The 72,089-nt window shown below is 35.9% G+C and overlaps 1 long non-coding RNA gene across 3 annotated transcripts; it reads right to left on the minus strand.

Moving 5' to 3' along the window:
* Positions 1 to 48,259: 48,259 nt before the first annotated feature.
* LOC132311086 (uncharacterized) lies at positions 48,260 to 59,384 on the minus strand. Of its 3 annotated transcripts, none has more exons than XR_009482830.1 (6): positions 59,124 to 59,384; positions 58,667 to 58,896; positions 56,190 to 56,314; positions 55,270 to 55,371; positions 54,189 to 54,389; positions 48,260 to 48,481 (listed from the first exon to the last, which is right to left on the minus strand). It is a non-coding gene; the product is annotated as an uncharacterized LOC132311086 (long non-coding RNA). The 3 variants fall into 3 exon arrangements; XR_009482831.1 differs by having other exon boundaries at positions 54,189 to 54,343; positions 59,124 to 59,383; XR_009482829.1 differs by having other exon boundaries at positions 54,189 to 54,368; positions 59,124 to 59,381.
* Positions 59,385 to 72,089: the final 12,705 nt, after the last annotated feature.

Below are 72,089 nucleotides of genomic sequence, written 5' to 3' on the forward strand. Positions count from 1 at the left end.
GTTCGATCGATCTGAGGTCTCAGTTCGATCAATCGAACTGGTTCGGGAAAGTTTTTTAAAATGAAACCGAGGGTTTCAAGATCGATTTCAAAGATCAATCTAACCCTCTTCCAAACCCTATCCCTCGTCGCCACTGCACCCATCTTCCCCATCTCCGGCAAACATCTCCGGCGAGCTTCATCTCATCCCGGATCTCTCTCTCTCCTCTTAGATTTCTCATCTCACCCCTTCGAGTTTCCACATCTCTCTCTCAATTCTTAGGTGAGATCCGAATCCATCCTTTAGATTCAAGCATCCATTTGCTTCATACTTGCTTTAAATGTTAGATCTATGCTCTTTTAATGTTGAAAACCTCCATTGATGAAGTTTGAAGCTTGTTGTTTATATATATTTTTACTTGTATATATGATTGTATATATGGTTGATTTTTATTTATTTTTCGGAGTATGGGCCTCGTATAGGTGAATAGGATTGATGATTTGTGTGTTGATGGGCCCACGACTATGTTCGTGAAGGCCCCGTGCCATCCACGTCACAGATCTGTGACTGTCCACATTCTTCGCAGAGTTCGATCAATCGAACATATTTCTCAGATCGATCTAGTGAGATCAATCGAACTTAGTTACTTAATTTCTCAGATCGATCATGAGAGATCGATCTCACAATTTTTGTGATCAATCAAACTTCACAGATTTCATACACACATTCCATGCATCTTATCTTGTATCCATGCTATCTTATTCATGCCCAATGCCTGTGATTTTCCACATTGGATGCATTTTACACTTATACTGCTTAGCATATTCACATCCTATCACTTTCATAGATTCATGTCATTTATCTGTTTTGTCTATCTTACTTGACATACATGATTTTATTTTGTGCTTTAAATTCTTTATTCTGGCACTAACTTCCCTTGTAAGTATTCAATTATTTTCAAGCCATGGCTTGGGTCAAGACCGTAGCCTGCGGACACTATCACCGCCGAGGTAGGCCAATTTTTTATGATGAGGCTCATCCTTCTCATGCCTAGGACCCTATACAGGAGGAGCCGGCTGAGCCCACACAGTTTCCTCATTCTGATAGCAGATTATATTCTGATGCTGGCGCATGTCCTTCACACAGTGATGATAAGGCTGAGCATATACCATCTCCACCACAGCCAGCTCAGCCAGTCCGGGAGTTAGACCAGCCACTATGCAGATACTCACGCCTTCTAGTGGCACATGAGTCAGTCTTCGATACAGATTTCTTTTCCAGGTCGGTACTTACCCGATCAGCTTATGAGGATATACTCTGGAGGGGCCTTGCAGCCATTCTTGCCCCTGTCACATACCTGATGTACTCGAGGCTAGTACGGATGTTCTTCTAGAACCTCTGACCTGCCCCGCGTAACACGGTGGAGCTGAGGACCTCTATTGATGGCCACCTGATTTCTATTACTGTGGACACCTTATCCAGATCGTGCTATTGTCCATATGACTGCCCTCCCGAGCTACAGGAGACATATCCCAGGCTATACAGACCTTCATATGTAGATATGGCCATTCTTCTCACAGGTCATTATACCGATGGCAAGACCTTCACCACCCGTACCTATTTGCCAGATGACTTGTGGTTCTTTGACTCAGTCTTATTCCGCAACGTCTTCATAGCTGGCCATAAGATTCAATGGAGATGCGACTACCTGACAGCTCTGTACGCTTTCTATACAGGGCATTGGCTATCTATCCCTGCGCTCATCTGGAGTGTGATGAGGAAGCTCTACTATGAGCACATCAGCAAGGAGAGGCCCAAAAGGGCTAAGTCTCTCCCATTTGGCCACATCATCACCCAAATCCTGCTAGACCAACGCTATCCTTTCCATTCTCGGGAGCACCCTGAGCGAGGATCCTATCACTTCCTGAAGAAGGACTGGGATAAGAGCTATAATGCTATTATCAAGAGATTACAGGAGGACGCAACAGAGGTAGTAGAGGAGTTAGAGGCTGAGGAGGCAGCAGCAGCAGCAGACCCAGCAGCAGATGACGCAGCAGTCGATCTGGCTGCCATACATATGGATATTGACTTGGAGCAGCCTACGGAGGACGCAGAGCAGCACTCTCCAGCTGGGTCACCCATTCACAATGCGGAGCAGGCTCAGGATCATCATTCTTCCGATCCAACCACACCTAAGGCTCCAGCTCAGACACCCGGTTTTGGAGAGCGTCTTCAGGCTTTGAAGGATGCTATCGTATCTATCCGCACCGACACGGTCTCTCTCCGAGAGGATGCTGTTTCCATTAGAGCTGATATTGCTACCCTCCATATGGATGTCATGACCGCATTCCGAGATCTATCCTGAGACATCCGCGGAGCGCGACCTGCCCGTCCTACCTCTTCTTCCTGATCTCTCTATCCCTTTCCTCCTATTATTTTATATATCCATGATACTTGCTACATTTTTTATACTGTTATACTATTTTTGCAGCCGTGTCTGTCGGCTCTGATACTGGATGAACTATACTTTATTTTTATTTATATATGTTTTCTATATGGATGTTATATTTTCATATTCTTATATCTGTCTATTTGACTCCATCAGGTGCATCTCAGTGACTTCAATGAGAGAGAGTACTGCCCAAAATTTTCAGGACCACCCTTATACCTCTCTCTATTTTTCAGTTGCTATCCCATTTACACTTTCATGTCCACTATACACTGTATTATCCTTTTTGTTATCTGATGAGTTTATCCAAGTGCCAAATTTCAAGACCACAGTTAATCCTAAGTTTGGGGGGGCTATGCCACCCACTTTGGATACTTCTGTCCCGGCCATTCTTTGGCTTCATTGCACTGGTATACTCTTTCCTTTTGTTCTTTTTGCACATTGAGGACACTGTACCATTTAAGTTTGGGGGTAATGGTGCTTTGCAGTGTTTGTTTTTAAATTCAAAATTTTGAGCATGACTTGTGTATTTGAGAGATTTTCTATGATTGGTCCATATTAGCTATGATTTTGATCTTTTGAGGACTATATTGTTTAAAATTTAAAAATTGCTTAACTTGAGAGTTCAATACTCCTTGTATGCCTTGTGGATGCCATTTAGGAGTAAATTTTTCAAAAAATTGATATCTTTCTTACACTTGTGGTCCACATCATCTTGATTTTGTGATTATTTTTAGATTCATTCTAGGATTCTACACTAGCATAGGCACACACTAGCATTCATATGTGGGGTACATGCTTTATTAATTATTGAATTGGTTATATCCCAATTGAGCTAGTAGTGCATTGAAAGCTTTTATTCTTGATAAAGGTGGATAACAAACCCTTTTCATTGAGTAGCTGGGATTCTAGCCTCATCAAGCACTGAACTTCTCACGCCGAAAGGTGGAGGGCCCAAACTCTAGGTTATTAATTGAACTTCAAAAAAAAAAAAAAAGGTTGCAAAAGCAATAAAAAAAAAGTGAGGACTTCTCCCAAAAGGTAAGAAGTGAGAAATGATTAGATGGAGGTTGTTTTGATTTGTAGCCTAGTTAATTTAAGCTTGTAAGTCCGTAGGGGTGTTTGAACACCTAGTGCCCTAAAGCCGACTGGTTTGGGAGTCATTGACCTAACGCTCGACCTCATGAATCGCTAGAAAGCTTAATAGATAAACACATTGCACCGTGCTTCCATCTTTGATCCTATTAAAAAAAAAAAAAATCGAGTGAAAAGAATAAGCGCGTCTAGAACAATAAAGCTTTAATAAAAGGTCCACTTTTTGTCTTGATGATCGGTATTAGATTTGTGTGCTAGTTTGAGGGTAAGGATGTGATCATTTCTTTAGTTAGCTAAGATAGCAACATATTTAATGCCAGTCCACTCAAAAAGGATTCTAGAGTTGGTTTGATTTACATGATCATTTTCTTGATATGTGGAGGACCATACTTGCTTGCTTGATGTTGAGATTTTGGGAGATTGCTTGGAAATGGTTGAAAAATTGCATACTTGAGGTAGTTTCCTCCCAATGCTTGTTTGCAATATTGGTGCCTCTTTTGTGATAATGAGCTTAATGTTTGTGGGTATCATTTCTGGAAACCCTCACGAGACTTCACTCGTCCACTAGGGGTAACCTAGGGGTTTAAAAGGCTTGTTGCATGTGCTAAGTGCAATCGTGTTCCCTACTAAAGTGGCGTTATCCATTTATTGCTTTATAGTTCATAGTTGTATAGTTGTTCATTTCATTCCTTTACTTTCTAGTTCATTGCTAGGGACTAGCAATATTTAAGTTTGGGGGTGTGATAAGCGCTGAAAAGTGCGTATTTAAACCCCTTAAGCTTAGGTATTCTAGAACCTTTATCTATCTTATTTTACCATTTTGTATTGATTTCGTGTTATTTCTATTTTCAAGTACTTAACCCCAAAATAAGCTAACTCAGCCAAATAAGAGTATAATTGAAGCAATTCTAGGATGATTCAAAGAAAGGAGCAAAGTAGAGTAAAAGGAAGCAAATGGTGGAATTTCAGCAACTTCAATCGATCTCAAGAAAAGTTCGATCGATCAAACTTTCATCGATCTCAGCACTTCAAGATAGATCTGAGCCATGTTTATCCCTGTTCAAAGATCTCAAAAGTTCAATCGATCCAACTTCCTTCTCCGATCAATCGAACATTCTAGTCCTTATCCAAATGATTGATCTTATCCAGTTGTACCACCCTACCAACCACTTTTGTCCTTTTCCCAAAAATATCTTCAAAATATCTCAGACTTGTTCTTATCCAAAAAGGCGCCGCCATTAAGGATCGATCCAACTTCAGTTCGATAGATCTCAGCGATGTTTGATCGATCTAAGTCCAAGGTTCGATCGATCGAACTTCCTCCAGTGTGAAAAAGTTAAATTTCCAGCTCACAAAAGTTGTCCTTTATCCAATCATTGGAGAATATTTGTTATACGACCCCAGCTCATTTTGGGTGTCATTTGACCTACCTATATAAGGATAAGGATTACTTTTTTGTGGGGAGAAGATCATATTGTATTATCTCATATCATATCATACCTAGTAGAACTCTTAGGGAAGAAGCAAAGAAGATGAGAAGACTAAAGACACCATTGGAGACTCTTCATCAACCAAGAAGCAGATTTCTTCCATGGAGCTTGCCCTTGAGGGTTTAAGGACATCATCCATGAGTGGCTAGACATCCTCTTAGGGCTAGAGTTAGCCCTAAGCATGATTTCTACTTCTTGATTTATGTATTTTTGAGGGGATTTCTTTTGTGATTCATGTCTTGACACTTTTATATATATAGATCTTGTTTATTCAACGACTTATATGGTTTAATGCTTCCAATTGATCATTTCATTCTATCCATATGTCTATGTATGCTAGAATAGATGTTCATGTGTTTGTCTCTATTTCTTGTGCTATTAATGCATGTCTATATGTATTGATGCTATAGATCTAGAGATTGTCAGGACATAATGCTTAATATCATGTTCTTGTGGGTTATTTGATGGTTCATACTCATTGCTTGATGGATTGTGCCTCTCCCTTAGTTTAATTAGTTTAATTTCATGTCTTTAGCTTAGTTGTAATGTTGTTGTTAAATGGGAGGACAATCCATGCTTGTTGTTGATGTTCCATACTTATGAAAAGCAAGTAACATGTATCTCTAACCTTGTGATGTGTTTAGATTGTGAGCTTAAAGAAAGGATTAACGGCTTGATTTGATATGTTGTGCTATCCACCATGTTGTTTAGACAATATATGCTCAATTTGTCATCCATGCTTATTGAAACAACCACACACACACTTCATTGCAATACATGTTCTTCCCCTCATTAATCATTTATTAAAGGTGTAGAAAAGCTATGCTTAGTGGTAATCTCTAAACTCCAAGATCTCTCTCTCTTTCATTCTCTCTATTGCATTATTGCTTACTTTAATTTAATTTGCATCTAGTTTAATTCAACCAACCAACCACTATTTTGATCACTCGACCTACTAACCCTAATTTTGATTCATCAACCTAGTACGACACTCAATCCCTTGGGACGATCCCTACTCACTCTAGCTATATTTTTAGTGAAAGATAGTAGTGGCAATTTATAAATGTAAAACTTGGCCACATAAGCATAAACTTTGGGTTCGGAGTGCGACAACCACCAGTGTACTCTTAGAATTTCCTTCTGGTGGTTTTTCTCCAGTTTTAAGGTTTCTGGCCTCGGTTGCCTCTAAACTTGTTTGGGGCATATCTCTCTGCTCGAACTTGATTTTTGACACCGGTTCTTCCGTTGTTCCTTTTTTCTCATTTCGGTTCTTTTTCGTTTACGGTGTTATGCCGTTTGAGCGCGTTTACTCAAATTCCACTTTTTCGGACCCGGTGGGGCCCGCTCGGGACACTTTTAGGGTTTTTCTATAAATAGGAGGTCTTAAGATGAAAAATCATATTTTTCTCTCTTTCCTCTCTCTTGGGCGGCAGCCATAGCAGCCATAGGGCTGCCACCCTTCTTCTTCATTTTTTGGCCACTTCCCTTTAGTAAAAAGGTTTAGTGCCTTGGCGTTTTTTGTTCGCCTTGCTGTGCTCTACCTTTCCCCCTTATTAGAACTCATTTTTGGCCAAATTTTGAGTTCAGGTTTGAGGTCAAGTTGTGTTTTTGATGGGGCTTCCTTGGGATTCTTGTTCACCGTGTTGTCCCCGATAAAACCTAGAAGTTTCGTCGGATTTGGAGCCATTTCATTTTGGTGGGGATTTGAGATATCATCTCAAATGGAGGTAGGGCATGTTTTAGGATTTTGTATGTGTTGTATTGAGTGTTTTCCATGATTATACAACTTATATGCATGCTTTGGTTTAAGTCCTAGAATTTAATTTAATTAATTTCTATGGTCATGATTTAATTCTCATGATGATGTATAACTTAGAATTAAATTGTGGCATGCTAGAAAGTTTGGATTTGATATGTTTGTTAACATATATTAAATTGGAATTATTTGGATAAGAATTGCACTTTTTAATAATTATCTTTGGTAAAAGTTTAATTCTCATGGACGTACCTTGCATGAAATTAACTTGTAACATGTTTTTAAATTAAGTCTTGGCATGTTGTTTAACATAGTTTAATTTGAGAGCATTTGGATGAGGATGAATATCTAGAGATTTTAATTAAAAGGGTTAATTAAAATCTATTTTAAAGGTTCCATTGGCTTAATCAAGTTTTTGATTTGATAATTGTGATGATTAAGACTTGTACACTAGCATATGTTAAATTGGGACCATTTGATGTTGTTTTAGAATTTAGGAATTTAATTATCATGATTTAATTAAATTCCATCATATTGTTTTAACGACCTAATTAAGTTTTTCATGTGATATATGTAATGACCATGCTATGTTGTATAACATGCGTTAATTAGGGATCATTAAATTTAGACTTAAAACTTAGAGAAATCAATTAGGTTATGTAATTAATTTCCGTTTCTATTGCGTTGAAGATTTAATCTTGTATATAACATTGGTAGTATGTTTGAAGCATGATTTTAGACTTGTAATGAATTTATAAGTTATGCTTTCAATATTGAATTATATTATTATAGCGTGTAACGAATCGCACACTGAAGATTCGACATGTGATGTTATTAAAGGGCGTAACGAATTGCGCTCTGAAGATTCGACATTTGTCATCCTATAGTAGTTGTGGATTTAGAGCATGTATTGTGTGGTTTCAACCTACTTGTGCATGAAGATAGTTTTGTGTACTATTTAATACGTATATAAGTTGTTAACTTATCTATTTTGGAGTCACTTGGGACATTGTTACTATGATATGGCTAGAGTTTGGCTCTAGTGCGGGAGGTACGAGTTCTTCCCGTTTAGATAGTGTGCACTAGGGTGGTCTTCCCAGCGAGTTAATGCCGGAATAACCGTTGAGGTCTCGGCAGAATTCCGAGCGTGATGTCCAAGTCTCCCACTTTTTGATTTCACACTTTTAGATTTCAAATTGATAACTTTGAGAATCTATGTCTTGATGTGTGGTCTTAGGATTTCTAATTGTACTAAATTGCTATATTTAGTTGACTTCGCATTTTTAGATTTCTAGTTGATAACCTAGAGAATCTATGTCTTGATGTGTGGTATTAGAAATTCTAATTATACTAAATTGCTATATTTAGTTGGTCTCATAGTTTAGATTTTAAGCTGATAACTTTGAGTATCTATGTTTTGTTGTTTGGTATAACATGCATCTATGTTGGTTAAATTGCATAGATATTGTGATTCATGTTTTGTTATTCAAATGTGGCTTAGGAATGATCTTATAAATTCATTGGAACATAGACAATAGGTGGCATGACCCACTTTGGTTGTTTTCATATTTTAGATTTCTAGTTGATAACCTATAGAATCTATGTCTTGATGTGTGGTATTAGAAATTCTAATTATACTAAATTGTTATATTTAGTTGGTCTTGTATTTTAGATTTCAAGTTGATAACTTTGAGAATCTATGTTTTGTTGCTTGGTATAACATGCATCTATGTTGGTTAAATTGTATAGATATTGTGATTCATGTTTTGTTGTTCAAATGTGGCTTAGGAATGATCCTATAAATTCATTGGAACATAGACGATAGGTGGCATGACCCACTTTGGTTGTTTTTATATTTTAGATTTCAAGTTGATAACTTTGAGAATCTATATCTTGTTGCCTTGTATATAACATGCTTCTATGTTGTTTGATTTGCATGAATGATGTGATATATGCTAGAAATGATCTAGGGTTGCTTAGGATGCTCCCTGAGTCTCACCCTTGACATAGACGTTACGTGGCATGAGCCCCCCTTTAACATGTTTCACCTTAAGGTGATAAAATTATAAAATGCTAGGTCGATGCATGCTCATTTCCTATGACTAGCTTTATGTTACTCACCCACGTAGTAGGGACATTTTTTAGGTACAAGATTCAAGATTGGGAGATTTGCACTTGCCTTGGGTGGTTTTGAGATTTGAAGTTCCTTTTAATGCATTCTTGTTCACATGCAAGTGTTAGCATGTTTGAGTTTTACCTTTAAATGTTGTAACACTTGGTTAAGTTCAATTATGCCACTTTTGCCTTATAACATGTAAGGTGTACTTGGATACATTAGTTGGGACCTATTTGATATGTATGACATGAGGCCAAGGGCCATAAACCTTTAAGTTCAAGTGTATGTATTTAAACTTCAAGTTTTGCCTTTGAAATGTAACTTTTCTAACTTTGGATGGTTAGCATGCCAAATTTTGTAAATGAATTGTGATGAGGCCGTAGGCCATTGTAACATGTTCAAAATGTCATTTTACACTTGCGTGTATGTTCACATCATCACACACTTGCATTTAATGCAATTTGATCATGCCTTGGGGGATTCAAATGAGACTTAAAGTCTCTCTTTTTTTCAGTTTTAGTGCATAGCAGGTTCATTTTCACATTTTTGACCTGTTTCGGTTGACTGATGGTTTGTTTCGGTCGACCGAGGCACTTTTGGGTTTTAATTGCACAGTAAAAACTCAATTCCAGTAGCCATTTTCTGTCTCGAGCCACAAACTAGTCTACCGGTTTGTCATTTCGATCGACCGAAATGAAGGGTCATTTCCCTTCTTCTCTTGGCTCACTTCAGTCGACCGAAATTCCATTTCGGTTGACCGAAATGGGGCTGTCTTGTGGGTTTTTGTTTGGTTTGTTGCTTAGGCTTGTTAACTCCACTTGTTTGTTCCCACAAGACCTTGTTCATTTCATTTAAGCTATTTAATGGTGTACGTAGTCTAGTTTGAACTAGATCTTGTCCCTTTGGCCGTCATTAGTGCCATAGGGTACCTTTGACCCTTTTTGTTTTAAATCTCGCTTTCGGTTATTTCTTTGAGTTCCGTGACTTCAAAGAAGTTCACTCTTATGTCTTAGGGATGATTTATATCCCTAGAAACTTTGGTTTTATCTTTTGCTTCCTCATTTCGGATCCGTTATCGAGTCACTTTTTGGTTCATCACTGATGCACCGGGTTGAAAAACTTGGGCCGTCACAAGTGGTATCAGAACTCCTAGGTTTGAATACCTTGGACGATGGGTTTGGGTGCATTTCATACTTTTGTTGATTTGCTTTGATATGATCACATGCTTTTTGATAACATGTTTATGTGCCTTTGATAACATGCTCGGTGTGATGACATGTTTTCTATACTTATATACTTATGTGTTTAAAAGCATCCTAGCTGATACGTGCTTATGTGTTTAAGTACCTAAAAGTTTTCATTAACTGTTTAGCATGTTGTATATGTTTATCTGTTTTAGCATGACCGTATGTTGCATACATTAACATGCTATTTGTTTGGTGCATTCATAGTGTGAGTTGCATTCGATCATAATAACTCATGTTATTATTGATCTTGTTTCCTTTTCACGCATATAGCGTCACAGTCTTAACTCAAGGAGAGTCTTCTCGTTAAGGCTTAGGTGAGCGTAGGGTTGTAGTCTCCGTCTGGCGAGATGAGACGTAGGCCACGAAGGCACCATTTCGTCTCATTTTCTTTTGTCCTTTCGTGATGTAGACATGGTAGTGTCTGAGGTGTCGGTGTCATTTCTTAGGATTTCGTGGTGATCTTGATGTCATGATGTCATTAAGGTCTTTGTTTTTAGCATCATGGGACGATGAGTCAGGATTGGCTCGAATCCTTCCTTTGGGAGTTGGGAGTTGCTTTGTGAGCCTCAAGGCGAGGTTCTCGTGTCTTGTTTTCTTAGGATGATAGTTTTAGGATTTGGATAGGTGTGTTGACCTAGAATCCTTCTTGTACTGCCTTGAACAGCTCTTACGAGCTACAGTTGGGATGTGAGTAGTCTCGTGTAATTAATTACACTGGTGCAATTGATTATTTTCCCTTGTCATTGGAGATTCCTGTAAAGTTCCTATCGGACTCATTGGCATCTTGGATTGGGGGTTTTCTGGCTGATGTCACGTAACGGTTGGCATTGGGGCTATCCATTTTATTGTTGTCTTGTTTCGTGTCGTGTTGGGGTTCCATCGGGGTACAAGCTGGTCTTGGGAAAGACTTGCTAACACCATGTCGCGAGGACCTTAGTGGTCGTTAGGGGATGATTCTTTTCCTCGTAATGAAATATTGGACTTATCCAAGTTTTGTGTTACATTTTTTGCATGGTGTCCTTTTGAGAGGCATTCCATGCATTTCTTTTGGTTTTACGAACTTGCCAATTGTGTGACCATTTTTACATGTTTATGAGCCCATTATTTTAGGGCATGTCTTAGAAACATGTTTAAAATATGTGACTATGTGGTAGTTGTATGTGGATGTAGACGATATGTTTTCATATTCTGTATCTGTTTAACATGCTAGTGCCATTAGCGGTGTATGGCATGTCATCGTTTGTTATATTTAGTTGGTCTCGTATTTTAGATTTCAAGTTGATAACTTTGAGAATCTATGTTTTGTTGCTTGGTATAACATGCAATTATGTTGGTTAAATTGCATAGATATTGTGATTCATGTGTTGTTGTTCAAATGTGGCTTAGGAATGATCCTATAAATTCATTGGAACATAGACGATAGGCGGCATGACCCACTTTGGTTGTTTTCATATTTTAGATTTCAAGTTGATAACTTTGAGAATCTATATCTTGTTGCCTTGTATATGACATGCTTCTATGTCATTTGAATTGCATGAATGATGTGATATATGCTAGAAATGATCTAGGGTTGCTTAGGATGCTCCTTGAGTCTCACACTTGACATAGACATTAGGTGGCTTGAACCCCCCTTTAACATGTTTCACCTTAAGGTAATAAAATTGTAAAATGTTAGGTCGATGCATGCTCATTTCCTATGAGTAACTTTATGTTACTCACCCACGTAGTGGGGACATTTTTCAAGTACAAGATTCAAGATTGGGAGATTTGCACTTGCCTTGGGTGGTTTGGAGATTTAAAGTTAATTTTAATGCATTCTTGTTTACATGCAAGTGTTAGCATGTTTGAGTTTTACCTTTAAATGTTGTAACACTTGGTTAGGTTCAATTATGCCATTTTTGCCTTATGACATGTAAGGTGTACTTGGATACATTATTTAGGACCTATTTGATATGTATGACATGAGGCCAAGGGCCACAAACCTTTAAGTTCAAGTGTATGCATTTAAACTTCAAGTTTTGCCTTTAAAATGTAACTTTTCTAACTTTGGATGGTTAGCATGCCAAATTTTGTAAATGAAATATAATGAGGCCATAGGCCATTGTAACATGTTCAAAATGTCATTTTACACTTGTGTGTATGTTCACATCATCACACACTTGCATTTAATGCAATTTGATCATGCCTTGGGGGATTCAAATGAGACTTAAAAGTCTCTCTTTTTTTCAGTTTTAGTGCATAGCAGGTTCATTTTCACATTTTTAACCTGTTTCGGTCGACCGATGGTTTGTTTCGGTCGACCGATGTTCTTTTGGGTTTTAATTGCACAGTAAAAACTCAATTCCAGTAGCCATTTTCAGTCTCGAGCCACGAACCAGTCGACCAGTTTGTTATTTCGGTCGACCGAAATGAAGGGTCATTTCCCTTCTTCTCTTAGCTCACTTCGGTCAACCGAAGTTCCATTTCGGCCGACCTAAATGGGGCTGTCTTGTGGGTTTTTGTTTGGTTTGTTGCTTAGGCTTGTTAACTCCGCTTGTTTGTTCCCACAGGACCTTTTTCATTTCATTTAAGCTATTTAATGGTGTACATAGTCTAGTTTGAACTGGATCTCATTCCTTTGGCCGTCATTAGTGCCATAGGGTACCTTTGACCCTTTTTGTTTTAACTCTTGCTTTCGGTTATTTCTTTAAGTTCCGTGATTTCATGGAAAGTCACTCTTGTGTCTTAGGGATGATTTATATCCCTAGAGACTTTGGTTTTATCTTTTACTTTCGCATTTCGGATTCGTTATCGGGTCACTTTTTGGTTCATCACTGACGCACCAGGTTGAAAAACTTGGGCCGTCACATTTATGGGAAACATTTGTAATGATATTTAGTAACATTTAATTTGCATAAATATAATTAAATTAATATATTGGTGATGAAAGGAAGTATATATATATACATATTTATTTACATATGTGTATATCTGCAAGGACCCGGTCATTTTCCTTTCTTTCCTTTTTCCTCAAATTTTGCAAATAAATTTTTTCCGTTGTCTTTTCTTTTCTGAGTTTAGTTTTTTGTTTCTTGGTGTCATCTTGAATGCTCGGAAATGGTTTCTGATACTCTTTCATTCAGATTCACAACTTCCTTTGAAGACTGAGTCATTTCCGCATTTTTACTATTTCGACACTATTCACTTTTCGTCTTTTTCTCGATTGTCACATTGTTGGCACAACCTCACTTTTCGTGTTCGGATTTGATTCCGGTTTTGCATGCATATCCATGATATTTAAATTCCATGCTATGCGTGTTTTTACTTTTTTAGAAAAGCATGCTAGTTGTGTATTTTCTTCTTTAGGGGTGTGAATGCACACTTCTTTGGAATTTCTCTTTCTTTTGGGTCATTTGTGTAATTACTTAAAGTAATTATTTTTCGTCTTAGGGACCATTTTGCAATTTAATTTGGAAGATACTTTCAAAAAAGACCTTTTTGTAATTTCTGAAAAGTGTGACGTGTCTCACACTTTTTTTGGTCCACTTGTTGCATTTGTGTGGAAACACTTTGATGCCTTGGATGATGACATGTGGAGGGTGGAGATTCATCCACATGTTGGCCTAGAATTGGTGCACTTATCGGCTTGGATGTTTGACAAGTGTAGGCTTGAGATTAAGCCTAAGGAATGAGCCTTGGATTTGTGACAAGTGAAGGCTCACAATTTAGTCTTGCAATTGTTGTTGGGCCACCTTGGAATTATGTTGTTAAAGAGGGTTTTTAAGCAATTAACGAAGACTTGTGTGTGTTGACCTTGGTGTAAGACTACATAGTGAGTGGAGGATTTCTATTTCCTCTACTCACATTCTTTCACACTTAATTTCTATCTCTTCCCTCTTTTGTAAAGAAAACCCTAGCCTCCGTGGATGGAGCTTGAAACCTTAGGCCTTGACCTTGATTTTTGATGGCCTTCCACTCACCTTAGACCATAAAGCTTGGAACACTTTTTGTTCCCCTTATCCTCCTCTACATAACCCTTGAAGGGTTTGCTATTTTGTGTTGATTTGCCTTGGATTCTAAAGAGACTCTTCTCCAGTGAGGTAGGGGGTGTTATAATTTTTTTTCTATGCAGTTTTACTTGCTTTTGTATGAGATATAAGTTGTATGCATGTCTTATGTTAATTTGAGAAATTAATGATGTGTCATAGCTTGCTTATAACTCATTTTAGACTTGGTATATGGCATCGCCATGACTTGATCTTTGTTATATATTAAATTAGGATGATTTAAATGAGTTTTCAAATCTAGAGATTAAATGAATTTATTTTGATTTAATTTCTAGAAAATTATGTTTTGCTTGTATTACATTTTAGACTTGATATATGGTATGACCATGACTTAGTGCTTGGTATATATTAATTTGGGATCATTTGAACAACTTTTGAAAATTAGAGATTTAATTAATTTAAATTAATTAAATTATACATGATGATGTCTTGCTCATTTTGCTCTTTTGATTTGATATATGTAATGAGTATTCTATGTTGTTGAACATATAATAATTTGAGGTTATTTGAAATTTAGAGAATTTAATTATTTTTGTTTAATTAAATTCTATCTAATGGCTCAATGGATCTAATTGTGTTTTAGAAGTTGTTTCTGTATTCAAATCATGGACATGGACTTGTTGTATATTCACTTGGTTATGTTTTGAGTATATGATAACATTGTTGTTATAATTATATTCAAGAAAGCATGTTTTCTTTATGGAATATATTGTTGCCTTGTATAATGAGTTGCACACCTTGTATTTGACATCTTTCATGCTATAGTAGTTGTGGCCTTAGAGCATGTATTGTATGTGTTTCCAAATTTGGTTATGCGTGGTAGATAGTTGATTATCTTGTATATACATGTTGTTATATACGTTGTTGCACAACTTGTTGATTTTGGAAACTTGGGGATGTCGTTATTTGACTAGGGCTTGGACATGGTTCTAGTACGAGGGAATGTCCCCCTATAGTCTAGTGCGCACATTGGTTGGTTACCCGTGGGCTAGTAACCTAAAGTAACTATGGTGTCGGTCTGATCCAGCATGATACCCAAGTATCCACTTTGTTTGATTTCGCATTTCATTTCAAGTTGATAACTATATGATGTTATAACTCGTTGTTCCTTATTTGATTTCCTATTTTAAGTTACAAGATGTTAACTTTAAGAATTTGTGTTTGATGCGTTGTGTTGGAAGTTCCAATGTTGGTTAAATTGCATCGATATGATGAATTGTGTCTTAAATGTTCAAATGTAGCTTAGGAATAAACCTATAGATTCATTTGGAACATAGACGTTAGGTGGCATGACCCACGTTGTTGTTTTCATATTTTAGATTTTAAGTGGATGGCTTTGAGAATCTATACCTTATTGCTTTGTATAACATGCTTTTATGTTGTTTGAATTGTATGAGGGATGTGAATTATGCTAGAAATGATTTAAGGTAGCTTAGGATGCTCCCTGAATCTCACCTTTAATATAGACGTTAGGTGGCATGATCCTTCTGAATTGTTTCAAGTTAATGTAAAAATCTTTAAAAAAATCGAGTCTATGCATGCTCATCCTCTACGAGTAAACTTGTTTACTCACCTCGAAGTTACTGGGGGTTTTGATCAGGTACGAAAACTTGGTTCGTGATGTTCATCATTGCTTAGATGATTGTAGATTTGAAGGTTCCAATTCTTGTAAAGGTTGGCATGAAATGCCACTTGTAACCCTTTATGTCAAAATGTGTATATTTGATTCCATTTATGTAATGTGTACGTAAGTACACCCTTTACAATGTATTTGACATGTATAAGATGAGACCGGAGGCCAATGACATGTATTTTGTATCCTATGTAATTTTTGACTTCATGAGATTTTATGAAAACATTGAAAAATCACGAGTTATTGTTTCACCATGGGTGCATCGGGTGTGGGAATTTCGTTTTCATTCCTTCATAGGGTCTCATTAATCATGTATGAAGTGTGGCCAAGAACCAAACAATAATTTGAAGTCATTTGTTAATTTTGGTTTTCAAAATTCCCATTTCAAGTTCATTTTCGCCTTTTTGGCCGTTGGGGGGTCGGATTTTTTCTTGGCCATTTTCGAGAGCCGCGGACCATTCCCGCATGCTCAAAATCACTATTTATGTTTGCGTGAATGATCGTTTTTATGAAAAACCCTTTCGTTTGTGTTTTGAGCCTCTTATGGACTCATTTCACCTTTTTGTTAAAAAATTTGGTTCAAGGGCATTTTGGGAATTTCCTTTGGGAAATAAATTCCAGTCTTAACTCCGCCACATAAAAAAAGTGATTTTGGGGGTAGTTTCTTTACAACATTTTTCCAAAAAATATCATCTTGGACTCAAACATCTTGCTCCAATCTCATTTTTCTGTTTTTTCTGCAATTTTACTGTTTAAGTTCAACTCTAGTCAAGTTAAACCAGTTCAAGATGTCATTTTGGTCCAGCATGGGTGTACTATCCATATTGAACCAGTTCAAGTCTTGCAGAACTGTTTTGCAGGTTCAGCTTTGGTCTTCCAACTTTGACCTGATGTAACTTCTTCGTTTTAACTCTAAATTGGTTCGTTCTTGAGTCTAAATTGACCGGTCAAAGTAAGCTTTCCAATGGTACCAATTTCAGATTCAGATTCTTCTCTTAGATCAAGTTATACTTGTTTTAGTGAGAGGATGTCAGTTTTGGTTCGAACCGGGATAGGGTTCATTTGGGATTTCTTTTCCTTTGGCCTTGGGACTTCATGTGAGGTTACCAAAGGATTTTTTGGATTTTTTGATCTCATTTAACTTATTGGAAGTCAAATTCCTTCCTCTTAGGGTAAAATGACCATTTTACCCTTAGTCTTTCTTTTGGTAGGGTTTTGATACCCTTGTATTCGTTTTGCTTCCGCTGAGTCTCAAAATTCCTTGAAGGGCCATTCTTGTGTCTTAGGGATGATGTACATCTCTAAGGACTTGGTTTTTTTTTGCTTTCGCATTTTGGATCCGCTTCGGGTCATCACATGACACACTGGGTTGAAAAATCCAGAGTCGTCACAGGTGATATCAGAGCTCCTAGGTTCGAAAACCTTAGGACGACGGGTTTTGGGTGCATATCATGCTTGTGTTACCATGCTCTTTGTGCTTATATGCTTCATGATAACATGTTTTAGTTTTATAACATGTTTATATGCTTACGTGCTATATGTGGTATGCTATCTATTCATCTTGTTTTGATTTTAATATAAAGAGCATGACATATGATGTATACTAGATTAGAATTGTATATGCATAACTGTGTTGCATATTTGGCATGACACGAGATTGGTCATTAAGGCACGAGTTGAGGTTATTTGGTGAGTTTGCACTTAGTGCGATGGTTGGTGTGTTTGGTTTTGTTTAGCCACTCTTCTTTGAGGTTGTTGGTGATTATCCACATGGTTTTATAGTAGTTTAGGTCGTTGTTAGCCTAGCGTTGGCTTTGGATAGGTGGAAGGTCACCTTTTGTTTGGGCTCTTGTGAGTTGAGTTATTAAGCGTAGCCTTAATTAGAGCTTTTGGATCGTTTGTGGATTTATTGGTTTTGGGCCATGATAAGGTTATGGACCTCTTAGGCTCCTTGTTTGTTTAAGAAGGTTCCTCTGAGATTGCAATTTTCGTGCGGGTACGTTTGTGGGTGAGTGCACGGCACTGACATGTTATCGTGCTGGCTAGCTACGAGCGTAGTTCGGATCAAATCAGCGTTGGTTTTTGTTCTGATAGGCGTTGTCCTTTTGGTCGGCGATGATGTGAGTTTTGTTTTGAGTATCTAGTGTTGAGACGGTAATTGATGGTCATTTTGGAGATCGATTTGATTGTTCGATTATATGGCTAGATTAGCCATTTTGGTTAAGTTCTCCTTGCGTGATGATGCTTTTGGGATCGAGTCGATTGATCTATGTTTTGGGTTAGTGAGAGCATTGCATTGTTAGTGTCACTTGTAGTGTCACCCTTAGATTCGAAGATGGATTGTTAGTCTTACCATTATGGTAAGGGCTCACGATTGTTTTGAGACAGGTTGTTGTCACATTAGTTTTTGGAGACAGTTTATGGCTAGTACTGGTCATTCTTTTTACCTAGACACTCTAGGACACGACGTCCATAGGGTTCATTGTTGCATCATTTTTATCTTTTATAATTTCGTTTACTACCATGTTAGTAATATGACTTATGATATTGTGATGCATGAGTAGGTGGAAGTGTGTCCACATTGCTTTCTTGTTGTGTGGCATTAGCATGCCTTCTTTATATACTTAGAAATGCCATGTTGTTATTGTACTTTAATGACATGCTTTTGTGTTATGTGGAAACGTGCCGCATGTACCCTTAATTTTATCTATGTGAGTAGATTTACTTACTTGGCAGTTGCATTCCTTGTCATATGCATGACTTCCATAGAAAATGTGATTTTGGGGGTAGTTTCTTCACGACATTTTTTCAAAAAATGCCATCTTGGTCTCGAAAACCGTACTCCAATCTCATTTTTCTGCTTTTTCTGCAATTTTACTGTTTAAGTTCAACTCTGGTCAAGTTTAACCGGTTCAAGAAGGTTGAACTGGTTTAAGATGTCATTTTGGTCCAGCATGGGCGTACTGGCCATGCTGAGCCAGTTCAAGGAGGTTGAACCAGTTCAAGTCATGCAGAACTGTTTTGTAGGTTCAACTTTGGTCTTCCAACTTTGAACTGATGTAATTTCTTCGTTTTAACTCCGAATTGGTCCATTCTTGAGTCTAAATTGACTGCTTTGAAGTAAGCTTTCCAATAGTACCAATTTTAGATTCAGATTCTTCTATTAGATCAAGATATACTTGTTTTAGTGAGAGGATGTCAGTTTTAGTTCGAACCGGGATAGGGTTCATTTGGGATTTCTTTTCCTTTGGCCTTGGGACTTCATGTGAGGTTATCAAAGGATGTTTTTAGATGTTTTTCATCTCATTTGATTTATTGGAAGTCAAATTCCTTCCTCTTAGGGTAAAATGACCATTTTACCCTTGGTCTTTCTTTTGGTAGGGTTTTGATACCCTTGTCTTCGTTTTGCTTCCGCTGAGTCTCAAAACTCATTGAAGGGCCATTTTTGTGTCTTAGGGATGATGTACATCTCTAAGGACTTGGTTTTGTTTTGCTTTGGCATTTTGGATCCGCTTCGGGTCATCACAGGACACATTGGGTTGAAAAATCCAGGGTCGTCACAGGTGGTATCAGAGCTCCTAGGTTCGAAAACCTTGGGACGATGAGTTTTGGGTGCATATCATGCTTGTGTTACCATACTCTTTGTGCTTATATGCTTCATGATAACATGTTTTGGTTTTATAACATGTTTATATGCTTACATGTTATATGTGGTATGTTATCTATTCAGCTTGTTTTGATTTTAATGTAAAGAGCATAACATATGATGTATGCTAGATTAGAATTGTATATGCATAACTGTGTTGCATATTTGGCATGACACGAGATTGGTCATTAAGGCACGAGTTGAGGTTGTTTGGTGAGTTTGCACTTAGTGCGGTGGTTGGTGTGTTTGGTTTTGTTTAGTCACTCTTCTTTGAGGTTGTTGGTGATTGTCCACATGGTTTTACGGTAGTTTAGGTCGCTATTGGCCTAGCGTTGGATTTGGATAGGTGGAAGGTCACCTTTTGTTTGGGCTCTTGTGAATTGAGTCGTTAAGCATAGCTTTAATTAGAGCTTTTGGATTATTTGTGGATTTGTTGGTTTTAGGCCATGATGAGGTTATGGACCTCTTAGGCTCTTTGTTTGTTTAGGAAGGTTCCTCTAAGATTACAATTTTCGTGGGTGGGTAGGTTTGTGGGTGAGTGCACGGCACTGACATGTTATCGTGCTGGCAAGCTGTAAGCGCAGTTCGAATGGAATCAGGATTGGTTTTTGTTCCGATAGGCCTTGTCCTTTTGGTTGGTGATGATGTGAGTTTTGTTTTGAGCATCTAGTGTTGAGACGGTGATTGATGGTCGTTTTGGGGATGATTTTGGAGATCAATTTGATTGTTCGATTGTATGGCTAGAGTAGCCATTTTGTTTGAGTTCTCCTTGCATGATGATACTTTTGGGATCAAGTCAATTGATCAATGTTTTTGGTTAGTGAGAGCATTACATTGTTAGTGTCACTTGTAGTGTCACCCTTAGATTTGGAGATGGATTGTTAGAGTTTTACCATTGTGATAAAGGCTCACGATTGTTTTGAGATATGTTGTTGTCAAATTAGTTTTTGGAGACAGTTTATAGCTAGTACTGGTCATTCTTTTTACCTAGACACTCTGGGACACGATATCCATAGGGTTCATTGTTGCATCATTTTTATCTTTTGTAATTTCTTTTACTACCATGTTAGTAATATGACTAATGATATTGTGATGCATGAGTAGGTGGAAGTGTGTCCACATTGTTTTCTTATTATGTGGCATTAGCATGCCTTCTTTATATGCTTAGAGATGCCATGTTGTTACTGTACTTTAATGACATGCTTTGGTGTTATGTGGAAACGTGCCGCATGTACCCTTGATTTTATCTATGTGAGTAGATTTACTTACTTGGTAGTTGCATTCCTTGTCATATGCATGACTTCTATATTTAGTTCTCCCTTTTTGTTTCCTTTTTGTGTTTGTCGTATTGACACTTGTGGGAGAATAAGGTTTCTTTTCTTTTCTTGGTTCGAGTTAGGGACTTCACAAGGTGTGAGTCTCTTCTCCTCATTATATTGTGCACAGTTTTGGGGTTGGCTGGTTCGTGAGGATCACCATTGTTATCTTGAGTCCTTGGTGAGGATTTGGTTGATTTTGGTCAACTTACTTCTATGTAGGGGTGAAGTCTTTGACATTGTTGTCTTTTGTTTCAAAGATAGAGTCGCGGTGTTGTCCTTCTTAGGACTAGTGGTTTCCTTTCTTTCATATCTTCCCTTAGGGAGTTTTACCGTGGTTGTTGATGGGTTGTGGTGCTCTGAGTAAGTTGATTTGTGTGAGATCATTTTACGGGGACTTGTGTCCATTTGATTCAGGATTTGGTTGACTCGTTGTGTGAGTTTGACATTATTTAAGGATGTCTTTTGGAGACTTGCTTTGGTTTTGGAGACCTGGATGTGGTTGACTCTTAGGAGAGTTTCTGCAGGATTGCTGTTGGATATGGCTTATTTATGGAGTCTTCTCATCCTAGTTGTGACTAGGCATGGTTTTGAGGAATCGTAGTTCCAGTGGTTGTTTATGGATCGATGGAAATTAAGGAATTTTGATTTAGCTTGGTGTTGCCAAGCACAGTTTTGAGAGACTCATTTTGTAACCTTAGTTGTAAGGATTTTGATGTGTGTGCCACGTGGTGGACTTATTTTTTTTGAGGATTTAGTTATCTATTATAGAGATGTGGATCTGATGTTTGATTGCAGTGTGGTCTTGTAGTTGAACTGTTTCAGGGAGATATGAATGACTTCCAATGAAATGTCTTGTAGTGAGGTTCGTTTTGATTTCTAGAGGTTTCGATTTGCTTTTCTGGCTTTGGATTCTTGATTAATGTTGTTGGTAGTAGTATTTTGGGACATTAAAGTTGTTAGTTTTGTTGTATTGAGGATTGAGACCTTAAGGTGGAAGGTACTTGTAACATTGCCGTTAGGATTTTGAGAATAGCGGGGATGTCGACGTCTTTAGACTATGTCTCAACTCTTGTGGAACGCTGGGTTACCGGATTGCTTTTGGTAATGGTGATTTGCAACATTGATGTCATTTATATCGAGAGGTTTCATGGGTAGACCTAGTGGAGGCAGGTTATGAACTAGTGTCTTATACTGTCATGCTACCGTACAAAGTTGTGTGTTATGGACGAGTGCTAGTTGCCGTCGATGCTACCTTACTGATGAGTAAGTGTGGGCGGGCACTAGGCATTGTCATTGCTACCACTCATTTGAGTACGCCGTGGGCGGGTTCTGGTCACTATTCGTACTGCCACGTCGTCTCTGTTCGGTACCTTGATTTGATATATGTTTATCTTAGAGTTCTTTTGGTGGTTGTTTTCGGATCCGTTTGATAGTTCGTTAGGAGAAATGCTTACGGTTGTGGTTTTTTGTTCCTTTGTCTGACCTTGGGTTTCGTGTGTGAGTTTCGACTTGTCGTGTGGCCGTATGGTCATCATTCATTTTAGAGTGGTCGTCATGAGCACGTGGTGCAAATGACATTGGTTTGAAAGTTCGCCTTCAATTTTGGGATTGCTTTTGTAACATGTTGCGTGGAATACTCGGAGATGTACTCCGTAGTTATCCTGGTCTCGCCTTCTGTTTTGTTGGGGCTGGATTTCGAGGGCGAAATCCCTTTAAGGTGGGAAGGTTGTAATGACCCGGTCATTTTTCTTCCTTTCCTTTTTCCTCAAATTTTGCGGATAAATTTTTTCCATTGTCTTTTCTTTTCTGAGTTTGGTTTTTTGTCTCTTGGTGTCATCTTGAGTGCTTGGAAATGGTTTCCGATACTCTTTCATTCAGATTGACAACTTTCTTTTAGGACTGAGTCATTTCCGTATTTTCACTTTTTCGACACTATTCACTTTTCGTCTTTTTCTCGATTGTCACATTGTTGGCACTACCTCACTTTTCGTGTTCGGATTTGATTCCGGTTTTACATGCATCCACGATATTTAAATTCCATGCTATGTGTGTTTTTACTTTTGTAGAAAAGCATACTAGTTGTGTACTTTCTTCCTTATGGGTGTGGATGCACACTTCTTTGGAATGTCTCTTTCTTTTGGGGTCATATGTGTAATTACTTAAAGTAATTATTTTTCGTCTTAGGGACCATTTTGCAATTTAATTTGGAAGATATTTTCAAAAATGACCTTTTTGCAATTTCTGAAAAATTGTGACAAGTGTGACACTCTCATTGGTCCACTTGTTGACATTTGTGTGGAAACACTTTGATGCCTTGGATGATGACATGTGAAGGGTGGAAATTCACCCACTTGTTGGTCTAGGATTGGTGCACTTGTTGGCTTGGATGGTTGACAAGTGTAGGCTTGAGATTAAGCCTAGGAAGGAGCCTTGGATTTGTGACAAGTGTAGGCTCACAATTTAGTCTTGCAATTGTTTTTGGGCTACCTTAGAATTATGTTGTTAAAGAGGGTTTTTGTGCAATTGATCAAGACTTGTGTGTGTTGACCTTGGTGTAAGACCACATAGTGAGTGGAGGATTTGTATTTCCTCCACTCACATTCTTTCACACTTAATTTATATCTCTTCCCTCTCTTGTAAAGAAAACCCTAGCCTCCATGGATGGAGCTTGAAACCTTAGGCCTTGACCTTGATTTTTGATGGCCTTCCACTCACCTTATACCATGAAGCTTGGAACACTTTTTGTTCCCTTCATCCTCCTCTACATCACCCACTTGTTGGTTTGCCATTTTGTGTTGATTTGCCTTGGATTCTAAAGAGACTCTTCTCTAGTGAGGTAGGGGGTGTTATAATTTATTTTCTAAATGGTTTTACTTACTTTTGTATGAGATATAAGTTTTATGCATGTCTTATGTTAATTTAAGAAACTAATGATGTATCATAGTTTGCTTATAACTCATTATAGACTTGGTATACGGCATGGCCATGACTTGATCTTTGTGATATATTAAATTGGGATGATTTAAATGAGTTTTCAAATCTTGAGATTAAATGAATTTAATTTGATTTAAATTCTAGTAAATTGTGTTTTGCTTGTATTCCATTTTAGACTTGATATATAGTATGACCATGACTTAGTACTTGGTATATATTAATTTGGGATCATTTGAACAACTTTTAAAAACTAGAGATTTAATTAATTTAAATTAATTAAATTATACATGATGATGTCTTGCTCATTTTGCTCTTTTGATTTGATATATGTAATGAGCATGCTATGTTGTTGAACATATAATAATTTGAGGTTATTTGAAATTGATTTGAAATTTAGAGAATTTAATTATTTTTGTTTAATTAAATTCTATCTAATGGCTCAATGGATCTAATTGTGTTTTAGAAGTTGTTTCTGTATTCAAATCATGGACATGGACTTGTTGTATATTCACTTGGTTATGTTTTGAGCATAAGATAACATTGTTGTTATAATTATATTCAAGAGCCATGTTTTCTTTAGGGAATATATTGTTGCCTTGTGTAATGAGTTGTCCACCTTGTATTTGACATCTTTCATGCTATAGTAGTTGTGGACTTAGAGCATGTATTGTATAAGTTTCCAAATTTGGTTGTGCGTGGTAGATAGTTGATTATCTTATATATACATGTTGCTATATACGTTGTTACATAACTTGTTGATTTTAGAAACTTGGGGATGTCATTGTTTTACTACGGCTAGGACGTAGTTTTAGTACGGGGGACTGTCCTCCTATATTGTAGTGCGCACATAGGGCGGTTACCCGTAGGCTAGTAACCCTAAAGTAACTATGGTGTCGGTCTGATCCGGCGTGATGCCCAAGTGTCCACTTTGTTTGATTTCGCATTTCATTTCAAGTTGATAACTATATGATGTTATAACTTGTTGTTCCTTATTTGATTTCCCATTTTAAGTTACAAGATGTTAACTTTGAGAATTTGTGCTTGATGCGTTATGTTGGAAGTTCCAATGTTGGTTAAATTGCATCGATATGGTGAATTGTGTTTTAAATATTCAAATGTAGCTTAGGAATGAACCTATAGATTCATTTGGAACATAGACATTAGGTGGCATGACCCACTTTGTTGTTTTCATATTTTAGATTTCAAGTGGATAGCTTTGAGAATCTATACCATGTTGCTTCGTATAACATGCTTCTATGTTGTTTGAATTGCATGAGGGATGTGAATTATGCTAGAAACGATCTAAGGTAGCTTAGGATGCTCCTTGAGTCTCACCTTTCACATAGACGTTAGGTGGCATGATCCTTTTGAATTGTTTCAAGTTAATGTAAAAATCTTTAAGGAAATCGAGTTTATGCATGCTCATCCTCTACGAGTAAACTTGTTTACTCACCCCGAAGTTACTAGGGGTTTTGATTAGGTACGAAGACTTGTTCGTGATGTTCATCATTGCTTGGATGATTGTAGATTTGAAGGTTTCAATTCTTGTAAAGGTTGGCTTGAAATGCCACTTGTAACCTTTTTATGTCAAAATGTGTATATTTGATTTCATTTATGTAATGTGTACGCAATTACACCCTTTATAATGTATTTGACATGTATAAGATGAGGCCGGTGTCTAATAACATGTATTTTGTATCCTGTGTAATTTTTTACTTCGTGAGATTTTATGAAAACATTACAAAATCACGAGTTATTGTTTCACCATGGGTGCATCGGGTGTGGGAATTTTATTTTCATTCCTTTATAGGGTCTCATTAATCATGTATGAAGCGTGGCCAAGGGTCAAATGGTAATTTGAAGTCATTTGTTAATTTTGGTTTTCAAAATTCCCATTTCAAGTTCATTTTCGCCTTTTTGGCCGTTAGGGGGTCGGATTTTGACTCGGCCATTTTCGGGAGCCTCGGACCATTCCTGCATGCTCAAAATCACTATTTACGTTTGCGTGAATGATCGTTTTCATGAAAAACCCTTTCGTTTGTGTTTTGAGCCTCCTATGGACTCATTTCACCTTTTTATAGAAAAATTTGGTTCAAGGGCATTTTGGGAATATCCTTTGGGAAATAAATTCCGGTCTTGACTTTGTCACATAGAAAATGTGATTTCAAGGGTAGTTTCTTCACAAAATTTTTCCAAAAAATGTCATCTTGGTCTCAAAAACCGTGCTCTAATCTCATTTTTCAGTTTTTTCTGCAATTTTACTGTTTAAGTTCAACTCTGGTCAAGTTGAACCGGTTTAAGAAGGTTGAACTGGTTCAAGATTTCATTTTGGTCCAGCATGGGTTTACTACCCATGTTGAACCGGTTTAAGGAGGTTGAACCGGTTCAAGTCATGCAGAACTGTTTTGCAGGTTCAACTTTGGTCTTCCAACTTGGAACTGATGTAACTTCTTCGTTTTAACTCCGAATTGGTCTACTCTTGAGTCTAAATTGACCGCGTCAAAGTAAGATTTCCAATGGTACCAATTTCAGATTTAGATTCTTCCCCTAGCTTATGATATAATTTTTTTAGTGAGAGGATGTCAGTTTTGGTTCGAACCGGGATAGGGTTCATTTGGGATTTCTTTTCCTTTGGCCTTGGGACTTCATGTGAGGTTACCAAAGGATGTTTCTGGATATTTTTGATCTCATTTGACTTATTGGAAGTCAAATTCCTTCCTCTTAGGGTAAAATGACCATTTTACCCTTGGTCTTTCTTTTGGTAGGGTTTTGATACCCTTGTCTTCATTTTGCTTCCACTGAGTCTTGAAACTCCTTAAAGGGCCATTCTTGTGTCTTAGGGATGATGTACATCTCTAAGGACTTGGTTCTGTTTTGCTTTCGCATTTTGGATCCGCTTCGGGTCATCACAGGACACACTGGGTTGAAAAATCCAGGGTCGTCACTATATCTGGTTTAATTAATTTATGAGTTGTATAGATGGATATATATATATATAATTATTGATATATATGTATATTTGATTTTAAATAATTAAGGATTATTAAGGAATGTGTTATATATATATATATATATATATATATATATATATATATATATATATTAAATAATATATGTGTATATCTATATATTATTTAAGATGATTATATTAGTCTTATTTAGTATATCTGGATAGGTTGGTTATTAAATTAATTATATGCATATGATATGCATGGAATGCCCAGGTATGAGTTGTTTTGTTGATCAGTTAATTTGCTTATGTAAGAATTGTTTGGTTGATAAATTAACTTTTAAGGTTTGGTACATGGTTGAATTGTAGGCATGGATAAGTTGTCAAATGTGTAATGACCCGGATTTTTCAAATAATTTTTTTTCGTTGTCTTTTCCCTTCTGAGTTTAGTTTCTTGTCGATTAGTGTCGTCTTTAGTGCTCTGGAGTGATTTCCGAGACTCTTTTCTTTGGATTGACAACTTCCTTTGAGGACCGAGTCATTTCCACATTTTTCGTTTTTCGACACTATTCACTTTTTGTCTTTTTTCCTATTTCGTCTTTTCCTCGTTTGTCACTCTGTTTGCGTAACCACACTTCTTATGTTCAGAGTTGGTTTTTGACTTCACGTATCTTCATTCTCAATGGTTTCCATGAGATACGTATCTTTACTTTCGTGAGAAAGTACTCTGGTTGCTCCTGGTGCCCATAGGGGCATGAATGCAAAGTTCTTTGGAAACATTTCCTTTTCTTGGGGTGTTTTACATAAATATCTTTTGAAGATATTTTATTTCAGGGGTATCTAAGAAAATATCTTTTGGAAGATATTTTCATTCTAGGGTAGTTTCGCAGCTTTTACTTTTTAGAGGGGCCATTGTGCAATTAATGAAAGTTATTGCTCAATGCCTTGTTTTGAGCCTGAATCCTCGTACGGGATTCATTTTCACATTTCGTCGAGTCGTGGACTCTTAGAATTTCCTCTTGGATGATGTTTTCCAGTTTTAGGGTTTCTGGCCCCGGTTTGCGCCAAACTTGTTTTGGGCATAACTTTCTGCTCGGGACTCGGTTTTCAATGCTGTTTCTTCCATTGTTCATATTTTCTCATTTGGAATCTTTTTCATTCACAGAGTTTTGCTGTTTGAGCGTGTCTGCTCAAATTTCACTTTTTCGAACCCGACGGAGCCCGTTTAGGGCACTTTTTGAGTTTTTCTATAAAAAGGGGGTCTTTAGTGAAAAAATCAGATTTCACTCTCTCTCCCCTCTCTTGGCCGGATCTCATGGCAACCATGGCTGCCATATTCTCTCTCTTCTTTTGAGCTTCCTCCCCTCACTTAAAAGTGGTGATGCCTTTATGTTTATTGTTCCCCTCGGCGAGGCCTTCGATTCCAACCGATTGGAATCTCATTTTGGCCATTTCTTGAGTTCGGGTTTAAAGTCAAGTTGTGTTTTTGATGGGGCTTCCTTGGGATTCATGTTCGTGGTGTTGTCCCCGACAAAACCTAGGAGTTTCGTCGAATTCAGAGCCGATTTATTTTGGTGGGGATTTGAGATTTCATCTCAAATGGAGGTAGGGAATGTTTTAGGATTATTTGTGTGTTGTATTGTGTGTTTTCCATGTTTATACAACCTATATGCATGCTTTGTATCAAATCTAGGAAATTTGAAATATTTAATTCTTTGTATAAGATTTAATATTCATGATGATGAGAAATTTGGATTTGAATTGTGGCATGGTAGAAACTCTTATTTTAATATGTTGGTTAACATATATTAAATTGGGGTTAATTAAATAAGAATTGCTCTTTTTAATTAATAATTATCTTTTGTGAAAGATTAAAGTTCATAGCCATAACTTGCACGAAATTGAGTTGTAATATGCTTTTAAATTAAGTCATGGTATGTTCTTTAACATACTTTAATTTGAGAGCATTTGATTGAGTTTGGAAATCTAGAGACTTTAATTAAGAGAATTAATTAAAATCTATTTTTGTGGTTTCGTGGGCCTAATTAAGCTTTTGTGTGAATATATGTAATGACCACGATATGTCTTTTATCATATATTAAATTGAGGCCATTTGGAAATGATTTGAAATCTAGAGAGTTTAATTATTTTGATGTAATTAAATTATATCTTGTTTATCCATAGATCTAATCATGTTTTAGAAGTTGTTTCTATTTAAAGAGCATGGATTTAGACTTATGATGTATTCACTTGATTGTGTTATATGCATTGAAGAGTATTGTTGTTAAATTTATATTCATGAGAGTATGTTTCATATGAATATATTATTGGCTTGTGATTTCATAACATTATGGATATGAAATGCTTATTATGCACTATTGGGAGTTAAATTGTTAACTTGTTACTATGTAGTAGTAATATGTATAAGTTGTGAACTTATTTGGCTTATTTTGGAATCTTGGGACATTGTTGAGTTGAGATGGCTAGGGTTTGGCTCTAGTACGGGGACGTGAGTCCTCTAAGTCATTGAGATAGTGCGCACTTAGGGTGGTCTTCCCTGCGGGTTAGTGCCCGGAATAACCATTGAGGTCTCGGCAGAATTCCGAGCGTGATGTCCAAGTCTTCCACTATTTGTTTTTGCATTCAATTCCAAGTTGACAATCATATTTACCTTGTTGACTTGTGGTTTTGGCTATTAGAGATTTTGATGTTGTTAAGTACATCCATACTAAATTGCTATATTTGGTTGATTACACACTTTTAGATTTCTAGTTGATAACCTAGAGAATCTATGTCTTGACGTGTGGTATTAGATATTCTAATTATACTAAATTGTTATATTTAGTTGATGTTGCATTTTAGACTTCAAGTTGATAACCTTGAGAATCTATATGTTGTTGCTTTGTGTAAGCATGCTCCTATGTTGTTGCTTTGTGTAAGCATGCTCCTATGTTGTTGCTTTGTGTAAGCATGACTCTATGTTGCTAAAATTGCATGAATGAGGTGATGGATGCTAGAAATGATCTTAGGTAGCTAGAATGCTCCTTGAGTCTCACCTTTGACATAGACATTAGGTGGAATGAATCACAATAATTAAATCATGCAAACTTGTAAAACATAGGTCGATGTATGCTCATTTCCTACGAGTAGCTTTATGTTACTCACCCCTACGATACTGGGGCATATTTCAGGTACAAGAGTTAAAGTTGAGACTCCCATTATGCTTGGATGACTTGTGGACTTGAAGATTTCCATTTTGTGAAGATTGGCTTGAAATGCCTTTGTAGCTTTATATGTCAAATGTGTATATTTGATTCTAAACTTGTAATGTGTGCCTAAGCACACTTTTGATTCTCATTTTATGTATATGACATGAGGCCAAGGGCCAAAATTCTTTTGGAATTACATTTGTATCATGGATGTTAAATTTTTGCCCTTAATGAGATTATATGAAATTCATGCATTTTAATATGCTATTTTGCGCTGGAGTGTGCATTGTATATGAAAAATTGTCCATTAGTATTCATTCATCATATATGAAGTGTGGCCAAGGGCCAAACGGCATTTTGAAACCATTTTATGATTTTGAATTCCAAGTTTTCATTCCAAACTTCGTTTTTGGCATTTTAGCCGTTGGGGGGTCATATTTTGTATCGGTCATATTTTTAGGCCATGGACCATTATAGCACATCTTACTAGGTGAGTTACGTTTGTGTGCATGGTCGTTTCCGGACAAAGCTTCTTCTTTGGTGAAATGAGCCTCCTACGGACTCATTTTACACTTTTGTTGCATAATCTGACCTAAGGGTATTTTGGAAATTTTCTTTGGGAAATAAATTTCGTTCTTCACATGGTCACTTAGAAAATGTGATTTTAGGGGGGGGGGGGTTCTTCTTCATGTTTTTCCAGAAAATGTCATCTTGGTATCGGAAATTGATCGCAAAGTTCAGCTTCGGTTTTTCCATTTAGCAACTTTTTGGACCCTCTGAACCAGTTTTCTTGGGAGGGCATTTTAGGCATTTCACAGTGCATATTTTTTTATTTTTCTCTTTAATCATGTAGAAAACCAATTTTTGAGGGGGGTTTCTTCTTTGTGTTTTTCCAGAAAATGTCATCTAAGGCCTCAAAATCCCATTTTTTTCGGGAAAAACCCCTACTGCCAGTTTTTCCTTGCTGAGTATTTTTCCCCCTTTACATCTAAACGGTTATGAGGAGTTTGGTAAATGGTTACATGTGCTTGGGCAGTGTTTTGGTTGAGTTTTTTGGTCTCCTAACCGGTTAGGAAGGCTTGATAACCGGTTAGATGATCTAGGGTTTGCACTTTTTGACCGTTTTGCCCCTTCTTCTTCTTCCGTTAGCCATATCTTCTTCATCCGGACTCCGAATCAAGTGATTCTTAAGTCTAAATTCATTATTTTTTCATTGTCTTTCCAATGGTGTACTTGGTAGCACCCACTTTTAAGCTGGAAATGATGTTTTTTCCCCTAGGTTCATTCTTGTTCGTTTTTGAAACGTTGTTTCCGAATTTGATTCCTTTGGGTTCTGTGACCTCGTTATGGGTCACATTGGCGTCTTAGAGTCATGTTGTACCTCTAGAGACCGTTGTTTGTCTTTTGCTTCCGCATTTTAGATCCGTTATCGGGTCATCTTTTGGTTCATCACTGACGCACCGGGTTGAAAAACTTGAGCCGTCACAAAATGCGTAAATATATTGCCTAAGTGTTTGTATAAATAAAATATATAAAATAAGAAGCATGGATGAGTTGCTAATTTAAAAGTATAAATATATATACTTGTGGAGATATGGTTGAATTGCCAATGTATAAATAAATATACTTGTGGGGGCATAGTTAAATTGCCAATGTATAAATAAATATACTTAAAGGAGGCATGGTTGAATTGTCAATATATAAATAAATATATTTATAATGGCATGGTTGATTTGCCAAAGCGCAATTAAATTGCTATGTGATAGATGATTAAAATTTCATTTAAGGTTATTGTATGTATAAGTTGTTGGATTAGGATTAGATAGTCTTAAATTAGAATAATCTAGTAATTACAGATTAGTGTATTATTTTATGTTTATTAATAAAATAATATTGGTGGAGACATGGATGATTTGTCAAAGCCTAGATATTGGCCGTGTGATTTAAATAATTAAATCATTATTAGGTTTTGGATTAAATATAATATTCATTTAATTATATGTTATTGTTTAAATGTTTAATTAACTTTCTAGGAAGGGATTGAGGTTAATGAACTTTTCTTTAAAAAAAATGGTGGTTTGGTCTAGGTATGATTATTATTTAATCATTGTTAATGGTTTTGGAATTAATGAACCTAGGAATAGATGTGACTATTGTATTATATATAATTATTTATATATATGTGTATTATTGTATATTAAAGATAAAAGATTTTATTATGATTGGCTTTGGTCAAAGATGATCTTTTTATTGGTTTTCAGAGGTCTGGTAGGGAGAACTTGCTCATGGGTTTGACCCACTTATTTTTATCTTTCAGGTTACTAGAGGTCCAAATCTCAAGGTTGAGGATCCGCAGTTGGAGGACTTATCCATTCTTTTTATTTTATTTCAAAGTAGGATATTATTACTTCAGTGTTTATTAATGAATTTCTGGATAGTGGATTTTGGTTAAGGGGTCCTTAAGTTACGGGATTCCCAAGTAGAAACCATTGGAGAGTTATTAATGGAAATTATTATTTATTAGTTTTCTTCAGCATATTATTTATTCTTTTATTTCATTTTGTAATCTGTGCTTGATTGAAATACTTTAATTGTTTTGATATCCCCTGGTTTTGTACGTGGACTTGATCAACCAGTGTTCCGAAATCAGGGGGTATCACAAATATAAACCAACACATATGGATCATGCTCCCTAACGTCTAGTTTTAAAGGAAAGCAAAGGATCATCCTAAAGCTATCTTTGAAACATTCTGAAAACAATCCACAACAAATAACACAATTAAACAATATTAGAACCATCAATGCTAACAACAAGTTACAACTACTTAGGATTGTCAACTTGAAATAAAATGTGAAATCAAATGTTGTTGGTTTCCTTGATGGAGTCGCCACAACCAACAAAGCTTGAGAGTTGTGCGTGTTTAGGAGGTGGCCAAGTTTTATATTTATAAAAAGAAACAACTACCTTTCTCTATAAAAAATATAGATAGGGCGAGTAGGGATCGTCCCAAGGGATTTGATGGTGTATCGAATTGTGAACTATGGTAATTAGGGTTAGTAGGTCGAGTGATCACACAATTGGTTGGTTGGTTGATTAAGCTAAATTGAATTCAACTAAATAAAATAAAATGAGGTAAACAAGAGAGAGAGAGGTCTTGGGGTGTAGAGATCACCACCAAGCAATACTTTTCTATACTACTAACAAGTGATCAATTGAGGGTAATGGATGTGTTGCAATATGATAAGGGTGTGTGTTTGCATTAGGTTGATTCAATTGGTAAGGATGACAAATCAAGCAAGTATTGTCTAAACATCATGTGAAGAGCACAATATATCTAAATAATAGAGCATATATTGTCTAGACAACATAGGGATAGCACAATAGATCAAAACAAGTCATTAATCTTTCATTAAGCTCACAATCCACATACAACACAATATTAGGGGAATATGCCATTTGGACTCACAAGCATGGAACATCAAACATCAAGAGTAGATTGTCCTCCCATATAACATTATACTACCACTACACTAAATCTACACTACTAGCATGAAAATAAAGCTATCTAGACTAGGGGAGAGGCACAAACCATCAAGAATAGGCATAAACCATCAAATGAACCAAAATAGCATTCATTAAGCATATCATCTTGATAATCTCTAGATCTATAACATCAATACACATAGACATGCATCAAAAACACTAAATCTAGAGATAAGCACATGAATATCCTACTCTAGCATACATAGACATATGGATAGAATAGAATAGTCAATTGGAAGCATTAAACCATACAAACCATGAAATAATCAAGATTTATATATACATGAATATCAAGATGTATCATACAACACTAATCCCTCAATAATACATAAGATTAGAGTATAGAAAGCATGCTTGGGGCTAACTCTAGCCCCAAGGAGATGTCTAGCCACTCATGGTAGTGATGATCCAACCCTCAAGGGCTAACTCCATGGCTGCTCCTTGTTGGTGAAGATTTCCTCCAATGGTGCTCTAGCTTCCTCCCTTCTTCCTCTCCAAGAATAGCCTCCAAGATGATTTTCAATGTGTGACAAGAGACTCTAGACTCCTCTCCAAAAAGTGTATCATATTCCTTATATAGGTAGGTCAAATACACCCTATGATGAGCTGTGGTCGTGCAAGGCATATTCTCCAATGATTGGGTGAAGGACGGAATAAATGAGCTGGACTTTAACTTTTTCTCGCTGGAGGAAGTTCAATCGATCGAACCTTAACTTGGATCGATCGAAGATGGGTTCGATCGATCGAACTGCATCTTGGATCGATCGAAGTGGTCTGACTCCTCCGGATAAGGACAAGGCTGAGATATTTCAAAGATATTTATGGGGAAAAGGATAAAAGTGGTTGGTAGGCGTACAGCTGTGGATAAGATCAATCATTTGAATAGGACAAAATAGGGTTCGATCGATCGAAGGTGATGTTGGATCGATCGAACTTGGAATTTCAGCAAAGGCCAAGGTTGGATCTATCGAGAAGTACTGTGATCGATCATAGATGTTCAATCGATCGAACTCTAAGTTGGATCGATCGAACTTTTCAGCTGCACAACTTTGATTCCTTTTTGCTCCTTGCTTTCTCCACTTTGCTCCCTCCTTTGGTTTATCTCAGGATTACTTCAATTAAGCTCTTATTTGGCTGAGTTAGCTCAATTTTGGGATTAGTGCCTGAAAATATAAATAACACGTAATAAGTCTAAAACGACAAAATAAGATAGATAAAGGTACTAGAATGCTTAAGCTTAACGGGTTTAAATGTACACTTTTCAGTGCTCATCACACCCCCAAACTTAAATATTGCTAGTCCCTAGCAATGAACTAAGAAGTAAAGGAATGAAATGAACAACTAAACAAGTATAAACTGGAAAGCAAGTAAAATGATAGTGCCACTTTCGTAGGGAACACGATTGCATTTAGCATATGCAACAAGCCTTTTAAACCCCTAGGTTACCCGTAGTGGATGAGTAAAGTCTCGTGAGGGTTTCCAGAAATGGTACCCACAAACATTAAGCTCATTCTTTCAAAAGAGGCACCAATATTGCAAACAAGCATTGGGAGAAAACTACCTCAAGTATGCAATTTTTCAATCATTTCCAAGCAATCTCCCAAAATTTCAATATCAAGTAAGCAAGTATGGTCCTCCACATATCAAGAAAATGATCATGAAAATCGAAACAAGTCTAGAATCCATGTGAGAGGTCCGGCATCAAGTGTGTTGCTATCTTAGCCAACTAGAGAAGTAATCACATCCTTACCCTCAAACTAGCACATAAATCTAGTACCGATCATCAAGATAAGAGAGTGGACCTTTTATTAAAGCTTTATTGTTCTAGGTGCGCTTATTCTTTTCACTCTATTTTTTTTTTTTTTTTTTTTTATTGAGGATCAAAGATGGAAGTATTGTGCAATGTGTTGATCTCTTAAGCTTTCTAGAAGATTCAGGTAGCGAGCTTTAGGTCAATGACTCCCAAACCAGATGGCTTTAGGGCATTAGGTGTTAAGACACACCAACGGACTTACAAACTCAAATCAACTAGGCTACAAATTAAGACAACAACCATCGAATCATTTCCCACTTCTCGCCTTTTGGGAGAAGTCCTCACTTTTATTGCTTTTTGCAACTTTTTCTTCTTTTTTTTTTTTTTTTCAATTCAATTATTAACCTAGAGTTTGGGCCCTCCACCTTTCGGCGCGAGAAGTTCATTGCTTAATGAGGCAAGAATCCCGGCTACTCAATGAAAAGGGGTTGTTATCCACCTTTATCAAGAATGAAAGCTTTCAATGCACTACTAGCCCAATTGGGATATAACCAATTCAATAATCAACAAAGCATGTACCCCACAAATGAATGCTAGTGTGCACCGGTGCAAGTGTAGAATCCTAGAATGAATCTCAAAACAATCACAAATTCAGGATGATGTGGACCACAAATGCAAGCAAGATATCAATCTTTTGAAAAATTTACTCCTAAATGGCATCCTCAAGGCATACAAGGAGTATTGGACTCTCAAGTCAAGCAATTTTTAAATTTTAAGCAATATAATCCTCAAAAGATCAAAATCATAGCTAGAAATGGACCAAGTATAGAAATATCCCTCAAATACACAAGACATGCTCAAAATTTGAATTTTAAAGTAACACTGAAATATACACCAATACCCCCAAACTTAAACTGCACATTGTCCTCGATGTGTGAAGAGAACAAAGGAAAGAGTATACCAGTGCTTTAGACATGAATGATCGGGATAGAAGTATCCAAAGTGGGTGGCATGGCCCCCCCAAACTTGGGATAAACTGTGGTCCTGAAAAGTTTGCACTCGGATAAACTCATTAGATAACAAGATAGGATAATCAGTGCACAGTGGACATGCAAGTGTAAAATGGGATAAATAGAGAATAGAAAGAGAGGTGTAAGAGTGGTCCTGAAAAATTAGGCAGCACTCTCTCACTGAAGTCACTGTGGTGTACCTGATGGAGTCAAACATACAAATATGAGTTACTAAGAGACATCCATAATAAAAAAACAATATATAGAGAATATAAAGTGCAGGTACATCAATAAAATAATAAAGCCGATAGACCGGCCGCAAAGTATAATACAGTAACAGTGACAGTATAATATAGATCCAGAATAAAAGAAATGAAAGCATAAAACAACTGGAAGTGGAGTCTCAGGAGGCCTGATCGTGAAGATCTGCAGTGGCTGGAGGTGCAGGTGCGGGTGCAGGTGCAGGGAGTCGGCTGGAGAGATCGGCAAAGCAAGCCATGACATCCGCCCTGAAAGAGGTGAACTCAGCTCGGTGGGCAGTGATGTCGGCTCGCATGGCTGCTACGTCCTCCTCCAGTGTCTGCAAGCGTGCTCCGAATCCGGGAGTGGGAACTAGAGACTCAGGTAGAGATGCCTCTGAAGAAGACTCCCGAACTCGCTCCTGAGCAGCGGCTCGATCACTGGTATCATCGGCATCAGCATCATCTACAGCATCGACATACTCCTCCGCAGGTCGCTCCAGGTCAATGTCCATGCGATCGGTAGCTGGACCGACTGGTGCGTCGTCCGCTGCTATATCTGCTGTTGCTGGAGGTGCCGGCTGTGCCTGGGCTGCCTCCTCCTCCTCTAGTTCAGCTGCTGCCTCTACAGCTGGCTCCTGAAGACTCCGAATAAGAGCATTGTAGCTCTTATTCCAGTCGCTCCTCCTATAGAAGCTGGACCGTGCAAGGGGCTCCTCATCTAGGGGCACTCTGTAGCGCTGGTCAAGAAGGATCTGCGTGATGAGGTGTCCGAAGGGCAGGACCTTGGACCGCTTAGGGTCCTTCCTGGAAATGAAAGAATCATACAGCAACCTCATCATGCTCCAGATGAGGACTGGGATAGATACCCAGCAGCCCGTGTAAAAAGCGTAAAGAGCTGTCAAGTAGTCATGACGCCTCTGGATCTTGTGGCCCGCCATGTAAATGTTCTGGAAAAGAACTGTGTCAATGAACCAGAGGTCGTCAGGCAAGAAGGTCCTGGTGGCGAATCTCTGACCACCGGCATGATGGCCTGTCAAGGAGACAGCCATGTCAGAAAATGAAGGCCTATGCAGCCTCGGGTATGTCTCTGCAAGCTCAGGTGGACACCGGTGTGGGCACCGGCAAGCATGGGCCAGGGTGTCAACTGTGATGACAATCTCGTGGCCGTCCAGTGTAGTGATCATCTCTGCGGTAGATCGTGGCGAGGGCCGGAGATGCTGAAAGAATAGCCGGACCAGTCGCGGGTATACAAGGTCGGTGACTGGGGCAAAGATGGCTGAGAGGCCCCGCTGCATGATATCCTGATAGCCAGACCGAGTCAGGATAGACTCGGAGAAGTACTCAGTATCAAAGTATGACTCCTGAGCCACGGTCATAGCTGCATATCTCGGCAGCAACTGGTCACGGTGCTGAGCCGGTAGAGGTGGCTGCGGTGATGGCATGGCGGCTGCATCTGCCTGATGGCGCACAGGAGAAGGTGATGGTGTGAAGGCTGGAGGAGCCTGGGATGTAGATGGCATGTGGTCAGCTCCTTCCTCAGCCTCATGGGATGGGGACTGAGGGGGAGTAGCCTGTGTGGGCTCCTCCTGAGCATGAGATGGCGCTACAACCATCTCTATCCTGGGCCGTATATGTCTGCGGGGTCGCTGTGGCCCCAAAGATCTCCTGGCTGTACTCTTGTACCGCGGAGGCATGAGCTGCAAAAAGACAAGAAAATATTAATATAAGTCAGTGCCAGATATATAAGAATTTAAGTGCATAATAGAAACATGTAAGTCAAATAAGATAGGCAAAATACAGATGACATGAATCTATGATGATGATGATATGTGAATCATGCTAAGCAATGTAGGTATGAAATACATCCAATGTGGAATATCACAAGCATTGTACATATAAAGATAGCATGAAGACAACACAAGATGAATGGAGTGTGTATGTATGATCTGTGAAAGTTCGATCGATCGAAATTTAAGTTCGATCGATCACAGAAATTTTCGATCGATCGAAGTGAAAAATGTTCAAAAGTTGGATCGATCGAAGTGAATTGGATCAATCCAACACTTGGATCGATCGAAGCATGAAAGTGCACAAGATTGGATCGATCGAAGATAGTGAAATGAAGTTCACTACTTCGATCGATCGAAGAATAAGTTCGATCGATCGAACTGTGCGAATGCCGAATTTGAAAAGTCACATATCTGTGAGATCTAGAGCACGAGGCCCACACAAACGTATTTGTGGGCCTATCTACACACCAAACATCCCATCCTCAACACCCAAACACTCCCCAAACTCCACAAATCACATCACAATCCCCAATTTGGTTTGGCCGAATGGATATGTATATGTATATCATGTAACAGGAAATTCAAGCTTCAAAATGGATGATTTACACATTTATAACATAATTCGACATAGAAAATCAATAACATGCATCAATTTAAGCTTTTAAATCAAGAAATGGCTCGCGGTTTACCTCAAAACCGAGAGGGATGAGATGAGAGAGAGGGTGCGAAGCCGCGGTGAAAATAAGGCTCTACCTTGCCGGAATTGGCTCGCCGGGGATGGGGAAGATGATTGGAATGGAGGTTGGCCGGATTGAGATGAGATTGAGAGAAGAGGGAGACTAGGGTTTGGTTTCCTTTTGAAGTTGGATCGATCCAAAGTGATCGATCCAACTCGGTTATATTTTTAAAAACACGATATGCAGAGTTCAATCGATCGAAGATGGAGTTCGATCGATCGAACTTAGGTCTCCACTCTTAATGGCATTTTTTCTTCTTTTTTTTTTTTTTTTTTTTTTAGAATAAATTTTGAAAAATCAAAGGGAATTAAATTAATGAGATGCAAATTTCGATCGATCGAAGAGGATAAAGAATGCACAAGTTTAAGGGTTCAAGAGTTGATATGTGTTGGAACCTTGGATTGATCGAACTTGGAATTCGATCGATCGAACATGAAAAATTTTGAAAAGTCCCGAGAGCATGCATTTTGGAATTTGGATGCAGGTCCAAAATTTTTCTAAGTGTTGGGACTCATGATCAATCGAACCACATGTTGGATCGATCGAAAGGTAGTTCGATCGATTGAAATGGTTTACGATCGATCGAACTTTTGAAAATTTGGAGATGCCGAGAGCATGCATTTTGGAGTTTGGATGCAGGTCCAAAATTTTTCTAAGTGTTGGGTGCAATATGAGAGCTGGATCGATCGAGTCCATAGTTGGATCGATCGAACCAAAGTTCGATCGATCGAACCAAGACTTGGATCGATCGAAATTATGTCTAAATGCTCAAAATGACTTGAATGCTCATGCAATCCCTTACTCAGTTCCTTCCAATGTATATGAACCACAAAAACAGTATCTAGACTTCGTAAGAATCAAAATGCAAGATAGAAATGAGGGAGGAATAGAGTTGTGAAACTCTATGAATACTAGTGTTTAACATCTCTAGCAAGACGTTAGGTCAACTTACTAATCAAATGAATCAAAAACTGGATATGAAACATCCTTATTGACCCTCTTTTCACTTTTCTCATTTAATGTCCCACTTATGGCAATAAAATCATCCTCCAAAAGAATAACTTGAAAAGAAATAAAAGAGATGATATTGTTCCTTTCATCCACAGTCTTGAAAACAAAATCAATTATGGTTAGGCTTGCCTCTTTGTTGTGTTTTTGAAACACATTCAAATGATCATCCATATTAATAATTGGTGAGGCATTGTCTTTCAAAGACTCATTTGGATTAATAAGAAACACCTTCTCTTCATCCCTCTTCTCCTCCTCATAAATTACCATTCCCTTACCTTCTAAGTAAGCTAAGGAGTCCATTAGAGAGTTTATTTCATTTTTAGAGCTTTTAAAGTCAAAACCACAATTTTTATACATTTCCAAAAGACATTCCTCAAGAGGGTCATTAGAGATAATAGAAGGAAGGCCCTCTTCAACAAGTTCTTCCTCCTTCTCTCCTACCTCAAGTGTGGTCAACATCTCCTCACTCTCTAGAGTAGTCATATCATAGATAAAATCATAATCAAAACAAGGAAAGTCCTCATTAATCATGTTATGTTCTATTGGATTAGCCACTAACTCACTTGCCACTTCCTCCTCTATACAAGATAGAGCGCTAGGCATTAGCTCACTTGTTTCATTCTCCTCACTCTCATCATCCTCATCTATATACATTGAAGTTCTTGCCATTTTTTCATTTGCCTCTTCCTCCTCCTCTTGATGAGAAAGAGTACTTGCAATTTGCTCAACTTGAGCTTCTAAGTTGGCTAAAGCTTGAGAATGAGAATTAATAAGTGAAGTGTGTGAAATATGCACATTAAGTAAAGCTAACACTTTTTCTTCAAATCCGGGTGAGTACTTAGAAGGTGGTGGAATTGATTCATCATAAAATGGTGGGGGAGGGTAATAGTCACAAGAAGGATTAAATGAGTGATCAAGTCCATAATAAGATGATGCATGAAATGAATTGGACTCAATCTCATAAGGATTAAAACATGATGGAGGAGCATAAGGTGAAGGGATGTAATTCCCCCCCAAACTTGGATAAAAAAATTCCTCCATTCACAATTAAAACCCAAATGCAAGAAAAAATTGGCCTCAACAAGGGCCTATGCTTGGACAAAAATTTAGCAATAAAATGAGCCTCAACAAGGGCTATCACAAGCATACAAAGAAGTGAAACAATTAAAATACAAGAGAGCCAAGAATTGGTCACAATGGTCCTTTAGCACTTCAACTCCAAATTTAGCTTTTAAGCTCCAATGATTGCTTTAAGTTCCAAAGTTCGCCTTCCTTGTAGTCAAGTACCTAATTGAACAAATAATAATGAGAATCAAGAGAAAAGAATATACAATGGAAAATAAAATAAAAATAGAAGCAATCTAATGAACACTATTGTCTAGTTTAATTCCAACAAAACCGTTAATCCCTAGCAACGGCGCCAAAAACTTGTTGTTGGTTTCCTTGATGGAGTCGCCACAACCAACAAAGCTTGAGAGTTGTGTGTGTTTAGGAGGTGGCTAAGTTTTATATTTATAAAAAGCCACTACTACCTTTCTCTATATAAAATATAGATAGGGCGAGTAGGGATCGTCCCAAGGGATTTGATGGTGTATCGAATTGTGAACTATGGTAATTAGGGTTAGTAGGTCGAGTGATCACACAATTGGTTGGTTGGTTGATTAAGCTAAATTGAATTCAACTAAATAAAATAATATGAGGTAAACAAGAGAGAGAGAGGTCTTGGGGTGTAGAGATCACCACCAAGCAATACTTTTCTATACTACTAACAAGTGATCAATTGAGGGTAATGGATGTGTTGCAATATGATAAGGGTGTGTGTGTGCATTAGGTTGATTCAATTGGCAAGGATGAAAAATCAAGCAAGTATTGTCTAAACATCATGTGAAGAGCACAATATATCTAAATAATAGAGCATATATTGTCTAAACAACATGGGGATAGCACAATAGATCAAAACAAGTCATTAATCTTTCATTAAGCTCACAATCCACATACAACACAATATTAGGGGAATATGCCATTTGGACTCACAAGCATGGAACATCAAACATCAAGAGTAGATTGTCCTCCCATATAACATTATACTACCACTACACTAAATCTACACTACTAGCATGAAAATAAAGCTATCTAGACTAGGGGAGAGGCACAAACCATCAAGAATAGGCATAAACCATCAAATGAACCAAAATAGCATTCATTAAGCATATCATCTTGATAATCTCTAGATCTATAACATCAATACACATAGACATGCATCAAAAACACTAAATCTAGAGATAAGCACATGAATATCCTACTCTAGCATACATAGACATATGGATAGAATAGAATAGTCAATTGGAAGCATTAAACCATACAAACCATGAAATAATCAAGATTTATATATACATAAATATCCAGATGTATCATACAACACTAATCCCTCAATAATACACAAGATTAGAGTATAGAAAGCATGCTTGGGGCTAACTCTAGCCCCAAGGAGATGTCTAGCCACTCATGGTAGTGATGATCCAACCCTCAAGGGCTAACTCCATGGCTGCTCCTTGTTAGTGAAGATCTCCTCCAATAGTGCTCTAGCTTCCTCCCTTCTTCCTCTCCAAGAATAGCCTCCAAGATGATTTTCAATGTGTGACAAGAGACTCTAGACTCCTCTCCAAAAAGTGTATCATATTCCTTATATAGGTAGGTCAAATACACCCTATGATGAGCTGTGGTCGTGCAAGGCATATTCTCCAATGATTGGGTGAAGGACGGAATAAATGAGCTGGACTTTAACTTTTTCTCGCTAGAGGAAGTTCGATCGATCGAACCTTAACTTGGATCGATCAAAGATGGGTTCGATCGATCGAACTGCATCTTGGATTGATCGAAGTGGTCTGACTCCTCCGAATAAGGACAAGGCTGAGATATTTCGAAGATATTTATGGGGAAAAGGACAAAAGTGGTTGATAGGCGTACAGCTGTGGATAAGATCAATCATTTGAATAGGACAAAATAGGGTTCGATCGATCGAAGGTGATGTTAGATCGATCGAACTTGGAATTTCAGCAAAGGCCAAGGTTGGATCTATCGAGAAGTACTGTGATCGATCATAGATGTTCGATCGATCGAACTCTAAGTTGGATCGATCGAACGTTTCAGCTGCACAACTTTGATTCCTTTTTGCTCCTTGCTTTCTCCACTTTGCTCCCTCCTTTGGTTTATCTCAGGATTGCTTCAATTAAGATCTTATTTGGCTGAGTTAGCTCAATTTTGGGATTAGTGCCTGAAAATATAAATAACACGTAATAAGTCTAAAACGGCAAAATAAGATAGATAAAGGTACTAGAATGCTTAAGCTTAACGGGTTTAAATGCGCACTTTTCAGTGCTCATCATCAAACAATAGTACTATTGTTGCAAGAACAACTACCACAAAGCTAGTAGGATAACAAGGTTTACACCACTTCAAAAACTATAACTCAACCCACACATAGACTCCACTATAATGTAACTCACGTATGTGACTCCATAATGCAATGTGATGCTAATGCAGATATCTTAAATGATTAAATGAATGGTGCACTTCCGTACCCTACTGGCGAAGTGTGACTAGGGATTTTCAAACCTTTGACTCGATGTCCACTTCTCAAGTTCAAATAGGTTCTATCCTTCAATCATGTTATGCATGTCGTACACACACAACTTATAAGTTTATGAACTTTATAAACAAAATGATGACCACCATGCTCCTAAGGACAAAGTGGCATACACACACACCATGATTCATTCACATGGACAATACATTAATAATTCCTCAATGCTAAAACAATATAAACTACTCAAAAGCCATTCAATCAAGTCGTTAATTTGCACACACTGTTATTAACATAAAGAATCAAATCAAACTAGTATTGTGAGGCTTAGACATGTAACTACACAATTCATACTCTAAGTCTTCAAAACTACTAGCATGTGTAATGACATGTTCACAATAAGAATAAAAATACACTACTACAAGATTGTTAACATAGGAAATCCATTCATGCTAACATAAAGTGAGTTTTAAACCCTTAATTAAACAACAACATAGGATTAAATACACAATTAAATCATTTGCAAGAATCATGTAATTAGTTACACAATAATTAATCACTATATTTTAATTCTCTACCAAATGAAATAACATCTATACAAGAAGTAAATCACATACAAGCCTTGAACAATATGAAACCCTAGGTTATTTACATACAATATTCATCTATATGCATCCCTAGAATTTAAATAACATGCATACAATGTATATTAACCTCAAATAACACATTAAAACACTAAGGGTATAAACATAAGACACCCCTTACCTCACTAAAGAATTGTATCTCTAGAAACCAAGAGAAAAGTGTGCAAAATGGAAATCCAAGATAAGGTGTGGTGGACAATGGAGTGAGGAAGATTTTGTACATCTCAAAGAGAGGTCAGGGGTTCGAGTGTGTATGAGTACCCAACTAGGAAAAAAAAAAAAAAAAAAAAAAAAAGACCAAAAGCTAAGGGGAAGAGGCTTGAAAATGAGCTTCTAAGACTAACTTATCAAGTTATCAATGGTGGCTAGGCAAAAGCAAGGTGGAAGACAACCTAATCTCTAGATTTTCCACTAAGGAAATGAGATGGTTAGTCACATGTACTAAACTAACACTACCTCTCTCTCACACACACACATCACACCCCTCCACTTGTCACCATCCTAGGCCTCCTCACAAGGCTTAATCCATGCCTTACACTTGTCACCATCCTAGGCTTCCAAGTGTTCCAACCAAAAGTCAACAAATGGTCCAAGGAAAGTGTGACACTGTCACACTTTTCAAAAATTACAAATTGGTCCCTCATCTAAATATCTTACAAAAATAATTGCAAAAAAGTCCCTAAGTAAAAATATCTTGAAAAGTTAATTACACAAAGCACCCCAAAAAATAAAAATGTTTCTGAAGAAACTATGCATTCATACCCCCAATAATTTAAATTAAATAAGCATGCTTTTCTACACAATTAAGCTATGCATAGACAGTAAGATAAAATAATGCAAGTGCATGTGGTGTCGAAAACCAAGTCCGAACACCAAACTCTACCTCGGTTTCTACAAAACCAAGAAATAAACAATTAAATAAATAAATAAAAATAAAATAAAAATGTCAGAAAAAGGAGAAAGATGACACGGGCATCACATTCCTCAAAATTAAGGTGGATTGAATGAAACCATGTTGAGTTTGGAAATGAGATCTTAGAAACAGCATGGCGAAAGCAATTTTGTAAAAATATCAGCAATCTGATCATGTGAAGTGATGGACCGCAATTGTAAGGTCTTCTGAAGAAGACGATGACGAACAAAATGATAGTCAATCCCAATGTGTATAGTGTACTCATAAAAAATATCATTGTGTGCAATCTGGATTGCACTCCTATTATCACAATAGGTAGGAATGGCAGTGGATGAAGAAACTCTCATGTCTTGAAGGAGCCAACGTAACCACAGAATCTTAGAAGAAGTATCAACAAGTGCCCTGTATTCAGATTTTGTGCTAGATCGGGCAATCACAGTCTATTTCTTATTGCGATAAGAGATAAGTGAATCACCAAGAAAGAAACAATAGCTTGTGGTGAAACAACGATCTGTAGGATCTCCTGCCCAGCCTGTATCAGAATAGGCATGAAGAATAAGCAATGACTAAGAAGAAAAATGCAGTCCATGAAACCTAGTGCCTTTGAGATAACGAAGAATGCGAAGAACGACAACAAAATGAGTAGGCCGAGAGGCAGCCATGAACTGATTAACTATGTGGACGACATGAGAGATGTCGGGAAGAGGGACAGTGAGATAAACCAAACTACCTACCAATTGGCGATACAAAGTACCATCTCGAAGAGATTCTCCATCATGTAGATTAAGTCTTGTGTTATACTCAAGTGAGGTATCAACAATTTTGCTGCCACTTAGACCCAATTTTAAGAGAAGATCAGATATGTATTTTGCCTGAATAAGATAGTAACCATCTATAGATGTAGTTATCTCTTGACTTAGCTACTCTACTAGTCCTGACACCTGATCCAACCTTACTCACATCCCAAACTCCTATTTCTCACTCTCTTGTTATACATACAGCCGATGGTTCCACTATAGCTGTTAGTCACATAGTGTAATATCCATAATATTAAAAAGATAGTCTCGACATTTTAATAAGTATTATATTGCATTTTTATAGTTTTATTTGCCTGTTTATTTTAATTATTTTTTTAATTAAATTGCTTGATTAATTGGGTTAATTCTTGAATTTAATTGAATTGTTTTGTTTAAATAAATTGTTTAATTGTTATATTATTTATTTTCTTAAATCTTTTTGTATTCTGTGTTCGTTTATATATTAATTGTTTGATATTCCCTCGGGTTTGGGCTTAGGCCTGATCAACCTATGTCTCGGATTCGAGGGGTATCACAGTAATACCCCTAATTTTAAAATGATAGTCTCGGCATTTTAATAAGTATTTTATTACATTTTTATAGTTTTATTTGCCTGTTTATTTTAATTAAGTGTTTAATTGTTTTTTTTAATTAAATTGCTTGATTAATTGGGCTAATTCTTGAATTTAATTGAATTGTTTTGTTTAAATAAATTGTTTAATTGTTATATTATTTATTTTCTTAAATCTTTTTGTATTCTGTGTTCGTTTATATATTAATTGTTTGATGTTCCCTCGGGTTTGGGCTTGGGCCTGATCAACCTATGTCTCGGATTCGAGGGGTATCACACATAGGAACTATTTCTCAATCTCAGTTGTTAACCTTAAGGATTTCATTCAAGGACAATCTAGTTGTTTTGATGATTACAAATCATTAATGGTGTTTAAGAAGACTAATGTTTACATTGAGTGTTATAGATTATTCACATTCAAAGAATGACCTCAATGAAGCAATAAAGATCATTCCAAGTATTCCATTATTCAAGATCACATCAAGTAAATCAATGGATACAAAAAAGACATGAAGCTACAAGGAACTAAATGTAAAGTCTTTCCAAAGATAGTTTGGACTACAATGAACAAGAAAGCAACTCAAAGGAAGGAAGAAAACAAGAATACCTCAAAGCCTAAAATTATGAACAAAGCTTGAAAAAAGGGGTAAATAGGATGGTGAGTGTTTAGGATTCAATGTCAAAGTATTTATGAATCCATTTAAAGCTCATCTCAATAGGATCATGCATATCATCATTATCATTTATATATTCATATATCCATTAGCAATAGACTATGAACTTCATTCACATTTATAATTGACAAATGAAGTCATTGCTAAAGAATGAGTTAGTTCAAGCTTGCTTGAGCTTTGAAAAGACTCAACACTTGTGCTAGAATGCTAGGACCGTGCACGTCAATCACATGATTCATATTGATCGCTAGAAAGTAAAGCACTACAAGAAAATAAGTCATTTACGAGTGTCTGGACCTCCCGTGAAAACTTTTTCACGGGACTTTTGAGCCATTTGTCTATTATGGTCCTGTAAATACTCCCCACTTGCTACGGAAAATAATAACACTCATAAAATATTAAAGCACGACCATTCTAGCTTCCCGTAAATAAAACTCTCACGAGATTTCTAGCCTTTCGTTAATAATTAATTTACGAAACTACTAGCCTCTCGTTAATAATTAATTTATGCTGAAAAAAGGTCTTTTACAAGTGTGTGGACCTCCCATGAAAACTTTTTCATGGGACTTTTGTGCCTTCGTCTATTATGGTCCTGTAAATACTCTCTACTTGCTACGGGAAATAATAACTCTCGTAAAAAATTAAGGCACGACGATTCTAGCTTCCCATAAATAAAACTCTCACGAGATTTCTGGCCTTTCGTTAATAATTAATTTACGAGGTAAATGAAATATCGTTATTAATTAATTAACGAGTTGTTTATCCACTTGTGAATAATTAATTTACAAGAGCGATGACATCTCGTTAATACTTAATTAACGAGTTCTTTATCCACTCGTTAATAATTAATTAATGTGGTACATGGCCTCTCATTAATAATTAATTAATGTGGTATATGGCCTCTCATTAGTAATTAATGTACGACACATTTGGCCTCTTGTCAATACATCTATATATTTTATTTACGAGGTCTAAAGCCACCCGTAGATAACTATATATATATATAATAAATTAATGCACTCTACTACCCAATCATTCACATAGATAACCTGGCCACAGTTTCAACTAAATAATTATATAAAATGCTAAAAATTTACACTTAATACCAATACGAAAAATAATTCATGTTTAAATTCACTATTAAATATATATCAAAAGAGTAAGACATTAATTTACAATTCATCATTAATTGTTCAACATGCCAAAATTAAAAAGAAAATTTAATATTTCCCAAAAATAGATATCAATCTTCACATTGTTCATTAATTCTTGGCGCTGGTTGACTTCCAATTTTTGACACTTCCTTCACTTCGTTGGCCATTGTACAAAATCCAAGCAAGTACCTGCATCACACAAATCCTAATTTTAGTATAATAATAATGTATATGAAGTAATGACAAAATTCTAGTTTTCTATTTCACTCTCTAAAATATTTACCAATGTGTGATAAAAAAATGGAGTCCCACACTTTGAGAAGCCAAAAACAATAAAAAAAAACCCCAAAAGAAATATACAATCCATATGCCCATGCTTTGCCAGGGATTCAACTCCGTCATGCAATCGTCCAATTCCAGATAGAACAAAAAGGTCAAAAAAGGGCAAACACCCTACAAGTGCAAGTTCTGCGTCTAAAACATGATTACCAGGAATGTCAACTGCCAATAAAGGTTTAGACGTGGAATATAAGAAACATAACTGTTATGCTCTTTTAAATCTCTAAGGCACATTGATAGTTTGACATCAAAGAAAAAATAACAACTTTAACATGGAACAAATATAGTTAATAGTTGTAAAACAACAATAAAGCTAAACTCATGCTAATAATTAGTTCAAGAGGATATATTAGAGAACTCATTGGCTTCAACATAATGTACTACAAGAAAAACATATTAAAGAAATTATTAAAATCATATCAACCAGTGAAAATAGAGAGAGATTTCACAAACACACACATACATATACACACTGGAATTTCTGTGTGAACATCATTGCATACATGGAAGAATTTTTGTTACACTAGCTTCAATTCATTTAGCTGTGATTTTAGTGATTGTTTCATCTTTTGATCTGTTTGTGTTGACTTGTTTGGTTGAAGAGAAATTTGATTGGAGAGAAATTTGTGTGAAAATATAGCATTAAAACTGGTTTTATCCTCATATAATTAAAGAGATTTGACACATGTATCTACACTAAAATTGTTGTGTGAATTTGCGCCATTACATATATATAGGATGGGTTTGGTAATACTACCTTCAATTCTTTTTCAGATCGATCATTCATGCGATACTAAATTGGGTTCGACATCTTAAAGTTGGTACTACTGAATCTATTGGGAAGGGCCATTTGGGTTGATAATTTGCCCATAAAGAGGGCTTGCTCTGCAGAACTGTGAAGTTGTGAAGCAGTTTCTAGTTCCCTTGAGGGAGCATGGCGATCCAAAATTGAGACCATTACTTTGCATTGGGGGGTTGATATGAGATCGTAGTTGGAGGTCGTGAAGAAGTGTGTGAGTGTGTGCGTTTCGTTGTTGTTACCCCTGAGAGGTTGAAGGATATGCTTGCAAAAAAGAAGACGAGTCTTGATAATTGCAGGTGAGCATTGTTTACATTGAATGGTCTTTATTTTATCTTGCAATTATATTAAATATGAGGTGACACACCAATCTGCTTAGAGAATTTACGTTTATTTTATTTCAAACCAAGTCTGGAGCCGCCTTTACTTTCCTAATATTTTGTGTTCAACTTATTGAATGACACTATGGCTGACGTTTCTTGTTCCCTTCTAGATGTTTTCATAGGGTCTAAGGTAATGAAAAAATTGTTTATTCGTACTAGAATCATTAATCTTAGGCTATTAGCATTTAAGATCTAGTTATACGTTTGTTTTTAAGTTAGTTTCTTAATTGAAAGGGAAAGAAAATACCAACAGTGTCTTAATTGAAAATGAAAAAAATACAGAACTGGTCGAATGGGGCTGAAGAAGTTTCTATCTGCTGCACCAGAGATGGAAATTTAGAACTGGTAGTGGGGAGGTGGAAGGGGGGCTGGAAATCTGCTTACCACTTCTTGTTTTATTGGGTTTGACTTTAAAAAAATTTACTTGAATCTTCTTCAAAATGGGTTCGTTAAGTTGTTTTTGAAAATTTAACTTACATCTTCCTCAGAAAATTTTCTTATTAACATAGCTCATTTCTGACTTGTTGGTACTTTGACTTCTATTGCTAGCATATCTTTTAAGCATGCTAACTGGTCAACCTAGTGTTCTAGCACTGTAGAAGGAGAGAGCATTTATTTTATTGATTAATTAATTAATTAATTAATTATTATTAGAGATTGAAATAAATTTCTCACGAGAATCTGTAGTAGAATTGCTAATGTTAGTTGTCAATCCTCTAATACCATTTTGGAGTTTACTTGTACTAAATTTGTTGGGAGTTGGGACTAAACATAATTTTATTATGGAGGAGAGGTTAAATTATCCTTTAATTTTTAGCTTTCTTACATATTTTCTTGTCAATGTTTTCTTTGTGTTGTCTTTTGTTTGTACTTACAAGAGACTCTTGCCTTTATTATTGTAGAAGATAAGATAACCCCTCTATATAAGGAGAATTATATACTTCATTAAACTCTTCTTATACTATGAAGCCTAAAATCAACCTTTGCAATAAACGGGGCATCTGCTGAAAAACTTGAAATGGGGCTGAAGAAGTTGTTATCTGCTCCACCAGAGATAGAAATTAAGTACTCTTCTAGATTTCTATGTCTAAAATTTTCTTTAATTCATTAGAATTCTTTATAAATATCTATGGATTAATTTGAAAAACAAAGGAAAGGGATAAGGGTTATCCCATCAAACGAAAGGAAGAGAAGGCCATAATCCTCCCTTTGTTTTGAAGTTTTAGACAGAAAAGGAAAGAACAAAAACAAATAATCACTATTTTCATTTTTCTTCTTCAGTTTGATTTCTTTGTTTAGCTCAATTGAGAACAAACATGACTCATTTTTGTTAATAAATATAGTTATCCCATATTTAAGTTTGGGAAATTTTAATATAGAGATGACGTGGCCTCTGCCTGGCTTGTCAAATCGTTTAGGTTCCCTAACTTCCTTATCCATCTAACAGTATATGAATTGGGCATTTACTTTTGTGATTGTTTACATGATATTTTGTTTTCATAGTTGAATACAAAAAACACACACTTCTGTTTACATGATATCAAATTGGTTTTTTTCTGATATGTTTTGCAAAGATAATAGCTTAAGATGCATAGATGGTTTTTTGATAGCATGATGCTGTGAATGTGATAGATACTCCAAAAAACTCAAGGGAGTTGGTTAAACTTCTAAATTTTAATTATGTCTTTAGAAATGTCAATAATGCCGCAAAACAACTTAATTGCAAGATGAAATGAAAAAGAAGGCTGCACAAGTTTCCCAAAATTCTGATGGTACCAGTTGAATCATAAATGATGTTGAGATAGTGCAAAAACCAACTAAGTATTAGGAAGGGATATCTCCGTGGGCTCGAAAATGTTTTTGTAGTTTAAAGCCGTCAACGTGCATCCTCATCTTATGAAGAGGCTTTAAGGAAAAGGGTGGAAATTACTGAGGAAAGAAATGTGCAACTAATGGAAAAAGTAACAAATTTGGAGGACAAGTTTGATTTTTTTTATTTTTAAATCAAATGTTATTGTTACTTTTTTTTTTCATTTTTTTGTTATTAAACCATATGGGGGCAGTAATTTTCTATTCATCTCAGTGGAGCATATGTACAAGAAACACAAGTCCTCTAGGCTTTGGAGCTTAAACTCAGGGAGGGATTTGACCTAGAGGAGGTTGTTGGATCATATTGGGGTCTAGATAACCAAGATTCACATTGTGGTATTCCATTGGAGTGATGTGCTGATCAAAATTGGAATGAAAGGAATGCTAAGAAACTTTCTACCTTACGTACGCAACAACAACCGACAACAACTTTACAACAATCAACAACAAATAACAATCAACCACAACCTCCACATACGATGTTCCCATACTCCCATGTTATATCAATGCAATAAAGTAATAGCCACAACAAGGACCCATGCTTTCAACATTAAAGTAATGGCCACGACAAGGACCTATGACTTCACATAGAGATAATTGATAAATGAACTTCATTAGCTAGTAAAATTCAGAACATACTTGCCAGAGATGAAGATTGAGAACCAGAACTATACTCCTAATCTTACTTCAAAAGTAATGGTTTTGTTATACTCCTAATAAGCTAGTTAAAATAGATCCTGTGAGGAAAAAAATTAAAAATGTAATGCCAACATATATAAAAAATAAAAGAAAATAAAATCAGATCATATGTTAATTACTACTTTTCAAGAAAATAAATAAATAAAGGTTAATGAATGACCAGTTGACCTCTAGAACTTTCACATATTTGGTAGGCCATAAAACCATGCTTGTCCGAGCATCACGAAGATAAAAAATTCCAGATTGGTTTGCTCAATGCAAAGGACAATCCTTTAAAGCTTAAATTAACCAAACCAGTTCCAGAAATTCATTAAAAATAATGGTTCCACCCTCCCCCTTCTTACTCAATTTCAAATCTTAAGATTTAGACCTTAGCAATGACCCACCAAGTATGTAAGCACTAATGCCACTTCACAACAGTAGTCTCTTTAACTAGGCAAAAGGATTGGTCTCTCTCCCCTGCTTCCTGAACGCTTCCCGTCAACCCAAAAAAAAAAAAACACACATGTCCAGACAAAATAGCCTATCAATCACTCTCAGAGGAAAAAACAAAAAAAAATAATAGAAAAAGGTAAATTACAAAAATACATTTAATATGGACATGTTCTATTAAAGACTGGATTTTCTATTCATAGCAGGTAGATGCCATGTCATTACTGTTATTATTTATAACATTTAAGACTATGTTGTCTCCTGATATAGCTACCCTCTTTCGACACTCCAGCTTAAACTTTCGTGAGAACCCTGTTACTATATTTAAGTGAACCAAATTGAAACTGTGCAGCACATTGATTTTGAATTTTGTTTTGCCAAAGATGGACAATATTAAATCATATCAAAGAAAAGGAAAGATGATTTGGGAATAAAGGAGGAAATATGAATATTTTTCAAATGATTATAACAAACACACACGCAGTATCTCAAGCCATGATTACACAAAGAAATAGCTCACGTAGACACACACTAGTCCTCAAACATGCGCACCACTCTTAGAATGCGAAAGAGAAATAGAGGAACAATTATAAAAATGAAATCCAAAAATAAATTTAATAAGGACATGTTCAATCAAGGAGAGTATTCTCTATTCATGACAGTGAAATGTGACATATCATTCCAATATTATCTGTAGGACTATAACAAGTAACAATATGTTGTCTCCTTATATAGCTACCCCCTGTCTAGGCTCCAGCTACAACTTTCATGACAACCCTGTTACTATGTTTTAACGGACCAATTTTATATCAAATTAGAACTATGCAACAAATTGCTTTCGAATATGAACTACATCAAGAAATTTTTAGGCCAACGATAGACATAAACAAATCCTATGGGATAAAAAGAATGTTGAGAGTTCTTCAAAAATTTAAAACATCCAACTAGCACAAATTATCTCAAGCCATGGTTATGCATCTAAAGGTATGCATATATGGGGTGACTGGACATCCCATGGATATTGAATCTGTCTATAGTGTTTAACATAGGATTTGAAACAAGTTGACTGGGATTTTCTAGTAGCATTTTACTTAAGTGAGTCTACATGTTTTCAAAGTTATTAAAATGTGTGTGTGTGTGTGTGTGTGTGTGTGTATTTCCGTCAAGAAGACTCCAAGTAACATTACTAATTTGTGTTTTCAAATGCTACACAGAAGAGAGTGCCCTATGGATAAATGAATATAGCGAAGGGAAGAAATAAATCAAGAATATGGTTCCCAAGAAAGTAGGTCATCCTTCGGTTCACAAGAGGAGCAGTTCCATAAGTAATTAAGTATCTAACTAGCATATAAATGAAATCTTTAGAGTGACGTACCGTCCTCAGGCACAACTTCTTGGTTTTCTTCAAGTAATTCCATTACTCTTCTTAGTGGCTCATGGCAGCCTCTTTGCACATTAACCGAATATCTGAACCTGAATAACCTTCTGTCCTTTCAACCAAGAAGAGTAATGCCATTACTCTTCTTGCTTCTGGTTCCGGAAAAGGTACAAGGAACTTATATCATGGTTAAAAGAACTGTTCAATATGTAATATTCAATATTTAATATAAGCTGAAATGTTGTGCAATTTTCTCATCCATAGAATGTAAGACCATTATTGAACTAAAACTTCAACAATTAAAATTGTGAGAAAGGAGTAAAAATATGCTTAGGAAAAGGAAAAAAAAAAAGAGTAAAAATGTAGGGAACACAGCCAACCCTTACATATTTTGTGCCATGAGTAAGTGAAGCGTCTACGAACTAACGAGTAATTATAACATGGTCCTGAGACCATTAGTCCCGACCAATCACGTGTTGAGTCATGAGCAAAAAGTGAAATAAAGTTGACAGTGATTTGTCCGAGACCATGTAATAATTTCTCATGTACAAACACCAGATCATAAAACTGACACTATCTAGGGTTCTAATTATGTTGTTCCTTTGAAATAAAAATAAAAAGATAAGCTATTTCAAATATAGGTAATTTAACAATGAAATTTATAAAGCAATCAGTTAACTTCCACTTTGTACATAACAATAAACTGTTTTTTATTTTTCTTTTTTTGAGAAAAAAAAAAAAAAAAACAGATAGCACTTTTTTTATATAAAAAAATTAAGGTAATTTAGAGCAGATAAGTATTTCAACAATAAAATTTCTCAAGCAGTCAATCAACTCCCACTTTTGCATGCCAATAACTTGTGTTTATAAATTTTTCATGACTTTTTATATGAATTGCATGAGCAGCCGTATGACACGGCAGCAAAGAAGGCACTCACATCATGTAAGAATATGATTTGTATTAATATAATTAGGACTTGTCCCACAGTTAGTAAGCTCATTATAAAACACAAACTTGACAATTAACATTTAAACTATAGAACAAAAAGGAAGTATAAATTGGCCTCTCAAAGGATACCCGCTTCTCAAGACGTCGGAGCATAGCAGCATCTAGTTTCCAAGGAAGATTTGTTGCCGCCAAAATAAAAACAAGCTCATCTGTCCGCGTCAAACCATCCATCTACAGTGTAACTCTAGCAATTAATTTTTGTGAAAGTAGAGATGAAATCATATATGAATTTTTATGTGATTTACTTGTGCACAAAATGTAGATTTATTGTAGAGACATCATATAGCAAAATCTTTTTAGAAGTACTGGATACCATGGCAAGGAATGTCCATAAGCATAAGCCACACATATGATGTGAAATATAAATTAACATAGGTGTCAGTGTTGAACAATGACCTCAAAATGTGAGGATAATGATAGTTGGTTCCAACACACTCATATAAATGTGTTTTCAATGTCCAAAAAAAGCTAACATAAGAGTACCTAGAGCACACAACATATCTGTAATTGCTGTTATTCAGACTCATACAAGTGTGTTTTCAATGTCCAAAAAAAGCTGACATAGGAGTACCTAGAGCGCACAATATTTCTGTAATTGCTATTATTCGGATGGGGATAACTAATCAAAAAATAGTATTCCTGTGATATTGCTTTTGATGGAATTGTGTAGATCAGATGAACGCTATGGAGAAGATTTACTTCTATGGATTACATAAAATGGAATTTCTACAACTAAGTCCACGGTGTCACTCATTTCATGCTACAAGGCCTTTGCTCCAACAATAGCAACAAAATAGACAAAAAAGATCCTCTACACAGGATCTTAAAAGATATTATGTGTGATATCTAGTTAAGGTAATTTCCAGTTCAGTGTTGCACCCGTTGATGTTTTTAGTGCTTTGTTTTTATATGTCAAAGAGTTGTGTTTCAGTTCTATATAAGCATGCTTTTTATATATTATTATTGCAATTCTAAAAAACAGATGTCACCTGTATGAGTAGCTCAATTTTCAATCGCCTACTTGTTTCATGGTCACTGCGTCCTTCACCACGCTGACTAATGATTGCATTGATTTCATCAAGAAATAACACTTTTATTAACTTCTCTGAATCACCTGTAATGCTATACAAAGTTAGAAGTGTGATGCACTGCATATCTGTCAACAATTAATTTTCACAGAATATCTGTCATAAGTTCTTTTCTCAACAAAGAATGTTAGATCTTATGAATCATCTAATTTGCTTATAAACAATTGTCTTGATATAGGACAGCACTGGGAAATAAAAAATAATGGTTTTATGTTCTTATGCTTCAACTAAGAAATGAGTGGATATTTTGAGTTCAATAAAATAAAGAGGTTTTTGGGGTTTATAGACAAAAATGGATTGGAATTGGCTCCACTTAGGGACCGATAGGGTGCAGGAAGTACAAAAAAAGTGCACAGGAATCTATGGCAGCAAATTTTTGTGATTTTTATTGCTAAACTAAGGCCAATAGGTAGGAGTTGACTAGGATTCGATGCACTATTTGAGGCTATGAATAGTAACTGAGGCATCAGCTTTCAACAGTGCACCGAGCAATAGCCTCTTATAAGGAAAGAAATGTATCACAAAATTTAAAATAGCAAAAAGAGGAAATAAAAAACAACCAAAGGTCTGGACAAACACATGAACATTAATTCTTGCTACATAGAATATCAAATCGAGTTCTGATACAACTGAACCTAACAAGCCTTGTCCAAACTATTGAAGATCAGCTACATGAGTCATAATTTTCCATTATACTCTACCTAATCACAAGTAATCATATCATTTTTTTTTAACCGAACATATGTTAATTTTGATATTTCCTTTCCCCTATCCTTACCAACAAAGCAAGATCACATCAATCTTCCTCCCTTTTGCAGTTCTTGATCTCATCTCATTACACATGTCTAAACCATTTTACTCGATTTTTCTCATTTGTCTTCACTCTTAGCTGTTACTACTTTAAACGTTTCACAAATAATCTTTTCTGATTTCAACATTTCTGATCTTGCCGCGTGTCCGCATCTCAATATTCGCATTTTCATTTTGTGGTCATTTTATAGAATTTACCCTTTTTCTTTTTAATATATATGTTCGTCAAGGCATGGTAGCAACTGTTGGCATGTTCTATAAACTAAAAATTGTGAATTATATAAGCAAGACAGGTAAAATTATGTTTTAAAGAGTTGCTAATCTTATTGTTTGAGATCAGAGTGACGTGTGTAAAATTGGAGATGGAACTTTCAAAGTGATTCATCAGCTGATTCTTTAATGAATTAGTCATTCACACTAGGTACACGTAAGTGACTTAGAGAAAAAAGTATCGGAATGGCTAATAGGTAGTTTAGTGGACCAAACCAAGACGTAGTTGAATTCTGTTTTAAAACTGAATTATGTTATAATGAATTAGTCATTCACACTAGGTACAGGTAAGTGACTTAGAGAACAAAGTATCGAAATGGCTAATAGGTAGTTTAGTGGACCAACACAAGACGTAGTTGACCACACAATATGATAGAATTATTTGTAAGTAGTTTTGGCATGTTTTGTTCGTAAAGTGTAAACAGTGGCTACTCGGCCAATTGAAGAAATGTTCAATTGATCAAAAGAAAGGTTTAAACTAAGTATCCATGATTCGATATCTTTTGACCCTTAATCTATATCACATTATACCAAGTATTTCTAATTTTTGCTAAAACTGAATTCCTTATGTTCAATTTTAATCCTACTTATTAAACGTCTTAATTTCAAAAATTCAATCAAAACCTCTAGTTCATCACTTGCACCCCCTTTAATTTGTCAATTGAAAAATAAAAATTGTCATCTAGCAAAAAACATACATAACGGAACATCAAAAGTACACTCATCGATTTTCTGTAAGGCCATTATTTTTAAAATTCACTTGTTTTTCATGTATTCTTAGATGTATAATAAATAAATAAAAAGAAAAGAAACTCATCTAAAAAATAATCTTAAGTGATACATTAGTGAGAAAAATCGTACAAGTTATTAGCCAAAAGCCTCAAGACTAATGGTGTCATCATGTTAAAACTTTTGAAATTGAAGATTTTCATACAAACTCTTACAGCACACGCTCAACTAGCAATAACTGAGTGTCCTATTTTGTAATACTATGCTGTAACTCACTTTTAAGGTTGTTGGAATAATTTTTCAAATAAATTTGGTTCTATTAGTTTTGTTATAAAATTTATTATTTAAGACATCCATAAAAAAATGAAAAAAATAAATAAAAAAAAAAACCCAATCAATAATGAAATGGAAAACAAAAAAACCCAAATCTAGTAACAACCAAAGCAAATCCAGCAAATAAAATCGACAATAAACTAGAGAAAAAAATATGCATGTGTTAAAAAATTGTTTAAGAAATAGGGATTGAAGAAAACCCATAAAATGTTTGAGAAAGAGGGATTGCAGATTACCTGAAGAGTGAAGGTAAGTCCAGATCCTCGGTTCTAGAGAGTAAAAAGAGGGTTGAACAAATAGCTCTGTGTTGGTCAAGGTAGAAATTGGTTGAGATCGCCCAACTTTCCTTTCCCTGTCGAACCAGAACTTCAAGCGGAGATGGAGATCGATAGAAGAGAGAACTTCAAGCGGAGATGGAGATCGATAGAAGAGAGAACTTCAAGTGGAGATGGGGTAAATGATCCGGCTGGGTGAACAAAAACCTTCAGTAATTAATTCATTGAAAATTTTTGTGCCAAAATCAGATATATACTTAGAATTTCCAATTTGTAGAAGATTTTCCAGAATCAAAGAACGAGAAATAAAATAGAGTATACAAAAGAAAACTACATGCTTTAATGTTCAGAAACCCAAAAAAGAAACTAAAATTTTAACGAGGTGAGAGAAACAGAGTAGAAAAGGGTTTACTCTTACAGCTTCATTGTTGAAGAGGAATGTCACAATACTGTTTGTTGCAAGCTTTAAAGTGAACTTGATTCTTGGCCAAGTGTGTGTGAGAGAAATGGATAGCAGCCTTAGCAGGGGAGAAACTGGCTGGGTGTTGTCGGCAGAGTAAGCAATAAGGTGGGATCCGGCCTCCTCAACAGAAGTAATGGAAGAAAGAAGATTAGGGCATTTTGAGAGACTGGCTAGGAAAGAAAGAAGATTAGGGCTTTTCATGGTCTGTGCGTCGGTGATGTGGAAAAAAAAAAAAAAAAAAAAAAAAGGCTTTTGGCAGGTTGCTCTTTTGCGCGCGCGGGAGACAAAAAGTGAGGGCGGGATTTTTATTTTTTATTTTTATTTTCATATTCACGGGAGGAAAATACTCCCTTAAAAATTTATTTATCTACGAGTGACTTTTTCCCCTGTAAGTGAGGGTGGGATTTTTATTTTTTATTTTTATTTTCATATTCACTGGAGGAAAACACTCCCTTAAAAATATTTATCTACGAGTGGTTTTTTCCCCGTTAGGTGAGGGCGGGATTTTTATTTTCTATTTTTATTTTCATATTCACGGGAGGAAAATACTCCCTTAAAAATATTTATCTACAAGTGGCTTTTTCCCCGTCAAGTGAGGGCAGGATTTTTATTTTTTATTTTTATTTTCATATTCACGGGAGGAAAATACTCCCTTAAAAATATTTATCTACAAGAGGCTTTTTCCTCGTTAAGTGAGGGCGGGATTTTTATTTTTTATTTTTATTTTCATATTCACGGGAGGAAAATACTCCCTTAAAAATATATTTAATCTACGAGTGGCTTTTTCCACTGTTAAAGTGGAATCAATCCTTCGTAAATATATGTAAACATTAACGGGCTCTTTAAACTCCTGTGAAAACGGTTTTTAACGAGGATTCTATTAACATCCCGTGAAAACATGACCCTTTATGTGTAAAAAGGGGCTTCTACGAGAGAAAATAAAAGATCCCGTAAATACTATCTCGTAAAAGCCCACTTTTCTTGTAATGAAGGTTAAGGCATATGAAGAGCCCACTTTTCTTGTAGTGAAGGTTAAGGCATATGAAGCCTTTATTACCATGCCTTGGTAAAGGACATTAGGACCCTAGTATGCGCCTCATGAAAAATTGTATTTTTGGCTAAGTGTGAAAAATGGATTTTTGAAATTAACATATTTTTAAAATATTTTTTCCTGGTAATTACTTCTTACACTTTAAATAGCCAAAACTGATTTTATTAGACTTTATGACCAAGTCTACATTAGTTTACATAAGGATTCATTTTTACCAAAACTGTCAAAATCCAAATTTTTACTAAAATTGAATTTCTACATTTTGATTTAGTTGGATTTCAATTTTCTTATATTTTTTATTGAATCCAAATGGGGGTACTTCCTTATTTACATTGTAACGTCGACCGGTAACTAGGCAGTACAGCATTTCAGGAATGCAAAGACATCGACCAGTTTGTAGCAGACGTTGACCGGTTTGTGCAAAGATGTAGACCGATTTGAGAACACGTCGACTCGTTCCTATTGAATCTATAGAATTCAAACTGCAATGGCTCTATTCTCCTCGAGCCTCGTGCAATAATCTCCTAACATCTCTTTTGAGCTTGCAAACTCTATAAATAGAGTGAGGAATGTTTGAATAATTAAAAGACATCATTTGAAAGACATTATAATGCATTAGAGAGCTTTTGTTCTCACATCTTCTCTTCATCTCTCTCATTCACACATATATAAAACTTTAGAGATTCAATTAAGGATTCAAAGGGATTTTGTTCTTGTTTGAATCTTTAGAGAGTTTTTATTCTATTCTACACTTGAGAGATTCTATTTAGTTTATAATAACTTTTGTTCTTCACTTATATCATCTTCTCTCATTCATATCATTCATAGGGTTTGAGCTTCAATATCTTCATATATACTCTAGTTGTGAGCCTTGATTTGCATATCAATCTCTGAGAGATATATTTGTATGCAACAAATTTGATCTTCATTGTAAAGGCTAGTGTGAACCAAGTAAGTTTAAGAGAAGGACGTTCTTCTAGCAAAAGAAGAAGAAGCAAACAAGCTTCAATTTGTAAGGGTTGGTGTGGCCCAAAAGAAGACTAAGGGAAGGTTGTTCTCTTAGCAAGGTGAAGCAAGGACTTGCTTCATGTAAATGTTTGCTCTCCACCCGTAAGGAGAAGTCATAGTGGATTGGGAAGTCTCAAGAGGAGTCTTGAGTCGAGGAGTAGGAGTTTTCGAACCTCGCTAAAATCGCCAAATCATTGTTTGCAATTTCTCTTTCCTTATCTCTTTTACAATTATGCTATTAATTGTTTACTTTCATATCTTGATTATTGCATAATTGCTTAAATTGTTGATTAGAAATTGTAAATCTATAAATTTTTTAAAATTGTCCATTGACTCTATTCACCCACCCACCCACCCCCCCCCCCCCCCTCTAGAGTCAATTCTTGGGTAACAATTGGTATTAAAGGCTAAACTCTATCTAAAGGACTTAACTGTTTTAGAGTACAATCATGGCCAACAATGGTATGTTTACACACTTAGAAGGACAATCCATAAATAGACCTCCTTGATTTGATGGAAATGATTATGCCTATTGGAAAACCAAAATAAGTTCTTTTCTAAGAAATGTTGATTTTGATGTATAGGAAGTCATAGAAAATGGTAATCATATAATTTCTAAATTAAAAAAAGAATGGAATGCAAATGACCATAAATTAATTCAATGCAATGCTAAAGCCATAAGTTATCTTTATTGTGCATTGAGCAAAAATAAGTTCAATAGAATTGCCGAATGTGAAACGCCTAAAGAAATTTGGGACTTACTTGAGATATTCCATGTTAGTACTAGCTATGTTGAGGAATCAAATATAGATATGCTTATCAATGAATATGAATCCTCTAGCTTGAATGAACATGGTTCAAATAATGAAATGCTTTTTTGTTCTACTAACATTACTAATAATTAAAATGATCATGATAGAACTTACTCATCCTCCAATAATGAAGAAAAGGAAGCAATCCAAAAGAAGAGTATAACTCTCCAAGCTTTAAATGACATCAAGGAAGTAGTTGATAGTCATGAAGACGTTGGCCCTTGTCTCGTGACCTTTGAAGATGAGGTAAATACTAATCGTGACTAATTATGTTATGAAGACACTTCTTACAATGATTTACTTGATGAGTATAATGTTTTACAAGATGCTTTTCATGAAATTCATAAAAAGCTAGGAAAAATGGTTTTAAAATGTGCTTCACTTAAGGGTGAAAATTTTAGTCTTATAAAGAATCTTGATAGGATTAAAACTGAAAATGAATTTCTGAAAAAGGAAAAAGAATGTGCATCTTCCAAGGAACCAAGTGATCTCATTTCTAAAAATGAGTTCTTGAAAATCATCATTGAAGATCAAATTAATATTTTAGCGAAGTTCACAAAAGGAAAAGAGAATTTAATTATCATGCTTGGAAAGCAAAGAAATACTTACTCAAAAAATGGGTCAGGATATGAACCTCACAACAAGGATGCTTGTTTATTGAAAAAAAGATGGTTTTTAAATGATTCCTTTGTCAAAACTTCTTTTCAATACTTTAAATGCAATTATTGTAAAAAAAATAGGACAGAAAATTTAGAGTCGTCCATTTAGAAAGAAAATCGGGCAAAGAAGATTTGGGTTCCAAAAGGAACTTATATGACATTGCTTAACTCTTATAAACTTAAGAAAATTTGGGTACCTAAAGAAGAATTCTTAAGTTTATCTTGTAGGGATGATTGAGGGCAGCATACGATGAGAGATTGTTCTAACTTCCACACTCTCAACTTATGATGTTGGAAGCTTTATAATTGGGAACGTCTCCAATGACAAGGTAATTTGTATCATTATATATTTATTGTGCTAAAAAAGAGTAAGGTATTTTCATTCAAAGATTCAATCTTTACTTATTAAAATATTCTTCGTGATGTCAAAGGGAACTCGAATAAGTTTAACTCAAAACTCTCATTTTCTTTCAATTATTCAATCTTTTTACATTAAAAAGGTCTAGTGACATAATAGGTACCTTGTTTGAGGTATTTTCATTCAAAGATTCAATCTTTACTCATTAAAACTTGGCTCTCTTGTCTTCCTAAAGGTGATATTTACCTCTAGTGACCTCTTCTTTATTTTTGCTTTCGTATTTCGGACTTAATATCGGGTTGAGTTTAGGGTTACTCGCTAACGCTTTGGGTTCTTGAACTTCCGACCGCTACATATGTCCCCAAGTGTGGCCCCATAGTTTGTCCCAAAATTCTATTTTTACTCATGCTCCCTCAGTTTTCAGACCATAAAGGACCAAACTCCACAAATTAGGGAAAAGCAAAGCACTTTTGTAGTCACTACATGTGATACCCCTCGATTCTAGAGCCACGGGTGATCAAGTCCGAGCACCGAACCGAAGGATATAAAACAATTAATATTTGAACACGCATTGAATACAAAAAGAAAATAAGAATAAATAAATAAGCAAAAAAGAAATTTAAATAATAACTCCTTAAATAATTAATTAAATAATCCTCCAAATGACAGTATCCAAAATCTCCAGTATCAATACAACTCGGGAATCCATCATGTGAACCCTTAACCATAATCCAACTTTTACTAAACAAAAATGAAATAAAATTGAAACCAAATACTAAAACATAAGGAAGACTCCTACGTCGAATCGGAAGAGTGAATGAATAGTTTCTTCTCCGCACGAACCACCCTTTATGACTGGATCTGACGAACACCTGAAAAATAACAGTGGCTCAGGCCCACGAACAAGTTCTAATCTACTACATGCTAAACAGAGACCCGATACATGCATACATTCTAGTCAATTCAACAATAACTATATAGTCCGTATATATATATATATACACACACACACACACACACTAGAGGAACCTCACTAAACTATAGGGTTGTCTCAACCTGAATAGTAGGCAACATGCAAAAACGCACATATAGTGAGCATGAGTACCTAAACCTACAAGAGTACATGACTACACTATATCTAGCTACACATCCCTGACAATATACGCGCCCTAACCATAGATCCTAAGACTCAAGCTCATATCATGGCTCATAACTATATATATATATATATATATATATATATATATATATATATATATATATATATAACAACCATCCTATCCAATATAAAGTAATCCACAATAGGCCATTCAACTTGTTCAGTTGACCTGACACAAATATAAGTATGACTTAACATTTGAGTTAATCCATTCCCTTATATAAAAATAGGTAGGACTTAACTGATAAGTTAATTCGTCCCTAGAATGTCACCATCCCATACTGGTGCATTACATCATACAATCCACAATTGATCAAATAAATATAATACCACATCAACTAAATCCAGAGATGAGCATAATAAAAATCAAATATAAATATGATCATATTATACTAACAATATATGACTAAATCATACATCCATACATCACGAAACCTTGCTAGATTAAAGTTAAGTAATTATATCCTCCATCAACAACATATATATCAATTAAAGTCCATGTTGTTCCTATCATTAGCATATCAATATTTAATCATGCTTTTCCATTCCTCCATGAATCTAATTAATCAATTTAAATTATTAAAATAGATTCCAATCATTATAAAAATATGAACAGTTTACAAATATCTTAAAAATTCAGATTCAGTACCAAACCGGTTGACCGAAGTACCAAACCGGTCGGCTGATACAGCTATTTCGGTCGATTGAAATACCCAATCTAATCAGCCGAAATACAACCTCTACCCCTCACTGCTAAGCCACTTTGGTCGACCGAAATACCAAACCGGTCAGCCGAAACCCCGCAGCTGATCACCTTCTCCAACCCCGACGACCTCTGCTCCATCTAACCTCCATTATTACAGGTCTTAAGCAGTAACTCTACATCCCAGAGTGTTTTAACACTGATTATACTGTATTTAAACATTAATACATCAATTTAAAACACATAACATGTATTAAATCATCACATCATGTAAATTCTACATAAACTCCATTACCTATTAGCATACACTTTAAATTCTGATTTTTAATATTCAAATAGGCTCCGTTAATTTAATTAAACACCCTGGAATTAAACTAGGCATGTACAGAAACACAGATCAAAGGAGAAGAGACAGAATTAGAACTTGCCTTAGGGATTTACAGATTGAAACCCAAGCCTCCTTCTTCGTTTTCCTCCTCCTTCCTTTCTCTTATTTCTCTCTCTAAACTCTCTATTACGTGAATAGGGTTTTAACCCTTAGCAGACTCATTATTGTATATATATAGGCATATACAAAATAAACCCTACACAAATCCTCATCCCATTCCAACTCTAATTTACTTAAGGATTAAAAAAAGAAAAGGGGAAGGAAAATACAATTAAATATATATAAATATATACTAAGTCTATAGAACTATATATATATGAACATAATATTAATAATTATATATATATATATTGTTAGTCACTAATTGACTCTAGAGGGGGGGTGAATAGAGTCAAGGGCCAATTTTTGCAATTTAAATATATTAAATCTAACAAACTATTAAACACATAGAAACTGAAATATTCAAGCAGTGTATGGCACAAGTATAAGAGAGATAGAGATGAAAGATTGCAAACTATGACTCGGCGATTTAGCGAGGTTTGGAACTTCTACTCCTTGGCTCAAGGTCCCCCTTGAGACTTCCCAAAATCACTAGAGCTTCTCCTTAATGGTGGAGAGCAAACCTTCAATTGAAGCAAGACCTTGCTTCTCTTCCTTGCTAAGAGAACACTCTTCTCCTAGACTTTCTTTTGGGTTACACCAACCCTTTTACAATAACTTGGAATAAAAATGAATTGTACAATAAATCTCTCAAAGATAGAATTACACAGTTCCGCTCACGACTATAGTAAAGATGAATATATATCTGAAGCTCATAATTACTACAGTAAAATGAAATGTAAGAGAGGAAATGAAAGCAGAAGGAATGAAAGCTCAACGAATGCTTCTTTAATGTTTTTCAGGAATGGTAGAATGCTCTCTATAATAGTGTTCTTTTTTATGCAGACCAACCTCTGTATTTATAGATAAACAATGGTCAATATAGCTGTTGCAGGTGGTTGGAAAACAATAAATGAAAAAGTTTCTGTTGTAGATCAAAACCCTAGAAGGAGCCAGCTCTTGTAAACAAGAGGAGGTGGCTCCCTAGCCTTGAGAGCCGGCTCTCCTTTTTGGGAGCTTTCTCTTTGGATGGAAACTTCATTTTTCGTTGAAAAATAGCTTTTAGAGCCGTCTCTAATTGAAATGGAGCCTGCTCTAATTTTCTGAGCCTTCTCTAGATTTTTAGAGACTTCTCTACTTTCGTAGAGCCTTCTCTACTTTCGTAGAGCCTTCTCTACTTTCCCCTGAGCCTTCTCTAATTTTGTTGAGCCTTCTCTACTTTCAGTAAGAGACTTAAAATGAATTCCAGTATGATGTAAGGCTCATATGAATGTGTTCAAAAACTTAATGAGGTAATTTTATGTTCTTTAAAAGATAAAATGAGAATGATATGCATGAATTGTAATTTTGAGCTTCAAAATATATTCAACTAAACTTTGACATTAAACCTTAAGTCTCTCACCATCCTATCTATCCTTTTCTTCATTTCTTGATCATGATTGTCTAGGCTTGATGAAGATTTGCTGAAAAACTTGAATGATCTATGAAGTCCGAGTTCTTCTTTATTTTCTTGCACTTTGATGCTTCTTTGAAATCATTGCTTGAGTGTTTGGAATGCTTGAAATGGAACTTCTAGCTCATCATTGAGGATTGAATGATTGATCAACTATACTTCACTCAATGAAAATATTAGTACATAAACATCATTAATGGATTGTAATCATCAAAACATAAGATTGACCTTTAGATAAAATCCTTAGGCCAACAATCTCCCCCTTTTTGATGATGACAAAACATTGATGTGTTTATAGTCAACATGGAGTTGCATTAGAAAGAATGCTCCCCTTATCAATAAGCATATTTTGAAAATTATATCAGACTTGATTCTATAGCAATAATTTTAGACAATTTGAAAGCATATAAATTTCACAGACATTTTTAGAATACTCCCCCTATCAATATGCATCTATCAAGATACTTAAAAAGTAATAGAATAGCACATTAGCATGATAACACATCTTTCTCCCCCTTTGTCATCTCAAAAAAAATGGGAGACTAAATGAATAGATAAAGAGACATAACTTGACATTTCAGGAAATATCAGAGAAGAATGAATTAAAGGGCAAAAGATGAGCAAATATGGCATTTTATAGATAACAGAAAGAGACTGTGAACACGAGTACCATATGACAGATAAAGGCATAGTTTATAAAACATAGAAAAATGCTTCTCTAAAGTAAATAAAGCTAATAAGTGCACACAAAAGAGGGTTTGAAATGGAGAAAAACTGTTTTAAGGAGAAGAAGGTCCATATTGGTTTCAAAATTCTGTAAAATCCTCATTAAGATGAGCGATTGCCATGTATATTTCGTCAAGTTGAGTTTGTTATTTTTCAAGAGTGGCTTGGTTTTGACGAGTGCCTTTGAGAATTTCCAACAAGAGAGCACGATTGGTACGATTTTCAACTGGAACTTCCACATTTTCATTATCGTCATCACTTTCATGTTCGTCTTCATCCCCATCATCAACATCCTCAATCTCTTCTCCTCTAGCTCGAGCCTCTTCGAACCTTCGTTGCCTAGGATAAAACCACACTCCATTGGAATCCCTTTTTAGCCCCATTGACGCAAGATTTGAGGCAGTGAGAATGTGTTTTGTCCTTGGTTTGACTACTTCACGATTATCAAGCGGAACCTTCTTAGCCATAAATATGTGAGAGAGAACCATGGGATAATATAGAGAGACCTTTTTCTTTCTTTTGCATGTAAGAAGGTGATGAAAAATTATGTATGCAAGATCAAAGTGCTTGCCATTTAAGACACACCAAATAAGAAAGACGTCCATGTGGGAAACTTTGGATCGACTGCCAGATTTGGGAAGAATAGAGTACATGATGATCTTGTGAATCAACCGAGCTTCCATAGTTAATTGCTTGGTGTTGACTTCTCTGGTATTGGTTACATTTGAATCATAACTCATTTGCTGAATAGTCGCTAGTTTATCAAAACCTTGTCCTTTAAACCAGTTGAAATAAGAATGAAATTGAATTCCATCCACAGGGGGAAGGTGAAGGATTCGAGCAATGCTGTTTGTATCAAGGTGAAAATATATTCCAGTCATATAGCAATTAAGTTTTTCTTCTCCAGGCATTTCTTCAAGATGAGTGTAAAATAACTTTACTGATTTTGGATAGTAACCTTCATTCATTCCAACAAATGATCCAAGGCCAATTGCATCAAACAATCTATAGGTGTTAAGATGAAGATCATTGCAAATTGTGTCAGACAACACCATTGCTGTGGCCACTTTTCTATGCTGAAAGAATTTGTCATATATGCTTTTGTATGTAGGGTTTTTATATAGCTTGGTGGCAGAGATTTGAAGTGGAGGAGGATTTGGTTCACTAGGGCTTGATTCATTATTATGTTGAGTAGACCGTTTTTGTCCACGAGAAGGATTCTTTCTACGTGAGGATGAAGCCGTGGACATTTCTAGAAATTAAACTGAAATTACAGAGGAATTCTCTGAATAAAAATCCAATTTAAAAGACAATGAAAAATTTAAATCTCAAATAAGTTTAGACAGAAGATTAACATTAGAAATTATAAAACATATTGAACCAATGAAAAGGCCCAATTAAAGTTGCACATTAGTTAGAATTTTGAGTGAAAAATAATTTATCTAGACATGAAGAATCAAAATGGAATCATAATGGAGAATTTAAATTTAGACTTAAATGGAAGCATATGGAATTTTGACAGGACAGTGCATGGAACAATTCTAAAATGTGTGCTTGATAAACCAAAAAGAAAATTTATATAACATGCTCTAGGGATTGAAATATATATATAAATTCATCTTAATAGTGTAAATTCGACAGAATTGTGAAATGTACTACTCAAATGAACCAAAGTCATCACAATTATTCAAAAATAAATTCAGATAATAAAGCACAAAAATAATAAAAGAAAAAAAAATGGGTTTAATGACAAAATTTATGCAAGAACACAAAATTTGATCTAAATATGATGAATCAACAAATTGATTAAAGGACAAATGGAAGTTTGTGGAATAAATTTTTAATGACAGACCATAAACAAGCAAATTTCATATGGAAGAGAAAAGCTACTGTATAGATAAGGGATTCATGGAATGATGGATTTAAAGGATGAAATTAAAAATTAATTACTGAAAAATTAATAAACAAGCAATGAATTTATGAAATGTGGAAAGAATTAGATGGAAAATTCACTTACTTGAAGAAACAAGAGGAAAATGAAGACTGCCCTAGCCGAGATGCTCTCTGGAAGTGAATGAGATTATGCCCAACAGTGAGTAGATAGAAATGACATACAAGAGCAATTCGTGAAGGGCCTGTATGAATGAAATGGAGCCGGCTCTTGGATTTTAATGGAGCCGGCTCTTGAAGTTTAATGGAGCCAGCTCTTAGGTTGTTGAGCCGGCTCTTTGAGTTAGCAGCCGGCTCTAAAAAAAAAGATGGAGCCGACTCTTTAAAATTTTTAGAGCCGGCTCCTTGCCAAGTAAAAAATAAAAATAAAAAATAAAAAATAAAATAAAATAAAATAAAATAAAATAAAGTGAAACAGCCAGCTCAAGAAGGAATGTAGAGACGGCTCAAACCAATTTTTGGAGACGGCTCAATAAATTTGTAGAGCCGGCTCTTTTGGGCTTTTTCAGAGATGCTAAGAGATGGATGTTTAAGGCATTTTAGGAGCCAGCTCTTCCTTTTTGTTGAGCAGGCTCAATTGTCTGCAGAGGAGATCCCGAGAGTTGGAAAAAATTTAGCACTGAAGGAGCCGGCTCTGCCTTTTTCTAGAGACGGCTCTTCCTATTCCAATTTGTATACAGGTTGGAGAGACGGCTCTTGTTTTTATAGAGCAGGCTCTTTCTTAAAATTTTTGAAATCCCGAGAGCAAGCAATTTGATATCATCTGTGGAGACTGCTCTGCCTTGAGTAGAGACGGCTCTTTTTCTTCAAAGAGACGACTCTTTTTCTGAATGGAGCTGGCTCTGCTGCTGCTTTGCTTTACTGCTGTATTTCTTCTTCTGAGCACATTCCAATTTCCCTTCTAAGCAAACAAAACCTATCTTCTTGGAGTGGTTTTGTAAAAATATCAGCTAATTGTTTCTCCGTATTGACAAACATAAGTTCAATGTCGGCCTTAGAGACATGATCCCTAAGAAAGTGGTACCTAATTTCTATATGCTTTGTCCTATAATGCTGAATTGGATTTTTTGAAATACAAATTGCACTTGTATTATCACACATTATAGGAACATGATCAAAATGAAGTCCAAAGTCCTCAAGTTGTTGCTTAATGTAAAGCGTTTGAGCGCAACACCTACCGGCTGTAATATACTCGACTTCCGTCGTTGATAGAGCAACAGAGTTTTGTTTCTTACAGGACCAAGAAACCAATGATTGTCCAATGAAGTGGCAAGTCCCGCTAGTGCTTTTTCTATCAATTTTGCATCCTCCAAAGTCAGCATCCGAGTAACCAACAAGTTCAAATGATGTATGTCTAGGATACCAAAGACCTAAGAATGTAGTATAACTTAAATAACGAAAGATGCGTTTAACAGAACATAGATGAGATTCTTTAGGGCAAGATTGAAAATGAGCACATAAGCATACACTAAACATGATGTCCGGTCTACTTGCGGTTAAATATAAGAGACTACCAATCATACCTCTATATTTTTTAATATCCACATTAATGCCCTTTTCATCTTTGTCAAGTTTCAAAGAAGAGCTCATTGGAGTAATAACATGTTTGACTTCCTCCAAGCCAAATTTCTTTAGCAAATCCTTAACATACTTAGATTAGCAAACAAAAATACCATCAAGTGTTTGTTTGATTTGCAACCCTAAGAAGAAGGTTAGTTCACCCATCATGCTCATTTTAAATTCATTTTGCATACAAGAGGCAAACTTTTCACATAATACACTATTGGTTAATCCAAAGATAATATCATCAACATAAATTTGAATGACCAACAAGTTGCAATCAATGGTTTTAGTGAAAAGAGTATTGTCAATTTTTCCTCGAATGAACCCATTTGCAAGTAAAAAACTACTTAGTCTTTCATACCAAGCTCTTGGAGCTTGTTTCAAACCATACAATGCTTTTGTCAATTTGAAAACATGGTTTGGACAATTATAACTTTCAAAGCCAGGTGGTTGTTCAACATACACTTCTTCTTCAATGAAGCCATTTAAGAAAGCGTTTTTTACATCCATTTGATATAACTTAAAGTTTTTATGAGATGCAAATGCAAGAAGCATTCTTATAGCTTCAAGTCAAACTACGGGGGCAAAAGTTTCCTCATAATCAATTCCTTCTTCTTGATTATAACTTGAGCAACAAGCCTTGCCTTATTTCTCACAATTGTTCCCGATTCATCCTTTTTATTTCTAAACACCCACTTTGTGCCAATGACAGTTTTATCTTTAGGTCTTGGAACCAAATGCCAATCATCATTTCTTTCAAATTGATTAAGTTCTTCTTGCATGGCCAAGAGCCAAGATTCATCATTTTTGGCTTCAAGAATATTCTTTGGTTCAAGTTGGGAAACAAAAGCTACATAGTTGCAAACATTACTTATTTGAGATCTAGTGCTTACTCCTTTAGATGGATCGCCAATAATTTGATTTATTGGATGATTAGACACTTGCTTCCTAGCCTTAGGAAGAGTATCTTCATGAGAGTGACAATCTTTTGG

Source organism: Cornus florida, unplaced genomic scaffold (assembly GCF_030987335.1).
Source record: "Cornus florida cultivar Cherokee Brave unplaced genomic scaffold, ASM3098733v1 CherokeeBrave_3.0.0_Hap2_Chr06, whole genome shotgun sequence".
NCBI lineage: Eukaryota > Viridiplantae > Streptophyta > Magnoliopsida > Cornales > Cornaceae > Cornus > Cornus florida.